The sequence below is a fragment of the Lucilia sericata genome, unplaced genomic scaffold (genome assembly GCF_015586225.1).
Source record: "Lucilia sericata isolate MDLA Ls3-8-SP2 unplaced genomic scaffold, ASM1558622v1 Contig000039F_arrow, whole genome shotgun sequence".
NCBI lineage: Eukaryota > Metazoa > Arthropoda > Insecta > Diptera > Calliphoridae > Lucilia > Lucilia sericata.
The window spans coordinates 3,769-67,500 of NW_023994077.1; the positions used below are offsets into that span (position 1 = coordinate 3,769).

The 63,732-nt window shown below is 29.0% G+C and overlaps 2 protein-coding genes across 2 annotated transcripts; one reads left to right on the top strand and one right to left on the bottom strand.

Annotated features, from left to right (window-relative positions):
- Positions 1–24,547: 24,547 nt before the first annotated feature.
- Positions 24,548–44,640, top strand: LOC119613286 (death-associated protein kinase related-like; the record flags this gene model as incomplete). The annotated part of the gene is made up of 8 exons (XM_037969290.1): positions 24,548–24,719; positions 24,814–25,017; positions 30,492–30,729; positions 33,237–33,340; positions 34,219–34,371; positions 34,443–34,647; positions 36,427–36,595; positions 43,176–44,640. Coding segments are annotated over 8 exons (2,441 nt in total), but the record flags the coding sequence as incomplete, so codon positions are not given.
- Positions 44,641–54,251: 9,611 nt separating this feature from the next.
- Positions 54,252–60,133, bottom strand: LOC119613258 (cyclin-dependent kinase inhibitor 1B). Its single transcript, XM_037969247.1, has 3 exons — positions 59,357–60,133; positions 58,873–59,285; positions 54,252–56,010 (listed from the first exon to the last, which is right to left on the bottom strand). The coding sequence occupies exons 1-3, from the start codon at positions 59,509–59,511 to the stop codon at positions 55,838–55,840; spliced, it is 741 nt and encodes a 246-aa protein (XP_037825175.1). The 5' UTR covers positions 59,512–60,133; the 3' UTR covers positions 54,252–55,837.
- Between the last annotated feature and the right edge of the window lie 3,599 nt (positions 60,134–63,732).

The window sequence follows — 63,732 nt, forward strand, 5'->3', positions numbered from 1 at the left end:
GATAAAACATAAAGGGGAGTATAGTCTAGTATATAGTCTAATTTATAGTCTAGTCTATAGTCTAGTCTATGTCTAGTCTATAGTCTAGTCTATAGTCTAGTCTATAGTCTAGTCTATAGTCTAGTCTATAGTCTAGTCTATAGTCTAGTCTATAGTCTAGTCTATAGTCTAGTCTATAGTCTAGTCTATAGTCTAGTCTATAGTCTAGTCTATAGTCTAGTCTATAGTCTAGTCTATAGTCTAGTCTATAGTCTAGTCATAGTTTAGTCTAGTTAGTCTAGTCTAGTCTATAGTCTAGTCTATAGTCTAGTCTATAGTCAGTCTAGTCTAGTCTATAGTATATAGTCTAGTCTATAGTCTAGTCTATAGTCTAGTCTATAGTCTAGTCTATAGTCTAGTCTATAGTCTAGTCTATAGTCTAGTCTATAGTCTAGTCTATAGTCTAGTCTATAGTCTAGTCTAGTCTATAGTCTAGTCTATAGTATAGTCTATAGTCTAGTCTATAGTCTAGTATAGTCTAGTCTATAGTCTAGTCTATAGTCTAGTCTAAGTTAGTCTATGTCTCTATAGTCTAGTCTATATCGTCTATAGTCTAGTCTATAGTCTAGTCTATAGTCTAGTCTATAGTCTAGTCTATAGTCTAGTCTATAGTCTAGTCTATAGTCTAGTCTATAGTCTAGTCTATAGTCTAGTCTATAGTTAGTCTATAGTCTAGTCTATAGTCTAGTCTATAGTCTAGTCTATAGTCTAGTCTATAGTCTAGTCTATAGTCTAGTCTATAGTCTAGTCTATAGTCTAGTCTATAGTCTAGTCTATAGTCTAGTCTATAGTCTAGTCTATAGTAGTCTATAGCTAGTCTATAGTCTAGTCTATAGTCTAGTCTATAGTCTAGTCTATAGTCTAGTCTATAGTCTAGTCTATAGTCTAGTCTATAGTCTAGTCTATAGTCTAGTCTATAGTCTAGTCTATAGTCTAGTCTATAGTCTAGTCTATAGTCTAGTCTATAGTCTAGTCTATAGCTAGTCTATAGTCTATAGTCTAGTCTATAGTCTAGTCTAGTCTCTCTATAGTCTAGTTATAGTCTAGTCTATAGTCTAGTCTATAGTCTAGTCTATAGTCTAGTCTATAGTCTAGTCTATAGTCTAGTCTATAGTCTAGTCTATAGTCTAGTCTATAGTCTAGTCTATAGTCTAGTCTATAGTCTAGTCTATAGTCTAGTCTATAGTCTAGTCTATAGTCTAGTCTATAGTCTCTATAGTCTAGTCTATAGTCTAGTCTATAGTCTAGTCTATAGTCTAGTCTAGTCTAGTCTATAGTATAGTCTAGTCTACTATAGTCTAGTCTATAGTCTAGTCTATAGTAGTCTATAGTCTAGTCTATAGTCTAGTCTATAGTCTAGTCTATAGTCTAGTCTATAGTCTAGTCTATAGTCTAGTCTATAGTCTAGTCTATAGTCTAGTCTATAGTCTAGTCTATAGTCTAGTCTATAGTCTAGTCTATAGTCTAGTCTATAGTCTAGTCTATAGACTATAGACTAGACTATAGACTAGACTATAGACTAGACTATAGACTAGACTATAGACTAGACTATAGACTAGACTATAGACTAGACTATAGACTAGACTATAGACTAGACTATAGACTAGACTATAGACTAGACTATAGACTAGACTATAGACTAGACTATAGACTAGACTATAGACGACTATAGACTAGACTATAGATTAGACTATAGTTTAGACTATAGACTAGACTATAGACTAGACATAGACTAGACTATAGATTAGACTATAGACTAGACTATAGACTAGACTATAGACTAGACTATAGACTAGACTATAGACTAGACTATAGACTAGACTATAGACTAGACTATAGACTAGACTATAGACTAGACTATAGACTAGACTATAGACTAGACTATAGACTAGACTATAGACTAGACTATAGACTAGACTATAGACTAGACTATAGATAGACTATAGACTAGACTATAGACTAGACTATAGACTAGACTATAGACTAGACTATAGACTAGACTATAGACTAGACTATAGACTAGACTATAGACTAGACTATAGACTAGACTATAGACTAGACTATAGACTAGACTATAGACTAGACTATAGACTAGACTATAGACTAGACTATAGACTAGACTATAGATAGACTATGACTAGACTATAGACTAGACTATAGACTAGACTATAGACTAGACTATAGACTAGACTATAGACTAGACTATAGACTAGACTATAGACTAGACTATAGACTAGACTATAGACTAGACTATAGACTAGACTATAGACTAGACTAGACTAGACTATAGACTAGACTATAGACTAGACTATAGACTAGACTATAGACTAGACTATAGACTAGACTATAGACTAGACTATAGACTAGACTATAGACTAGACTATAGACTAGACTATAGACTAGACTATAGACTAGACTATAGACTAGACTATAGACTAGACTATAGACTAGACTATAGACTAGACTATAGACTAGACTATAGATTAGACTATAGACTAGACTATAGACTAGACTATAGACTAGACTAGACTAGACTATAGACTAGACTATAGACTAGACTATAGACTAGACTATAGACTAGACTAGACTAGACTAGACTATAGACTAGACTATAGACTAGACTATAGACTAGACTATAGACTAGACTATAGACTGGACTATAGACTAGACTATAGACTAGACTATAGACTAGACTATAGACTAGACTATAGACTAGACTATAGACTAGACTATAGACTAGACTATAGACTAGACTATAGACTAGACTATAGACTAGACTATAGACTAAACTATAGACTAAACTATGGACTAGACTATAGACTAGACTATAGACTAGACTATAGACTAGACTATAGACTAGACTATAGACTAGACTATAGACTAGACTATAGACTAGACTATAGACTAGACTATAGACTAGACTATAGACTAGACTATAGACTAGACTATAGACTAGACTATAGACTAGACTATAGACTAGACTATAGACTAGACTATAGACTAGACTATAGACTAGACTATAAATTAGACTATATACTAGACTATACTCCCCTTTATGTTTATATCTAACGATTCTTCACTTTTCAAAAGCATTTTTCTTTCTTTTTGTCGTTTGTTGTTATGTTCCTTGTTTGCACAATCTTTTCCATTTTGTCTTTCTTTTCTTTTGCTGTTGTTGATTTAACTTTATTTGTGTAAATCTTAACAGACAATTTGACATTGTATCAGTCTTAAGAGTTAAAGAGTGTCAACACACTACAATTTTTTACAAAAAAAAAAAACTTTTGAGTACTGGACTGGTTAAACACTAAATCTTAAATTGGTTCAATTAAATAAAGAGGTAAAAAAGAATTGAAAAAAATCTCTATACTATTTTGAAAGTACTCTTGAGAATTGAGAGGTGTTTAAGTGGAGGTAAATAAAGAAGTAAGATACAAGAAGCAGAGTTTATTAGCAAAATTGAATGATTTTTTAAGAATTATTTTCATTATTTTAAACTTTGAAAGTGAATAAAAGTTCAGCTTTTGGAAAACTAATATTTTATTATTTTAATTTTTTAGCAAATTTGACACAGAAAATTTAATAACAAAACTAAATTTTTTATGCGATATACTGTTGCACAAAAGTAGTTCATCAACATTTGTTAATTGTCATGTAAATTAATTGAAAAATAACAAAAAAACTCAAATAAATATAATCATATAACAAAATTTCATTTTTTTACTAGACTTACGACGCCATCATTAAAAAATAAACCAAACTATTTCCGTGCAAATTCTCTCACGCACACACATACACATAAGTATATTGAGGCAAATTTTAAGCTGCTAGAATAAAGCTAAGGGACAGACAGTAAGAGATTTATTGTAAACTTACCCACACACAAACGTAATTTTGTGTTAATGAGAGTGTGTGTTTGTAAAACTACGCAAAAAATATTGCATTTTATTTTGTATATAGTTTTTTTTTAATTAATTTAATGAGCACAAAATTTGTTACAAATTTGTTTATAGTTTTTCCCCCTTTAACAATCAGTTTCTATAAGGGTTTTAGGGAAATTGCAATATTTTTACTTATTTTTTTGGATTTTTTTCAGCATTATTTAAAAAGGGAAACGAATTTTAATGCTCCAAATCTTAAATGAGTTTTAGCATTTTTGTTTAAAAAGTATATTTATTTTTGCATATTTTATAAGAATTTTGTTTTTTTTTGCCCTCACTCTCATCTAAGCAAATTTTAGCATGTCTGATAGTTTTGATCTATGGAAATGAATATATGAAATGTATATTTGTATCTGTCTATTTGTCTTTTCTATTGATGTGGTTCGTTGCATGGTTGGTTACTGCAGACATTTATAGGATACACCATGCAACAACATTGTAAATAGAATACATCATATTTATAACTAAAAATATATATGTTTATGTATGTATTTATGTTCGCATGTTTATGTATGTGTTTAGATCTGTCTATCTATGTGCGTTCAAAATTTTAATGGTTTGAAGGGTGTTTTCATGTGGCACAAACATGATTTTATATTGTTTATGCTGACAGCTACGATTATGTTAATGTTAATACTGTTGATGCTTCATGTTGTTGATTACAATGCAACAAAAAAATATATATTATACAAATATACAACAACAACTACATTTATATTCATTCATATTTGTATTCAACTTTAGCCAGCTAAATATGCAATAGCAATAGCAACTGCTGAAACAAATAGCAGAAAATGATATTTACATGACAACTATATGTCAAAAACATTAAAGATTTCAAAAAAAAAAAGACTAAAACTTTTAAGATTTTTGTTTAAAAAACTTTAAACAAATAAAAATTTCTCTAACTATTTCAGAATACTCCTCCTAAGTCCAGTTTATACTTAATTTAAAGCAAAAATTCTTTGCCACAAACTTTAAGGCAAATGCTTGTGAGCTTGAATTAATTATTTATTTGTTTATTTATTGAATTATATTTTTATTTAAACGAGTTATTTATTGATCCTTTTCATATAGAATGTGTTGTATCTTTTACCATAAGGAATAGCAGGAATAACTTGCATATTTGCACGTACATACATTTTAAGATGTGGGGTAATTAAAGCAAACACGCAATACGCTGTGAACCAGACATCCATAAAAATAGGTTACGCCAGAAAAAGATATTTTTTAGAAATTTTAAAAATTGAATTACCAAAACATAAATTCAGATTTAAAAAAAAATTAAAATCCACGCACGAAATTTAAAAGCAATATATTTTTTTCAATTTTTTTATTTTCTTAAGGTATACCCTAACAATACATTTGAGAATACATGTAGAAAGCCAATGCATGTATGAAACTTTTGTCCGAATATCAATGGTTGGCGTTAAATATAAAATTGATTTGTTTTATTCATAAAATTTTAACAATGGAAAACCAAAAGAACATGTGTGGTATAAGGCCTGCAGAAAGATATATCAACAAAAGACAAGTAGAACCCAAACAAGAGGTCTCAACAAATCTTAAGTATCCTTACAATTTAAAGAACTCCAAAGAAAGCTCGGCTTCTTTCATATTTTTGAAGGAAAGATGAAGATCTCTTCCTCATTCCATATTATAAACTTGACTATGGACTAGATAATAGAAAAAACTATAAACTAGACTATAGAACACACTAGACTATAGACTAGACTAGACTATAGAATAGACTAGCCTATAGACTAGACCATAGAATAGACAATAGACTAGACTAGAGACTACACTATAAACTAGACTATACACTAGACTATAGACAAGACTAGATTATAGAATGGACTATAGACTAGACTATAGACTACATTATAGACCAGACTAGACTATACTATAGACTAGACTGTAGGCAAGACAATAGAATAAACTATAGACTAGACTATAGAATAGACTATATCTAGACTATACTAGAGACTATACTATACAATAGAATAGACTATAGACTAGACTATGGACTAAACTATAGACTAGACTATAGACTATACTATAGACTAGACTATAGACTAGACCATAGACTAGACTATAGACTAGACTAGACTATAGACTAGACTATAGACTAGACTATAGACTAGACTATAGACTAGACTATAGACTAGACTATAGACTAGGCTATAGACTAGGCTATAGACTAGACAATAGACTAGACTATAGACTAGACTATAGACTAGACTATAGACTAGACTATAGACTAGACTATAGACTAGACTATAGACTAGACTATAGACTAGACTATAGACTAGACTATAGACTAGACTATAGACTAGACTATAGACTAGACTATAGACTAGACTATAGACTAGACTATAGACTAGACTATAGACTAGACTATAGACTAGACTATAGACTAGACTATAGACTAGACTATAGACTAGACTATAGACTAGACTATAGACTAGACTATAGACTAGACTATAGACTAGACTATAGACTAGACTATAGACTAGACTATAGACTAGACTATAGACTAGACTATAGACCTAGACTATAGACTAGACTATAGACTAGACTATATACTAGACTAGACTAGACTATAGGACTAGACTATAGACTAGACTATAGACTAGACTATAGACTAGACTATAGACTAGACTATAGACTAGACTATAGACTAGACTATAGACTAGACTAGACTAGACTATAGACTAGACTATAGACTAGACTATAGACTAGACTATAGACTAGACTATAGACTAGACTATAGACTAGACTATAGACTAGACTCTAGACTAGATATAGACTAGACTATAGACTAGACTATAGACTAGACTATAGACTAGACTATAGACTAGACTATAGAGTAAACTATAGACTAGACTATAGACTAGACTATAGACTAGACTATAGACTAGTCTATAGACTAGACTATATACTAGGCTATAGACTAGACTAGAGACTAGACTATATACTAGGCTATAGACTAGATTAGAGACTAGACTATAGACTAGACTATAGACTATAGACTAGACTATAGAGTCGACTATAGACTAGACTATAGACTAGACTATAGACTAGACTATAGACTAGACTATAGACTAGACTATAGACTAGACTATAGACTAGACTATAGACTAGACTATAGACTAGACTATAGACTAGACTATAGACTATACTATAGACTAGACTACAGACTATAGACTAGGCTATATACTAGGCTACAGACTAGACTAGAGACTAAACTATAGACTAGACTACAGACTAGACTAAGACTAGACTAAGACTAGACTATAAACTAGACTATAGACTAGACTATAGATTAGACTATAGACTAGACTATAGACTAGACTATAGACTAGACTATAGACCAGACTATAGACTAGATTATAGACTAGACTATAGACTAGACTATAGACTAGACTATAGACTAGACTATAGACTAGACTATAGACTAGACTATAGACTAGACTATATACTAGACTATAGACTAGACTATAGACTAGACTATAGACTAGACTATAGACTAGACTATAGACTAGACTATAGACTAGACTATAGACTAGTCTATAGACTATACTATATACTAGGCTATAGACTAGTCTATGCACTAGACTATGGACTAGACTACAGACTAGATTACAGTTTAAACTATAGACTGTAGACTCGACAACAAGCTAGACTATAGACCAAACTGCAGACTAGAGTACCAGACTATAGACAAAGTAGAGACCAGATGATAGACTATACTAAAGAATAAGTTATAGACTAGATACAGGCTGGACTATAGACTGGACTATACACTATACTATAAACTAGACTATAGATTGAACTATGAACAAGAGTAAAGAATAGACTATTAATTAGTCTATAAACTAGACTATAGATAGACTATAGACTTCAAATTTCCATAAGAAATTTCGCAGATTATGAATCTGAATAGTATTATAAGTAAACATACCAATTGATAAACTTAAATCCCTATTAAAGGGCACATTAATGTGAAAACAAAGAAAAACATGACGTTCAAAATTTCTATAGACATTCAAAATAATTTAAGTGTTTCTTTTCTCTTATTTATTTCAACATATTTATTTGTATTTTGTAATAACAATAACATTTTGGTTGCATGTGAAGTGCTGCTGTTTGTAAAGTTTGAAAATCGACGATATTGAATTTCAATCACAAAGAACATAATGCAAACGAAAGTTGTAACAAAAAACCGTATGCCAATCAGTCCGTCCATTTGCCATTTTTTTTTAATAGCTGTATGGTGCGTGAAAGTGTCATTAAGTTCATTTAATATCATGGTATTTTTATTTGTCAATATTTTGTTTAATACTTTTTTTCATTCATTTATTTTGTTCATAAATTGTATTGCACCATAACCATACAAATATTTAAGTTTTCTCTGTATTCGTAACATAATTGTTCTTTCATGTGTAATTTATACAATATTAATTTGATGACATTTTAATATGTTTGTTGTTGTATATGGTTTAATTCTTTTTACGTTTTTTTTTTTTGTATTCTTGTTTTTATGTTTCAATAAAATTATACAAGAATATTAAATATTTTCCTTAGATTCCTATGTTTGATGTTTTCGTTCGTGTAAGTGGATTTTGATGATGACAATGTTGTTGCCATTAATATTTATACGAGAAAAGAAAAAAACAACAAAACAATATATTAAAGATATTTACTTTTATGAGTCTATTGTATTTTTATGGTATTCATTATTTGTGCACACGATTAAAATTTGTGCACACGATTTAAAATAAAAAGCAAAATAATAATACAAAAATTCAATTAATATAATCAACGCCCTCCTTTGCAAGTTAAAAAATTCTCTTTAAATAAAATGTTCATATGAAAGCTATTGCGGACTGAGATTGCATAATTTTTAGCCACTTTAGACTAGACTATAGACTAGACTATAGACTAGACTATAGACTAGACTATAGACTAGACTATAGACTAGACTATAGACTAGATATATACTAGACTATAGACTAGACTAGAGATAGACTAGACTAGACTATAGACTGACTATAGACTAGACTATAGACTAGACTAAGATAGACTATAGACTAGACTATAGACTAGACTATAGACTTAGACTAGACTACTAGACTAGACACTATAGACTAGACTAGAGACTAGGACTATAGACTAGACTATAGACTAGACTATAGACTAGACTATAGACTAGACTATAGACTAGACTATAGACTAGACTATAGACTAGACTATAGACTAGACTATAGACTAGACTATAGACTAGACTATAGACTAGACTATAGACTAGACTATAGACAGACTATAGACTAGACTATAGACTAGACTATAGACTAGACTATAGACTAGACTATAGACTAGACTATAGACTAGACTATAGACTAGACTATAGACTAGACTATAGACTAGACTATAGACTAGACTATAGACTAGACTAGAGACTAGACTATAGACTAGACTATAGACTAGACTATAGACAAGACTATAGACAGACTATAGACTAGACTATAGACTAGACTATAGACTAGACTATAGACTAGACTAGACTATAGACTAGACTATAGACTAGACTATAGACTAGACTATAGACTAGACTATAGACTAGACTATAGACTAGACTATAGACTAGACTATAGACTAGACTATAGACTAGACTATAGACTAGACTATAGACTAGACTATAGACTAGACTATAGACTAGACTATAGACTAGACTATAGACTAGACTATAGACTAGACTATAGACTAGACTATAGACTAGACTATATACTAGACTATAGACTAGACTATAGACTAGACTATAGACTAGACTATAGACTAGACTATAGACTAGACTATAGACTAGACTATAGACTAGACTATAGACTAGACTATAGACTAGACTATAGACTAGACTATAGACTAGACTATAGACTAGACTATAGACTAGACTATAGACTAGACTATAGACTAGACTATAGACTAGACTATAGACTAGACTATAGACTAGACTATAGACTAGACTATAGACTAGACTATAGACTAGACTATAGACTAGACTATAGACTAGACTATAGACTAGACTATAGACTAGACTATAGACTAGACTATAGACTAGACTATAGACTAGACTATAGACTAGACTATAGACTAGACTATAGACTAGACTATAGACTAGACTATAGACTAGACTATAGACTAGACTATAGACTAGACTATAGACTAGACTATAGACTAGACTATAGACTAGACTATAGACTAGACTATAGACTAGACTATAGACTAGACTATAGACTAGACTATAGACTAGACTATAGACTAGACTATAGACTAGACTATAGACTAGACTATAGACTAGACTATAGACTAGACTATAGACTAGACTAGACTAGCTAGCATAGACTAGACTATAGACTAGACTATAGACTAGACTATAGACTAGACTAAGACTAGACTAAGACTAGACTATAGACTAGACTATAGACTAGACTATAGACTAGACTATAGACTAGACTATAGACTAGACTATAGACTAGGACTATAGACTAGACTATAGACTAGACTATAGACTAGACTATAGGACTAGACTATAGACTAGACTACTAGACTAGACTATAGACTAGACTATAGACTAGACTATAGACTAGACTATAGACTAGACTATAGACTAGACTATAGACTAGACTATAGATGACTTAGGACTCGACTATAGACTGACTATAGACTAGATATAGATAGACTATTAGACTAGACTATAGACTAGACATAGACTAGACTATAGACTAGACTTATAGGACTAGACTATAGACTAGACTATAGACTAGACTATAGACTAGACTATAGACTAGACTATAGACTAGACTATAGACTAGACATCGATAGACTTATAGACTGACTATAGACTAGACTATAGACTAGACTATAGACTAGACTATAGACTAGACTATAGACTAGACTATAGATACTAGACTATTAGACTAATAGACGGACTATAGGACTCGACTATAGACTAGACTATAGACTAGACTATAGACTAGACTATAGACTACTATAGACTAGACTAACTATAGACTAGACTATAGACACTAGTTTACATATTAGTCTATAATCTAGACTATATAATAGTTTGGATTATAGACTAGACTACAGATTAGACTATAGACTAGAGAATTGCGACAATCTAGTTATATGCTGAAAGTTTAGATGGTTTTATTTATAGTTTTCAAAGAAGTTATTCCCGTACTTGTTTGACTGATCGCAGTCTTGTGTTTCAAATTTCCACATCATGCATATGTGTTAGAATTAACCATTACTGTGCTAATTTTAAAGGTGTTTATCTTTAATGATGATTACAAATATAACATATAGTCATAGTCTGTCTTTCACTTAAGAGTAAAATAGTCTTTATTTGCTTCATTTTATAACATTTTATAACATTTTTATTTAGTTCAGCTTGATACCCTACAATAGTCTTATATTTAGTCAAGTGAGAGTTAAGAAGTGTCTATGAGACATAATTTAATAGAGAACGTAGAGAGAAGTTAGTCTCTTGGCACTAAACGAGAATTTATCTGCAGTGAATGTTTAATGCGCTCTCTGACTAATTTTTTATGCGCTTAAAAGAAAGAGAGCTCTTTGCCATTACTAGTTGTATACTATTTAACTCCACGTACTTTTAAGTGTAGAGTAAACAATTTTCTTTTTAGCTTTTTAGAAATATTTTATCCATTTTCCATTTTTTTATTTTAGCTTATTATTGTCATTATTTTCCATTTCCCTTTCTACTTTTTATTGACAATTATTCTCAACTTAAATGAAATGAAAATTGCTATAAAATTCTAATTTAAAAACTCTACATTTCTTGACTTTGAGAGAGTGTGAGTAAGAGAAGGAGGAAGGAGAGGAATTTAAAACTTAAGCAGCCATAAACTTTTTTTCGCCATTTATGTTGAATATGTTTAAATACAAATGATGAAAATATAATCGTAAAAAAATGTGCAAAGTATGATATTATGATGACGTTGGCAAAAATTTTTCTTCAAGGGAAAATGAAAGAAAAAACGTTTAAGAAAATTTTAGCTTAAAAATATGGTTTGAGTTCCCCTTTTCTGTGTTTTAGATTAAATTTTTGCAGCATATTTAAAGGGGGTGCTTTAACTGATGTTAGAAAAAAATTTTAAAAATTTTATTGGAAATTTTTTAAATAATTTTTATTTGCCATATTACAAAAAGGCCTTTAATATGTGTTCTTTTATATGGTGGAACCTTAGTTGAATATTTATTTTTCATTATATGTCTCTTTTTATGCATAAAGCCCTCAAACGAAATTTGCTGGCTTTGTCTTTAGAAAAAACCTTAAACTTTTGCTTCTTAACTTTTCTTTTCTTTCATAAATGTCAATAATAGTATGCTCTATTATTTTAACCTTTACTTCTTTTCAAAGCATTAAGTTTTGTTTCACTAAATGCATTCTTTATGTTTTTTATCTCTATGAAGATGAAAAACGTAAATGCAGGCATTTTTATCATAAAATTCTTTCTTTTAATGAAAAGTTACAAGGACAAGGCTTGTTTTTTAGAATTAAAATACAAAAAAAAAACAGCTGCAAAATAAGATAAATATTTATGTAAAAAGCTAAAGAAAATATTAAAATCAAGATAAACATCTTAAAGTTTATTTTGAAATAAATGAAACAAATTCTAAGAAAAATCAAAGTTTTATTGTTTAAAAACAAAACATCAATAGTATAAATTAGTTACAAAGATTTCATCAACATTTGCTCACATTACAAAAGAAACCATTATAAATAACACCTTTAACGACTAAGCATTCAGCAGCTATGACCCTACTAATTATCATCTCTTACGTTGTGGTTGGTTAAGCCATTATAAATCCATAATTGTAATTGTTGTTACTGCTCTTCTTGTTCAATAATAATGGCGTGTTAATGCAATTGCTCTAGCTGTTGTTTTAAGTGATTATTTGCCAAAAACAGTTACGGTAGGTTTAGTTTGAGTGTTGAGTTAAAACATGTACATAACTGTATAATAGCGGGTGAGAGAAGAGGGCGTGTAAATCAGAGTTTGAGTATGAAGTACCTACACTTCTATAGTTAGTTATAGTAAATGTTTTATAATATTTAATGAGCAAAATTATGCAATTGTCAAGTATTTTTGGTTCGTTAGGAATCCTAAACTGTTTCTCTACATAAAATAAACAACAACAACAATATTTAACAGCACAAAATGTCATTATAATAATGTCATGTCACTTTTTGTTGTTGACAAATTTATAAACGAGTATAAGTCCGTCCGTTCATATCTCTGCAAATCTGCCTATATTTACTAACTGTATAAATATTAGTAAAAACAGTGATGGGCACACACCAGAACTGAACTAGAACTGAACTAGAACTGAACTAGAACTGAACTAGAACTGAACTAGAACTGAACTAGAACTGAACTAGAACTGAACTAGAACTGAACTAGAACTGAACTAGAACTGAACTAGAACTGAACTAGAACTGAACTAGAACTGAACTAGAACTGAACTAGAACTGAACTAGAACTGAACTAGAACTGAACTAGAACTGAACTAGAACTGAACTAGAACTGAACTAGAACTGAACTAGAACTGAACTAGAACTGAACTAGAACTGAACTAGAACTGAACTAGAACTGAACTAGAACTGAACTAGAACTGAACTAGAACTGAACTAGAACTGAACTAGAACTGAACTAGAACTGAACTAGAACTGAACTAGAACTGAACTAGAACTGAACTAGAACTGAACTAGAACTGAACTAGAACTGAACTAGAACTGAACTAGAACTGAACTAGAACTGAACTAGAACTGAACTAGAACTGAACTAGAACTGAACTAGAACTGAACTAGAACTGAACTAGAACTGAACTAGAACTGAACTAGAACTGAACTAGAACTGAACTAGAACTGAACTAGAACTGAACTAGAACTGAACTAGAACTGAACTAGAACTGAACTAGAACTGAACTAGAACTGAACTAGAACTGAACTAGAACTGAACTAGAACTGAACTAGAACTGAACTAGATCTGAACTAGAACTGAACTAGACTGAACTAGAACTGAACTAGAACTGAACTAGAACTGAACTAGAACTGAACGTGAACTGAACTAGAACTGAACTAGAACTGAACAGAGTATGAGAGATATTTCCCTCAGAGTAGAACAATCAACACATATATATCACATCTACAAAACTACCCATTACTGCTATAAAACATTTTGTAAATGCTTTATTATTGTACAGTTAAAGGTTGTCATTTAACATTTTACTCATCTACTTATGTTGAATAATTATAACTATCTATAGTTTAATATACACATTCATTGAATACGATAGTATTGTAATATTGTAAATTATCTACTAATTAAAATAGCAACACCTACTTGAATGAGACTCATCTGTCCATGTAACAGCATCACAGTTTACATCATAAAGTAATGTCAAGTAGTGATTTGTCTGATGCAAATTATGTTGGACACTAATTGTTCGAATTTAAATAACAAAGTCATAGAGGGCTTTTCAAGGTAAAAATTTAATAAGTACATTTTAGAAAAATAAACTAAAAATTAAAATTAATTTAATTTAATTGCAGCTATAAGGTTCTTTGTTTAGCCAGTATTTCCTAAAACAAATTGAACTGTTTAAAGTACTTTTATTATTAAATCTTCAAATATAATATAAAATAATTTCTCTTCTTCATTCTCATACCTTTGATATTTAATTTAAATGTGTTAAAAAATTTTACTAATTTGTTCAAATAAAAATCAATTCATTCTCTATCACTTTAAACACCATGATGGCGTATAAGTAATTAATATTTCTATTAATAATATTCATACGTTCTGTTATATGACATTCTATTCAATTTGCCTTTCAAAAAAATTGCTTAAATATACAGTTTTAATAAAGATTTTCTAGCTTTTAACCAAATTTACATGTAACTACAGAAATCTCTCCCCTAAAAGTTCATGAGTTTTAATCAACATTTACTTTGGTTTCTTTTTTCAGATAAATCTTTTTTTATAAAATTTTCTCTTTTTTAGATTTCTATTGCAGTATGTCTGTAGACAAATACATGCATTCGTATGAGAATTAGTTGGTTTTTTACTATTTGTAGAAACTTGCATAACCCAACAATTTTCCATTTATGAGTTCAGTCTTTTTTAGGGTTTTTTCTTTTTTCTTCCACTTTTTGTACCCTACAGTAATACTGGTTAAATATAACTGAACACAAACTGAACTAGAACAGAACTAGAACTGAACTAGAACTGAACTAGAACTGAAGTAGAACTGAAGTAGAACTGAACTAGAACTGAACTAGAACTGAACTAGAACTAACTAGAACTGAACTAGAACTGAACTAGAACTGAACTAGAACTGAACTAGAACTGAACTAGAACTGAACTAGAACTGAACTAGAACTGAACTAGAACTGAACTAGAACTGAACTAGAACTGAACTAGAACTGAACTAGAACTGAACTAGAACTGAACTAGAACTGAACTAGAACTGAACTAGAACTGAACTAGAACTGAACTAGAACTGAACTAGAACTGAACTGAACTAGAACTGAACTAGAACTGAACTAGAACTGAACTAGAACTGAACTAGAACTGAACTAGAACTGAACTAGAACTGAACTAGAACTGAACTAGAACTGAACTAGAACTGAACTAGAACTGAACTAGAACTGAACTAGAACTGGAACTAGAACTGAACTAGAACTGAACTAGAACTGAACTAGAACGAACTAGAACTGAACTAGAAACTGAAACTAGAACTGAACTAGAACTGAACTAGAACTCAACTAGACTCAACTAGAATTGATTAACTTTAGCATGCTCCCCCCACTTTGTCAGTCCCTGCTGCTGTTGCCATTGACTGGCAATGCTGTCACTGTGTACATGTTCCTTTTCTATCATATTGCAACATAATACCACATTCAAATACACATAAATATGCTGCATAGTTTGGTTTTCTTTTTTGTTGGACACTATGTGGCCATTCTTTCTCTTTTTTATACAAATATATGTTGCAAGTATTTGTAGTTTAAGGTTTTTTTAAGCTTTTTATTATGATGTTTCTATATTTTTGTGTAATTTTTGTATGATTTTTGTGATATGATTGCACTTATGCTGATTAAAGTTATAGTTGTTGTATATTTGTGGAAATTTTGTTCAGCATTTGGTAGTAAAATTTTTTTGTTTGGAATGATGATGATTTCAAATGATATTTATAGAGATTTATGTTTGAGGGCTAATAATAAAAAGCCGAGTTATTACAAGGGCTTATGTGGTAAAAAAGTAAAACAAATATTTAAAAAACTAATCTAATATATTTAGATCTAAGTAGTACATGGTGAAAAGTATAGATATAATTTAAATCAGATATTAATTTAATATAAAGCTACACTGCATATAACCCTCTTATCAAAGTTGTTATTATATTCAAATATTAATTTAATTTTATTTCCTTATATAATTTCCCTTTTTGAATTAATTAAATAAACGTTTATTTTCTTTAACGTATACGTATACTTAATATACATTTATTTTAATAATACGTATACGCATATGAACACACATATGTTTTCATATCGTTCTCTTTTCTTTATTTTTTCCATTTTCATTTTCATTTATTTGTTACAATATTTAATTAACTCTTTTCTTTATACTACATTACGCCTTAAAGTCAATGTCAAGTTTATGTGTAAATGTTGTAGCGCACATTTTTCTTTATTGTTTTTACATTTATTTTGTTTGCTGTCTGCAGTGATTTTGGTTTTATTTTGCTTGTACTAATTTATCTTTGGTGCTAAAAATCATAACAATACAAATTCAAGTAAAGAGGAAATAGAAAACCATAAGAATGACAAAAGAATAAAACAAAAAGTACACCAACAAAAAGTACTATTTGGCAAGCATAATATTTGGATAAAAGCCCAGCAGCTAATATACTAGAGAGTATTAAAAATAGCATCAAATAAAATACACTTAGAGAAAAACTTTTTAAAAAAATATAGTTGATGTTGACAGATAAGATAATCTATAGACTAGACCTTATACTAGACTATAGACTAGACTATAGAATAGACTATAGACTAGACTATAGACTAGACTATAGACTAGACTATAGACTAGACTATAGACTAGACTATAGACTAGACTAGACTATAGACTAGACTATAGACTAGACTATAGACTAGACTATAGACTAGACTAGACTATAGACTAGACTATAGACTAGACTATAGACTAGACTATAGACTAGACTATAGACTAGACTATAGGACTAGACTATAGACTAGACTATAGACTAGACTATAGACTAGACTATAGACTAGACTATAGACTAGACTATAGACTAGACTATAGACTAGACTATAGACTAGACTATAGACTAGACTATAGACTAGACTATAGACTAGACTATAGACTAGACTATAGACTAGACTATAGACTAGACTATAGACTAGACTATAGACTAGACTATAGACTAGACTATAGACTAGACTATAGACTAGACTAGACTATAGACTAGACTATAGACTAGACTATAGACTAGACTATAGACTAGACTATAGACTAGACTATAGACTAGACTATAGACTAGACTATAGACTAGACTATAGACTAGACTATAGACTAGACTATAGACTAGATTATAGACTAGACTATAGACTAGATTATAGACTAGACTATAGACTAGACTGTAGATTTGACTGTAGACTTTATTGTTTGTTTCATTTTTTCTCAGTTTACTTAGTAATTAAAACTAATATATTAGTATATATTTAACGTTTTAAATTCAAAAATTACAACAAATACTATATATTTAACAGAATACAAAAGCAAAGTCAAGGTGTTTTATTATTTTCTCTCAATTTTGTTTCTTTTTATTTGCTTTTGTTTATAAGACATTTTTATATGAATACACACTTTGTTATTTTTGTATAAAAATTATAAAATAATCAATTTTAATCACTCAAAACCACTTTGTGTAATAAAATAATTAATTAAAAAGGACTAAAATTAAGCAAATGTTTTGTTTATTCGTCTGTGCCACAATATAAATTATTCTTAAGTTAGTTACAACATCTGTAGTCTAGTTTACCATTTATGGACCGATTTTGGATCGATCGTCAAACATTAGGGTAAAACATACCATTAACATAAAAGTTATTTTCATTTTACTAAATTTTCCAAAAGACTGCACTTATTAGAGTTTTTCAATTCCTTTTCCGTTTAATACTTAAACAAGCCCTATAGAAATTTACTCTCGTTTAAAGAACCTTTTAAAAATGTCTCTTAATCCTTAAACCAAAGTTCGAAAAAGTTTATTTCTCCCTATTGTGCATAAGTAACAGTATAACTTTAAAATGTTTCCATATTTTTTTTCTAATTTTTACTATAACTTGTCAGTTTAACTATATTAAATTGCAGATTGCGGTATTATATTTTTTAATACAACCAACCACTCAACGTTCTCTGAAATTTAGTTAAAATGCAGTTAAAAGTTTTACATATTTTATCACACACAATTTTCACAGAAACTCCCAACACATAATAACGAAAAAATTTGCTCCTACCAGGGTATGTGTGTTAACTGGAGAGTGAGAGTCATAAAATCTCCCACACATATTAGTGTGTTGGAGTATTTACCGTTACTCATATTAACAATGTTAGTTGGTTCTATTCATTTGCTTTTTAAATTTGTTTAATATTTGCCAGCGTGTGAGCTGTAAGTGTTTGAAAGTATGTGTAAATTTAAAATGTGCGCATATATGTTTGTTATAGTCTCAAAATGCTAGTGTGTGGTATTTTTCTATTACTAAAAGGAGGAACAAGTTTTTTTCTAAGTTTTAAATGAATTGAAATTGCGAGCGGAAGCGTTTGGGAGATAAAAAATAACGACCATTAAATTGTCTATAAAATTTTGTTTTTCTATTACTTTAGGAAATATTAATTAATTATTGTAGTATTCTAAATGTTCATTAAAAACGTTATTATTTTAAAGGAATGTGTGTTTGAAATTCCAAAATTTTCTGAATTTTTTTTTTCTGCACTACAGACTAGACTATTGACTAAACTGTAGACTAGACTGTAAACCAGACTATAGACCTAGACTATAGACTACTAGACTAGACTAGACTATAGACTAGACTATAAACTAGACTATAGACTTGACTATAGACTAGACTATAGACTAGACTATAGACTAGACTATAGACTAGACTAGAGACTAGACTATAGACTAGACTATAGGCTAGACTATAGGCTAGACTATAGACTAGACTATAGACCTAGACTATAGACTAGACTATAGGCTAGACTATAGGCCTAGACTATAGACTAGACTATAGACTAGACTATAGACTAGACTATAGACTAGACTATAGACTAGACTATTGACTAGACTATAGACTAGACTAACTAGACTATAGACTAGACTATAGACTAGACTATAGACTAGACTATAGACTAGACTATAGACTAGACTATAGACTAGACTATAGACTAGACTATAGACTAGACTATAGACTAGACTATAGACTAGACTATAGACTAGACTATAGACTAGACTATAGACTAGACTATAGACTAGACTATAGACTAGACTATAGACTAGACTATAGACTAGACTATAGACTAGACTATAGACTAGACTATAGACTAGACTATAGACTAGACTATAGACTAGACTATAGACTAGACTATAGACTAGACTATAGACTAGACTATAGACTAGACTATAGACTAGACTATAGACTAGACTATAGACTAGACTATAGACTAGACTATAGACTAGACTATAGACTAGACTATAGACTAGACTATAGACTAGACTATAGACTAGACTATAGACTAGACTATAGACTAGACTATAGACTAGACTATAGACTAAACTATAGACAATACTATTGGATAAGCTATAGTCCAGACTATAGACTAGTCTAAAGTCTAAACTATATGTTAGACATTCGTCCAAACTATGCTATAGTTCACACATTAGGCTAAACTGTAGTCCAGACATTACACCAGACTATAGACTAGATTAAAGTCCAAACTATAGACTAGACCAGCGGTTCCCACCGATTTTTACTTCGCGGACCCCTTGAAGAACTTATTTAATTTCGCGGACCCCCATACATATTTTGATATTCTATTGTTCTAAATAATTGTTCATCCGAAAATTGACCTAGTCCATTAATCCCTAGGTCTAATAAATGTAGAGATGTCATATCTATAAAATATTCCCGTACATTGAGAATATATAATATTTCAGATAGGTTTTCAATTGCATGTTTTGAAGATAGAATGACTTCTTTGTTGATATGTTAACATGATGTTTCATTTTATGATCGTGAGATCTTTCATGTTCATTTTTCTTCAAGGTAGCGAAAATATCAATATCAAATATTGTCACATGTGCTTAAGGAGTCACGTTTCAAAAATTTGTTGCGATTGCAAAGGGTGAACTGAGTAAGTGAGCTAAGTTTTCGGGAAAATAATATAAGAAAGTTGGACTTGTTCTATGTTGTTGCGGAATGCGTTATCCGCATAATATATGATTTGAGCTCTTTGTTAAAGTACTGTGAATTTGGAACTTAAATTTGAATTTTAAAATATCAACGAATTATTTTACTTCATGGTTTTTGGCTACATATTTACGCGAAACGCTATGGATTTTCTGATGTTAATTTAATAATATGTATTGGTCGACAAAATCAAGTTAAAATCTGTGTATCACGTCGGATTGGAATATTTATAAAGAGATGCAAAAAGAGTCACCTCTGTTTTGAAAATATATAATTTTAGTCCTTTCAAACAAGAACACTTTTGCTTACAATTTGATAAACTTAAATCTATAATAAGCTTGTCTTTGAATTGAACTTCATACTCCGGAATACCAGTATCAAAATCACGCAATACTTTATTTTATAAAAGTTATACAATAAAATTTGTACGGCCTAGCTTCTTCCTGATAAACAACCGAAAAAATAAAATTCAAAACAACACCAAAAAATTTAGGATTATTGCACAAAAATTGGAGATATTTGTACATACATATAAATGAATATTGTTTATTCATGTTTTTTCGTTCGTCTTCGCGGACCCCCTAGGATTTTACTACGGACCACTAGGGGTCCGCGGACCCCCATTTGGGAACCGTTGGACTAGACAATAGTTCAGACTTTTGACTATACAATAATATAGACTATAGCCCAGACTGTAGACTAGGCTATAGTCCAGACGATAGACTAGACTGAATTCTAAATTATAGGTTAGACATTAGTCTAGACTATTAAAAACTACAGTCCAGACTAAGACTTTAGAAATTTAAATTAATTTTTTCTTGCATTTCATAAAGTTTCTTGAACTTTATCTATTTAATCTCTACATCTCTTCATATTTTCAGGACCATTACTTTTATACTCTACACACACTTTCTAAGCCATAACCATTTAATAATATTATCCTGGCTAATAATCTGATAAAAAATACTCTGCTTTGTTTCAAGCATATGTAAAAGATTCTTCCAATATAAAAAAACATCTGCTAAATCAGTGATTTCTCCGTTTTACTAAAATATGTCTAGGATTTTATATAAAACTTATTTTACATAAAGAAAAACATAGAAATAGCAAAAGGATAAAAAATCGAAAACTGAAAAATTTTATGAAACAGTTATTTTATTGTTATAACCTTCTATATAAAACTATTTATAACATAAATTCTAAAAAAAATAAGTTTCCTATAAAAATATGCAAAAAGCCTGTAAAGGCTTAAGGTTTTGTTAGAGAGACAAAAAGTCATATTCAAATCATTTTATAAAGTTTATAAAGTTATTGAAAGGATTTTGTGCCTTTTTTTAAAAAAATATGACATCATTTCTATGGCAAAGGCTTTAACTAAAAGGCTTTTTGTTATAAGTTTAAGATTTTGTTCAAATATAAAAAATAAACTTTGTTGTTTATTTAAACAAAAAACCTTTTGACCAGCTGTTAACAATACTATAAACAAATATTTTGTCTTTATTTAAAATTCATAAAGTGGCACGTGACTTAACAGGAAGTGGTAGAAAAAAGTTTTAACAAAGTTTTTGTTTTTGTATAAAAAAAGGTGTAGATTAAGTTGGTGAATGGTAAAATTATGTTTTAAAGTTATGAATGCCAACAGTAACAATAGATTTCATTAAAGTAAAATTACAAGGCTTGAAGGCGTTTACTTAATATTTTTAAATAAATATCAATCATACGCCTAGAGAATAATTTTCAATTAAACTTGTTATAAAAGTTAATGAAATTTAATTGCAAATTATTAAATTCAAATATCAGCGTAAGTAATATTTCGAAATCTAATCAAACTTCCGTGGCGTATACTTGATATTTTTAAATAAATATCAATCATACGTCTATGATTAACTTTACATTTCTTTTTTTATTATTTTTCTTACTTTAATACCAAATCTTTGTTATTTGCAATAAAATTTTTCACAAAAAGTATTTTAATCTGTGGTATAAAAAAACGAACTTTTTTCATTTACTTAACACCAACCAACCTGTCAAGAAATTCTTAAGAAAATTACTCATAAGAGTATTTAATATTTGTTAGCAAAAAGTTCTTTGCTTGCTTTATTTTGCAGCAAAGAATATTCAACAATCTAATTGTTGTGAAGGAGAAAAAGTTGTGGGGATATAAATAGCACAGAGAATTTAGTAAAAAAAAAAAAGTTTTAACACAACTTTTTTTGCAAACTTCAAAATTTGGCTAAAACTTTGGACAGAAAATATGTTTCTTCCAAACTGGTTTTATGAAAATACTGGTTTTCAGCAAAAGCTTTTTAGAAAGAGCTGGAAAATTTTAAAGCTATTTTAGAAAAGCATAAAATAATATAAAATATAAAAGCTTTTTAAAGAAAAACTTAAAAGTTTCTTAAAGAAAAGCGTTTTAAGCTGTGATTGAGAGCTAAACAAGAAAGCCAATTGGAAAAAGCTTAAATGCTTGAAAACTTTATAGGAAAAGTTTTAAAGCTTTTTAATTACAATATGTACCTTTTTTGTAAACGTTTAAACGTTTGCAATGAAAACTTGAAAGCTATTTAAGGACGTCTTTTTAAAGAAATGATTTTTAAGTAAACTTAAAGCTTTTTCAAAGACAACTTAATAGTTTTTCCAAAGTAAACTTAAAAACTTTTCCAAAGAAAACTTAAAAGCTTTATATTAAAAGCTAAAACCATAAAAAAAGCTTTTCAAGATCTTAGAGAAACATTAAAAGCTTCACAGAAACCCTTTTAAAGAAAAGAAAAAACTTTTTCAGAAAACTTAAAACTATTTCAAAGAAAAGCTTTTCCAACGTAAACTAAAAAAACTTTTCTAAAAAAAGTTTAAAAACCTTTCCAAAGAAAGCTTCAAAGTTTTTCCAAATGAAAACTGAAAATTTTGTTAAACAAAAGATGAGGCTTTTTAACAAAAGAAATTCTTAGATCTTTATTTGAATAACTTTTAAACGATTTTTCTTTTCCTCTTCACTGCTCTTATTTTACCCAACACTACGCTGCCACATTGGCATGTCTTTATTGTGCGCTAAATCCATTAAAACTCTCGCTCACTTTCTTAAACTCTTGTTGGTCTTAAACATTTCGCTATGTATTGTAATTAATAAAGCTACAAATTTTCCTTCATCTAAGAAGTATAAAAAAGTTAAACAAATAAAACCAAACTTCAACAAAATAAAAGCACTAACTAAACTTTAATAAAATCATGCAAAAACTTTTGCTTAAACACAACAACAAAGAATATTTTTGGCGATTAAGAGAAGTGTTTAATATGAAACGGAAATAGCAAAGGAAATTGAGATGAAATTAAGTGATAAAAACAATAGAAATTTTTTGAAGATAAATTAGTGGGGAGAAAGGGGATAAAAGAATATTAAATAGATTTGTTAAAGTCACGTGACTGGGAAATTTTGTATTGAAAATTTCATTAAAAGCTTTTTTATAAAATATGTTCAAAGACAAATTATTATAAGCTTTCATAAAACAAATTAAAGTTTAATCTTATAATTTGTTAAAATTCATTAATCATTTACCACAAAATTGGCTACAGAAAAAAATCAATAGCGATGAAAAAAAATTTAACAAAAAATATTTATAAAACACCTGTCTAATTTAATAAATTCCTCATAGTTCATTTAAACACATACTTAGCAAAAAACAGTTTATCATTATCTTGCTGTTGCTACTGTTCTCACTCCTCTTTACTAGAACTAAAATATTTTTGATTAATTTCTTACGTTAAACGTCTCTATTAATTGGCAATTGCCAGACCCACAACTATCAGCCAAAGGAATTCTATTGAAAAGATTCAACAAAGATAATAGATAATTTGGTGGCAAAACATTTGGCATTAAGAATTTGTAAAGCCAAACGGCCACCACTAATATTAAATGGCTTTTCGAATGATTTATTATTGAACAATTAGTAGATTTAAAAAGATATTTCTGGGGATTTGCAAAAAGCTAATTATTCAATCAATTTTATTAAAATTATTTACAAAAATATTAATTTTTATCTGTTCATCTGTTTTTTTCTTCTTATAGAATTAGAACCAGCTTTTCCCTATAGAGATGTAACCATACAGAGAGGAGTAGATGCCAATGAACTATATGAAATACTAGGCGAAGTGGGCAGGTGAGTTTTTAATTTTCTAAATTATTTTTAATTTTAAAAAATTTCCTTTTTTATAAATTTTATTCTAAACTATTGATATTCCCACTTTTTTCAGAGGCAAATTTGGCACTGTTTATAAATGTCAGGATAAAAGTAACAATTTAAAATTGGCTGCCAAATTTGTACCCATACCGAAGCGTGAAGATCGTCGTAATGTTGAACGTGAAGTGGAAATTATGAATTCGTTGCAGCATCATTTGATTATACAATTATATGCGGCGTATGAATATCAGAAAATGATGTGTGTCGTCCAGGAATTGTAAGAATGAGCTTTTTAAAATTTTTTATTTGTTAGAAACTTTTTTGTAAAAAGCACCTAAAGTAGGGTATAAAATGTATAAAAAGCTTGCTTTAGGGAATTTTATTATTTGAGACTATTTTTCAAAAGCTTTTATATTTATTATAGAAATACGAAAGCTATTCTTAAAAATCTTTTCAACAATTTCTATTAAAATGTAAAAATCTTTTAAAAAGTTTTAAAACTTTAATTTAAAGATATAATATTTTTGTTAGAAAGCTTTATATCTTTCATTAGAAAGCTTTTAATCCTTATTTAGAAAGCTTTTAATCTTTCTTTAGAAAGCTTTTAATCTTTCTTTAGAAAGCTTTTAATCTTTCTTTAAAGAGCTTTTAATCTTTCTCTAGAAAGCTCTTAATCTTTCACTGGAAAGCATTAGTTGTTAGAAAACTTTTAGTCTTTCATTAGAAATCTTTTAATCTTTCACGGGAAAGCTTAAAGGAATCGTTAGAAAGCTTTTAATCTTTCATTATAAAGCTTTTAATATTTCGTTAGAAAGCTTTTTTTTCATTAGAAAACTTTTAATATTTCGTTAAAAAGCTTTTAATCTTTAGTCAGAAAGCTTTTATTAGAAAGCTCTTGAGAAAACAATTTTTTAAGCTCTTGATAAAAATTATTTTAATTATTTTTAACTTTAAAAATCGTTTTTTTAAATTTTTGTTAAAAAGCTTTTCAATACTTTGTTAAAAAGTTTTTTAAAGTTTTTTTTTTAAATCTTTCATTAAAAGTATTTAAATTTTCTTTAAAAAGCTTTTTGAAGCTTTTGAATATATTTTGTTGAAAAGTTCTTTTAAGCTTTTGCTTAAAATTGATTTAAAAAATGTGTTTTAAACATTTCTTGAAAGCTCTTGTGAAACGTTTTTTAAGCTTTCATTAAAATGCTTTTGCTCAAAAGCTGTTTTAAGTTTTTTTAAATTTTTTTGGTGGGAAGTATTTTAAAGCTTTCTAAACCTTCATAGATTTCTAAAGAATCTATGAAGGTTTAGTTAAATAGCTTATTTAAGCTTTTTGTTATTTGATAAATGTGTTTCTTAAAGATTTTGTTCAAAAGTTCTTTTAGACTTTTGCTTAAAATGGTTTTAAAAAATGTGTTTTAAGCATTTCTTAAGAATCTTTTTGAAAAAAGTTGTTTAAGCTTTTATTAAAACACTTTTGTTCAAAAGCTGATTTGTTCAAAAGCTGATTTAAGATTTGTTCTTAAAAAGCTTATTTAAGTTTTTGTAAAAATGCTTTTTAATAAAAGTCTTTCTTAAAAGTTTTTCTTTTGCATACCTTTTGTTGAAAATTTCTATTAAGCTTTTGATTAAAATGGTTTTAAAAAAAGTTTTTTAAGCTTTTCTTAAGAATCTTTCTGAAAGCTCTATTGCAGCTTTTTGTAAAAAAAGTTTTTAAAATTGTTTAGCTTTTTTAAAGCTTTATACAAAAAATGTTTTTAAACTTTAATTAAATTGTTTAAAAACTCAATTAGTAAAACGTTTTTTTATATATGAGAAAATAAGAAGCTTTCATTAACAAGTTTCATTTCTTAAAGAACATAAGGCTGATATTAAAAAGCTTTAAAGTTTTTCTTAAACAATAGCTATATATTCTAAAGTTTTCTTTAAAGTTTTTTATCAAAGCTTTACAATTTTCCATAAAGGAGATTTAAACTTTTTCAAAGCTTTTTTAAAAAGCATTTGAAAGCTGTAATTTAGAGTCTTTAATAAAAGAATGTTTAGAGGCTTTAAATAAATGGCTTCTGGCAGTTTTTTCCAAATAACTTTTAAAAGCTTTTAAGAAATTTTATTTAAATTAAGATTTTGTTAATATTTTTACTTAAAAGCTTTACTTAAAAGCAAAAAGCCTAATTTGAATAAAGAATGGCAGAGTTGGTATTAAATTGTTTCACGAGAAACTCAGCATTTCAAGTATCAAAACTTTATTTTAAAACATTCCATAGAAAAGCTTTCTCAAAGCATTCATTAAGTTTATAAAAAATTTAATTAATTGCTTAGTTGTGAGACAATATTGGCAAACCAAAAATCTTTTTTTAACCTTTAATATCAAATGCAAACTTGAGCTTTAATTTAAGCTTTTTTAAAATGCTCTCTTGTGTTTTTCATTATTTCTTTGTTTTTATTCAAATAAAATAAATAATTTAACAATTGCAGTGTAAAAAGGTCTGCTGTATTTTTCAATTAGAAAAGGGAACTCATTAGTGGTTTGCGATTAAAGCTTAAAAGTTCTTGATCGGTCTGTTTCTTAATAAAAACCTAAACCATGTGTTTCAAAATTATGGCAGAAAAATTAAAGAAAATTATACATTTTGCCTTTAATGTGAATATAAGATTTGCTCCTTTCTTAGTTATACGCATAGAATTTATGGAAAATAACAATAAAAGAGAAGTTTTAAGGAAAAGTGTTAAAAATAAAAGAAAAAGTTTTAGAAAAAGAGTGTATAGTTGAAAAAGAAAACAACATTTGTTTGAAGCTGTTATTGTTTTTAAGTTTAAAACTATAATTAAGGTAAATTTAAGATTTTTTTTTTTAATTTATTTAATTGTTTGTAGATGATTGGCATTGATTAGTTTAATTGGCATTATTGTTAAAATATTTATATTATAATGTCTGAGTGTTTGTTCGATTTGAAGTCATAAGCAAAAATTTTAGTTAGAAATCGACATCAAAATATCTATTTGTTTAAAATTATTTGCTAGAATTTTAATTACTTAAAAATCAAATTCTATTTAAATGCAAATTTAGTTTTTATTAAACTATAAATTGTTCAATTATTAACAAATAACCCAGTAAAAAGTATTAGATTTCCAAACTAGTAGACAATAGGCAAAAACTTTATTAAATATTTATTCCAAATAATTTGTTGGTTTTCTTATAATTTCTAGAAATAAGTTTATGAAATCAAAATATTATTTCATTTTTATTGATTCTTTAAAATTTATGTCAACCTTGACCCAATTGTTGTACATTTTCTTAAAATCTACAAATTATAAAACAATATTTTTTCATTTTATAATTTCTCATTTTTCTTGTTTGAAATCCTTATGGTTTAATTTAATTTTAATAAATTTTCCAGTTGTGACCATAAAATAAATATTGTTACAACTCTCTCTAGTCCTCACAATGAAAAAAATACAAATTTATTCTTCTTATAGGAATTTTAAAGCAAAAACAAACAAACAGAAAAAAAACCGAAAGGAAAACATAAAAATATATTGAAAATAAAAGTTCAAAGTTATAGAAAATGAAGTTTATAAATTTTATAATGCAAAAAAAAAAAAAAATACATAAGAAAAACACAACATTCCATAAAAACTTAATAAATTTGTTTAAAAAAAGTTTTTAGAAAAAAATTGCTAACAAAATTTTTTCCGCATCGATATGGAACACTTAAATTTAATAGTTTAAATTGTGAGAGTGAACATCTAATATTAATTTGAATTGAAAAGCTTTAAAGCCTAAACATTTTATTTAAAAACTCTTGCAGTTACCGAGGAAAAACATTTAAATTTCAGAGTGTAATTCTTACTCTTAACAATATTTTAATTATAAACAACATGTCCTTATATAACAAGTAAATTGTTCATTTTCTAGCTTTTAGAAAATTTTGATACATTTTTATTTGCTGTTGACTCCATTTATGACCAAACGTAGATCTGAACCAGAACTGAACTAGAAATGAACTAGAACTGAACTAGAACTGAACTAGAACTGAACTAGAACTGAACTAGAACTGAACTAGAACTGAACTAGAACTGAACTAGAACTGAACTAGAACTGAACTAGAACTGAAACTAGAACTGAACTAGAACTGAACTAGAACTGAACTAGAACTGAACTAGAACTGAACTAGAACTGAACTAGAACTGAACTAGAACTGAACTAGAACTGAACTAGAACTGAACTAGAACTGAACTAGAACTGAACTAGAACTGAACTAGAACTGAACTAGAACTGAACTAGAACTGAACTAGAACTGAACTAGAACTGAACTAGAACTGAACTAGAACTGAACTAGAACTGAACTAGAACTGAACTAGAACTGAACTAGAACTGAACTAGAACTGAACTAGAACTGAACTAGAACTGAACTAGAACTGAACTAGAACTGAACTGAACTAGAACTGAACTAGAACTGAACTAGAACTGAACTAGAACTGAACTAGAACTGAACTGAACTGAACTGAACTGAACTGAACTGAACTAGAACTAGAACTGAACTAGAACTGAACTGAACTAGAACTGAACTAGAACTGAACTAGAACTGAACTAGAACTGAACTAGAACTGAACTAGAACTGAACTAGAACTGAACTAGAACTGAACTAGAACTGAACTAGAACTGAACTAGAACTAGAACTGAACTAGAACTGAACTAGAACTGAACTAGAACTGAACTAGAACTGAACTAGAACTGAACTAGAACTGAACTAGAACTGAACTAGAACTGAACTAGAACTGAACTAGAACTGAACTAGAACTGAACTAGAACTGAACTAGAACTGAACTAGAACTGAACTAGAAATGAACTAGAACTGAACTAGAACCGAAGTAGAACTGAACTAGAACTGAACTAGTACTGAAGTAGAACTGAACTAGAACTGAACTAGTACTGAACTAGAACTGAACTAGAAGATTTTCTGTAGTTTAAAGCTTTGGACTTTTCTAGAAAATTTATAATGTCATAAGATTTAAGCTTTAGATATTGCTGAAGTTTAAGGCTTTTATAAAACTTTTTAACATTTTTCTAAACCCTTTAAAGCCTTTTTATTTTAAATTATTTAATGGATTTATAATTTCTTGTTTATTTATCGGAATAATAAAAGCTTTTACTTATACATAGAAGCTTATTAAGGTTTTTAATATGTAAATGCTTTCAGAATGAATAGAACTGAACGGAAGAAAATTTGTAGAAGCTTTGGAATAAAAGCTTTGTAAAATACTGCTTTTAGAATCTCTTTAAAGTCTTTACGAAGTCTTTTTAGATGAATCGTGCCACAGTTATCCTTTCTCTGCTTTAACTTGCAATTTTAAATAATTTATATTTAAAAAGCTTTCTCCTGGTATTTTATATGTTTTATATCCTGCTTTAAATATAAACACTATTGAATTATAAGCTCTAAAAGTAAAGTAAATTTTTAAATATAGAGAGAAAGACTGAAAAAAATATTTAAAAATTCACTTGAAAAAACACCAACACAATGCAAACAAAAATATATTAAACAAAATTTTATCATCCTATAACAAAAAAAAAAAGATAAAATTTTGTTTAATATGAAAACACTATTAATGGAAGACCACAAACTATTCTCTTATATTATGTACAAAGTTATTAAAATATATTTTTTTAAATAGTTTAATTATAAAACAATTTTTTCATTATTTTACTACAAAAACTATTTAATGTTTTAAATTTCTTTTCAAATTTAAATTCTATAGAGTAGAAGGTGGTGAACTATTCGATCGTGTAGTGGATGATGAATTCGTTTTAACGGAACGTGTCTGTGTCGTCTTCATACGTCAGGTGTGTGAGGCCATGGAATTTATACATCGCAATAATATTTTACATTTAGATTTGAAACCAGAGAATATTTTGTGTTTAACCCAGGAGGGTAATCGCATTAAAATCATAGACTTTGGTTTAGCAAGAAAATTTGATCCAGACAAAAAACTACAGGTAGGTAAACAATAGCTTTGTGAGACATGTTTTGTTGTAAGTTGTTGTTTTTTTTTTAATCTTATTAACATATTTTGTAATAAACACCTTGTTAATTACATGCTTGTGTGGAATTTTTTATTTTCAGTTTTTAATTTGATTTTATTGTCTGTTTTTTAAGAAAGTCTTATAGAGAATGTTGTTTCCTTGAGTTTGTATTGGAACTAAAATATTTCCATAGTTCATTGTACATGTGACTTTAATTTGTATTTTTAATTTCATTTTATTTCTTTATTCACATACATACATATGTACATATATTCAGCTATAAAAAGCTAATTAAAAAGTTTAAATTCTTTGTTTTACAAGAAGCGGTGTCTTATAGAAATTTCTATTAACATAACCCAGCAAAATGTCTTGACTTAAGAGAAAGCTTTTGCATTAATTATAATCTAAAACTTTTGAAACAAATTGTATTTTTTGATATTTTTATTAGCAAAATTCCAAAAAATACCAGTATTAAGTTGAACCAAAAGTTTTACTTTTATGTGTACCTCCCTAATATTTTGTTTATAATATTTTTTATTGTAAGCTTTCTTTTTATTATGTTCAAGGGTGTTAAACAAAAACTTCTTGTCTTATTAACAATAAGAAGAGAAAAAAGCGAACTAAATTAAAAATTTGTTTGGGGTTAACTTTCTCGGTAAAAGGAGATAAAATTTTTAAGAAATTTCAAATTGAAATGCACCAAGTAAAATTAATTAAAAGCACCAAAACTTACAAAATTTTTTTAAAAGTTTAAGCTTTGTTAAAGCTTAAAGCTTTTGTAAAACTTTGATATTTAGAGCGTTTTTAAATCTTTAAGATTAAACATTTTTAAAGTTTTAAGATTCAAAGCTTTTTAAAGCTTTAAGATTTAGAGCTTTTTTGAAGTTTTAAGCTTCTTTAAACTTTGAGCATTTTTAAAGCTTTACGCTAGTTTAAAACTTTGAGATTTAGAACTTTTTTAAAGCTTTCAGATTTGTAGCTTTTTCTAAAACTTTGAGCTTTTTTGAAGCTTTTAGCTTTTTTAAACTTTGAGCATTTTTAATGTTTTAGGCTCTTTTAAAACTTTGAGCTTTTTTTGAAACATTACGAAATTTTATAAATTTTAGATCAATTGTAAAGCTTTATGTTTTTGGAGCTTTCAAGCTTTAACAAAACATTCAGATTTTTTACATTTTTAACCTTTTTTGTAAGTTTTTTTTAAAGCTTTTGGACATTTTTAAAGCCTTAGACATTTTTAAAGCATTAAGCTTTTTCTTAAATTTTTAACTTTTTTAAGCTTTTTAAAATCTTAGAACTTTTTAACACTTTTTAATATCTTAGGCTATTTTTAGCTTTTTTTAATCTTTTGACCTTTTGGTATTTTTTTAAAAAACTTTTAACGTTATTAAATTTTTTGAAAGCTTAAATTCTTTTGAAAGTTTTATGCTTTTTAAAGGCTTTAAGGTTTTTGAAACTTTTGAGCTTTTTGAAAGTTTAAACCTTTCTTAAAGGTTGATCTTTTTAAGGCTTTGTTTTTCTAAAGCTGTTAACTACTCTAAACCTTGAAGATTTTCTAAATTTCCTGAAGTTTTTTTTAAAGCTTAAACTATTTTTCAACATTAAATTGACTTAAAGCTTTCGGCATTTCATATTGTTAAGAATTTCTAAATTTCTAAGATCTTTTAAAGCTTTAAACCATTTTGTGGCTTTAAATTATTTCGTATTTTTGAGCTTTTCTAAAGCTTTAAGAGTTTTTTCAAATGCTTTCAGTTGTTCTTTAAGCTTTAGCCTTATAATGCTTAAAGCTTTCTTCAACTTTTAAAATTTAAAATTTCTAAGATCTTTCAAAACTTTAATCTATTTTGAGACTTAAAATTATTTATTAGTTTGAAGCTTTTCTAAACTTTTAAGCGTTTAATTTTTCTAATGTTTTAAGCTTTTCTAAAGCTTTAAGCTTTTGCTTTTCTTTAAGCTTAACCCTTTCTGTAGCTTAAAGCTTTCTTAAAATATAAAATTTTAGCACTTTTTTGGGTATATTAAAGCTTTAATATTTTCAGAGCTTTAAGCTCTATTCTAAACTTTAGCCATAAATTGTCAGTTTTATGTTAATCATATTAATTAAATCGTATTTGGAATCCTTTCGAGCTACAAGCTTAATTTGGATGTTTGGATTTGTTAAGCTTTAAGCTTTTTTAATGCAAATAAAGAATTTAAGTAATAAAAATATTAAAAGTATTACTATTACATTGTGAGACCAAACAAAAAAGTCATGACTACTTTCCGTAGAGTATACAAGTTTCATTCTAGCTCAAGGAAGCTCATTTCAACAATTTTACCCCACTGTTGGGTAGCAACATTTTAATCTCAACTTTATTTCAAGTTAATTTTCTTTGTGAAATTGCAACAATTAAAATTTAATTCTCTTTCTTTTTAATACATATGAAAATAACAAAAAAAATTGTATTTCTTTGTTCACCATTTCCATTTCCCCCTCTTTTCAGATTCTGTTTGGCACACCGGAGTTTGTAGCACCAGAAGTAGTTAATTTTGATAGTATATCGTATGCCACAGACATGTGGAGTGTGGGTGTCATAACTTATGTGCTGTAAGTACTGCTTTTTTATATTTTTAAAAAAAATTAAATTGTTTAATTATAAAAAACAAAAATTTAATAAAACCAAATATAGTTTAATTAAAAACACCTTTTAGTATGTTTGGATTTAAGTTTAAGTGATTGAGAGAAACAATTAAGAAAAACAAAACAATTGAAATCACAGTGTTTGTAGCAACTAATTAAAAAGTTGCCTTAATTAATCCCTAAAGAAATCAAACTGACTGCATGTTACTTGTTAGTAGTTTGATATTTTTATTTTGGGCGATTTTTCTCTTACCTCAAATAGCAAATTGTTTTAGTCTTATGTGAATTTAGGTTTAAGCTTAAAGCTATTTAATTAATTTTTGTCTTAATTTTGTATTGTTATATTATATTTCTTACATTTTCTTATTCTTCTTTCTATATTTTCATATAAATGTGGACTATTTCCTCAAAATACCAACACACAATTTTCATTATTGTTTGGTACTTTAACCCCCTGCTTGCCGTCATGTTTTTTTTTTTTTTTTGGATTGGAATGACTATTACTAAAAATGACTTAACAACAATTACTACAATACAAAATGGTTGAATGAATAAATGAACGTACAACATCAACAATTACATCCTTGTAATATGTATCCAACAACAACAATAACAACATGATAATTATAACCTCCTCTATAACATGTTTAAACCACCTCCGCCAACAACGACAACAACAACTACTTGGTCTTGCAACAACAATTTTGCTTCATTTAACTTGGTTACCAAAACCATACATGAAAATGAACAACCGACCAACCAACCAACCATTATCATCCACAAATGCTTTTGTTTCTTTTCCCTCTTCTCTTCTCCTTTTATCCTGTCTCTATAAAACTAAACAGCATCTCTGGCCTGTCGCCCTTTATGGGTGAAACTGATATCGAAACAATGGCAAATGTAACAATTGCCAAGTATGATTTTGAAGATGAATCCTTTGCCAATGTATCGCCTGAGGGTATTGATTTCATATCAAAACTATTAGTAAAAGACTTGAGGTAAGCGCTAAGCTTTTTATAGCTTTTTTAAATGTTTGCTGACTTTTTCGCTTAATTAATTTCTCTTTTAGCACCCGCATGACAGCTGCCCAGTGTTTGAAACATAAATGGTTACAGAGACGTCCTAAAAGTCCGCCCAAAGTTGCGCCGAAACCTTTAAATATACCACCGGTCCAATTGAAAGCTAGCACTCCTTCACCTATACCGCCAAATATCGATAATGATGATAGTTCAGTCACGTTGACTCATGAAGATGAGGAAGAGGATTCGTCGGGGGTAAGTTTTTTTAAAGAAGAAAAGCTTTGTTAAAGGTTTTTCTTAAATTTTATTAAAGAAGTTCTATCGAAAGCTTTAAAGTTATATAATAAAATCTATTTCTGAAAACGTATTTATGAACGAACTTTAAACTTTTCGAAAACTTTAAAAAGCTTTTTAGAAAATGCTTAAAATAGCTTTTTAGGAAAAGCTTTAAATAGATTCTTAGGAAAAGCTTTAAATAGCTTTTTAGGAAAAGCTTTAAATAGCTTTTTAGGAAAGGCTTTAAATAGCTTTTTAGGAAAAGCTTTAAATAGCTTTTTAGGAAAAGCTTTAAAAAAGCTTTTCAGAAAACGTTTTAAGATGCTTTTAAGAAAAAGCTTCTCATAACATAATTATTATATTGTTAAGCGTTTCCTAAAAGCTTTTCATAAAAAAATTCCTAAGTTTTTTTTAGTTTTTTATAAACAACTTTTTCAAAAAGCTTTGTCTAAGTTGTTTTTATTTTGAAAAAGCTTTTCATACCATCATTATTTAAAAAGCCTTTCATTAAAAAAATTCCAAAAGCATTTAAATTTTTTTCGACACTTTTCATAAAGATGTATTTTAAAGGTTTTCATAAAATTGATTTTCCAAAAAGCTTTTAATAATAATTTACTTTCTAAAAAAAGCTGTTGAAGCTTTTTATCCACTTTTCTTAAATGAGTTCTTATCATTGCTAGTTTATTTTTAAGAAAGCTTTATAGAAATTTTTTTCTAAAAAATCTTATTTCAAGCGTTTTCTTGTAAAAATTATTTTTTTTTATAAAAAGCTGTTGAATGTTTTTGATCACAAAAGCTTTTTCCCAAAAATCTCATTTTGAACTTTTATTATAAAAAGCTAAAAAAGAAAGCTTTTCATAAAAATGTGTATGTTTTTTTAATTGAAAAAGCTCTTTATAGTAGTTATAAATTAAAAGCACATAATATATGATTTTTTCCAAAAATAAATAATTTTTTCCAAAAAGCTTTTCATATGAAGAGCTTTTCCCAAAAAGTTTTTCAAAAGAGCTTTTCCTCTAAAGTTTCCATAAAACGAGAATTTTTAAAAAAAGCTTAAAAAAGAATTTATTTAAAAAGCTTCTCAGAAAAGAGCTTTCTTAACGAACTTGAAGAGCTTTTCAGATAACTAGTTTCTTAAAATTCCCATAATATGAGCTTTTCATGAAAGTAACATTTTCCAAAAACCTTTTAATAAAAAGAGCTTTTCCCAAAAAGCTTTTCATAAAAGCATTGGAAAAAGAAAAGCTTATAGTTGAAAAGCTGTATCATAAAAATTCTTACTATTTTGTAATCAGAGCTTTAATGCTAATTTGAATTGAATGAATTTAAAACTTTTAACAAAAGTTTAAATTTATTTAATTTAGATTGAGAAAACAAAAAAGCTTTTACTTCAAACTTTAATCAACCATATTACATTGCAAGCCATTCATTGACTGACAAAAATGTCTTTCTTTACAAAATCCTTAGATGAGTATTTTTCCTTAACACAGCCATTCAAAGATTTTGAAGGCTTTTGTTAAAATGTTCTCACTTATTGTACGGAAAACACGACATACTCTTGCAACATGTATTTTAATTAAAGAAATGAAAAAAGTTGTATAATAAAACTTGCCGCTTACAGACAAAAACAAATTGTATAACTCGCAGACATGTCTTAAAGAATAATAGATGTTGTCTTAATAGTTTCCTTTTTTCTGTTTTTGTTTCTTATCCTCTTTTTCATATTCTTTGGCATGTTCAACTTTAACTTATAAGCAGACAAAGGAATTGGACACAACAAAGGATAATCTTAAAAATTTCATAGAACGCTGGGAGGAACATCCCAATAGTCCGTATGTGTTTGATGTCGAGGGAAATGTAATTGCGCCGCTAAGCGAAACTGAATATAAACAGCCCCATGGTGCTGACAGTATATCATCGTCAAGAGGTGAGTACTGTTGTTTAATGACAGCAAACATTACAACAACAACTACACCTAAAATAACAACAACAGCCACACTAACAAAAGCTACAACAACAACACAGTCCAACAGTCTATCAGCAGCCACTGAACGGAGACAACAACAGCAACAACAATTAATAAGAAGCAAATAATACTAGCAACAACAAACTTTTGAAAGCTTTTAAATCTAATTTTCAATTTTAAGAAAATTAAAACAATTCTGTGCCTTAAACTAGTCCGTTAAATTCAAAAGCTTGGGTTTGTCGGAAATTTTGATTGCAACACGAATTTTGTTGTTAACATTTATAAATAATTATTTGTTTTAGTAACTTAAGACCAAGTTTAAGTTTGTGTTGTGTTCCTTTTTGGGGAAAAAAACATTGTTTTTTTTTTTTTTAATTTTTACTTACAAAATTTCTTTACTAACCCCAATTACAACTTCTTTTGTATTTATATATTTTTTATTAATTTTTGTATATTTTTTTTACTTTTATGTCTTACAATTTATTGTACTGTGATAAGTATTTGTTGTTTTCTTTACTGGTTAGAAAAACAAAACTACTACTAAGAAATTAATAATAAAAAAATTCATAGATTTTTAACCTCTTTCTGTTTATTTGTTGTTTGTGTCTTTTATACCAAAAAATAATTCTATGTTTACTTTTTCTGGGGAAAGACAAAAAGAAAACATGAAAAATATATCATGATGTTGCTTATAACTTGTTTTTATTTTTGTGAACTTTTCCATATAAAGACATGGTGTACGTGGAACTCTATAGCAAGCATTCAGAGACAAACATTTGTTATTAATTCATAATTGGCAATATAAAAAAAGCTCTTACTGAAAACTTTTTTTTCAGTTCTAGTTCAGTTCTAGTTCAGTTCTAGTTCAGTTCTAGTTCAGTTCTAGTTCTAGTTCAGTTCTAGTTTCAGTTTCTATTTCAGTTCTAGTTCAGTTCTAGTTCAGTTCTAGTTCAGTTTTAGTTCAGTTCTAGTTCTGTTCAGTTCTAGTTCAGTTTCTAGTTCAGTTCTAGTTCAGTTCTAGTTCAGTTCTAGTTCAGTTCTAGTTCAGTTCTAGTTCAGTTCTAGTTCAGTTCTAGTTCAGTTCTAGTTCAGTTCTAGTTCAGTTCTAGTCAGTTCTAGTTCAGTTCTAGTTCAGTTCTAGTTCGTTCTAGTTCAGTTCTAGTTCAGTTCTAGTTCAGTTCTAGTTTCAGTTTCTAGTTCAGTTCTGGTTCAGTTCTGGTTCAGTTCTAGTTCAGTTCTAGTTCAGTTCAGTCAGTTCTAGTTCAGTTCTAGTTCAGTTCTAGTTCAGTTCTAGTTCAGTTCTAGTTCAGTTCTAGTCAGTTCTAGTTCAGTTCTAGTTCAGTTCTAGTTCAGTTCTAGTTCAGTTCTAGTTCAGTTCTAGTTCAGTTCTAGTTCAGTTCTAGTTCAGTTCTAGTTCAGTTCTAGTTCAGTTCTAGTTCAGTTCTAGTTCAGTTCTAGTTCAGTTCTAGTTCAGTTCTAGTTCAGTTCTAGTTCAGTTCTAGTTCAGTTCTAGTTCAGTTCTAGTTCAGTTCTAGTTCAGTTTCTAGTTCAGTTCTAGTTCAGTTCTAGTTCAGTTCTAGTTCAGTTCTAGTTCAGTTCTAGTTCAGTTCTAGTTCAGTTCTAGTTCAGTTCTAGTTCAGTTCTAGTTCAGTTCTAGTTCAGTTCTAGTTCAGTTCTAGTTCAGTTCTAGTTCAGTTCTAGTTCAGTTCTAGTTCAGTTCTAGTTCAGTTCTAGTTCAGTTCTAGTTCAGTTCAGTTCTAGTTCAGTTCTAGTTCAGTTCTAGTTCAGTTCTAGTTCAGTTCTAGTTCAGTTCTAGTTCAGTTCTAGTTCAGTTCTAGTTCAGTTCTAGTTCAGTTCTAGTTCAGTTCTAGTTCAGTTCTAGTTCAGTTCTAGTTCAGTTCTAGTTCAGTTCTAGTTCAGTTCTAGTTCAGTTCTAGTTCAGTTCTAGTTCAGTTCTAGTTCAGTTCTAGTTCAGTTCTAGTTCAGTTCTAGTTCAGTTCTAGTTCAGTTCTAGTTCAGTTCTAGTTCAGTTCTAGTTCAGTTCTAGTTCAGTTCTAGTTCAGTTCTAGTTCAGTTCTAGTTCAGTTCTAGTTCAGTTCTAGTTCAGTTCTAGTTCAGTTCAGCTAGTTCAGTTCTAGTTCAGTTCTAGTTCAGTTCTAGTTCAGTTCTAGTTCAGTTCTAGTTCAGTTCTAATTCAGTTCTAGTTCAGTTCTAGTTCAGTTCTAGTTCAGTTCTAGTTCAGTTCTAGTTCAGTTCTAGTTCAGTTCTAGTTCAGTTCTAGTTCAGTTCTAGTTCAGTTCTAGTTCAGTTCTAGTTCAGTTCTAGTTCAGTTCTAGTTCAGTTCTAGTTCAGTTCTAGTTCAGTTTCTAGTTCAGTTCTAGTTCAGTTCTAGTTCAGTTCTAGTTCAGTTCTAGTTCAGTTCTAGTTCAGTTCTAGTTCAGTTCTAGTTCAGTTCTAGTTCAGTTCTAGTTCAGTTCTAGTTCAGTTCTAGTTCAGTTCTAGTTCAGTTCTAGTTCAGTTCTAGTTCAGTTCTAGTTCAGTTCTAGTTCAGTTCTAGTTCAGTTCTAGTTCAGTTCTAGTTCAGTTCTAGTTCAGTTCTAGTTCAGTTCTAGTTCAGTTCTAGTTCAGTTCTAGTTCAGTTCTAGTTCAGTTCTAGTTTCAGTTCTAGTTCAGTTCTAGTTCAGTTCTAGTTCAGTTCTAGTTCAGTTCTAGTTCAGTTCTAGTTCAGTTCTAGTTCAGTTCTAGTTCAGTTCTAGTCAGTTCTAGTTCAGTTCTAGTTCAGTTCTAGTTCAGTTCTAGTTCAGTTCTAGTTCAGTTCTAGTTCAGTTCTAGTTCAGTTCTAGTTCAGTTCTAGCTCAGTTCTAGTTCAGTTCTAGTTCAGTTCTAGTTCAGTTCTAGTTCAGTTCTAGTTCAGTTCTAGTTCAGTTCTAGTTCAGTTCTAGTTCAGTTCTTTCTAGTTCAGTTCTAGTTCAGTTCTAGTTCAGTTCTAGTTCAGTCTAGTTCAGTTCTAGTTCAGTTCAAGTTCAGTTCTAGTTCAGTTCTAGTTCAGTTCTAGTTCAGTTCTAGTTCAGTTCTAGTTCAGTTCTAGTTCAGTTCTAGTTCAGTTCTAGTTCAGTTCTAGTTCAGTTCAGTTCTAGTTCAGTTCTAGTTCAGTTCTAGTTCAGTTCTAGTTCAGTTCTAGTTCAGTTCTAGTTCAGTTCTAGTTCAGTTCTAGTTCAGTTCTAGTTCAGTTCTAGTTCAGTTCTAGTTCAGTTCTAGTTCAGTTCTAGTTCAGTTCTAGTTCAGTTCTAGTTCCGTTCGCGTTCAGTTCTAGTTCAGTTCTAGTTCAGTTCTAGTTCCGTTCGCGTTCAGTTCTAGTTCAGTTCTAGTTCAGTTCTAGCTCAGTTCTAGTTCAGTTCTAGTTCAGTTCTAGTTCAGTTCTAGTTCAGTTCTAGTTCAGTCTTTATTCTAGTTCACTTCTAGTTCAGTTCTAGTTCAGTTCTAGTTCAGTTCTAGTTCAGTTCTAGTTCAGTTCTAGTTCAGTTCTAGTTCAGTTCAGTTCAGTTCAGTTATGTTCTAGTTCTGTTCTAGTTCTGTTCTAGTTCGTTATAGTTCTATTTGTTCTATTCTGTTTATTCTAGTTCTATTCTAGTTCCGTTCTAGTTCTGTTCTAGTTCTATTCTAGTTCTGTTCTAGTTCCGTTCTAGTTCTGTTCTAGTTCTATTCTAGTTCTGTTCTAGTTCTGTTTTATTTAAACATTTTAAAACTTTTAGGTTGTTGAATGTTATGTTTTACTTTTTCAGTATTTAAACAATTTTATAAACAAGTAAATGTAATGTAGACTTGAAAAATAAGGTCATTTATGTATTTAGCTAAAAACAAAAATGGTGAAGGGTATAGAGTACTCGTCTTAGCCTTGTGTTTAATTCTTACTTGTTGTTATTATATTATTTTTTACGTATGTATATGTTTTTATATGAAATAAATGTGTATGGTTCTTCTTACTATATAAAATACTTGTAAGCTGTTTTTAAGCGCCTTAAGCATAAATATACTGATATCACTTCTGTGTCACATACAAAAAGAAAATAATAACGAAAAAGAAATGAAATCAAAAAAGCTAAAAAATACATCAACAACAAACCAGCCATGACTACAGATCCTTAATATTGCAACATTATGATGAAATAAAAATCGCCAGCAACAGCTACAACAACAACCCTAGACTCCTGCAATCAAAACAAAAATATTAAGAAAAAAATACTGTGCAACCCACCAACATTTAATACTTTAGACAAAAAAAAACATGTATTTGTATATAACGTTATGAAAGGACACTGATTGCAACAAGGATTTATTCTCTACATATTTTCCCTGCAATTTTGTTTTCTTTTTTTCAAAATTTTTGTTTCAATTTGTTGTTTATTTCAAGCTAAAATACACTGAAAAGAGAATGTAATCTTTGAAATATTGAAACAATTTTGAAATTCGATTGACCGGATATAAAACTCTCATTATCCTTTCCTGTTCTCAGTGTATTTGTTTGTCTCTGGCTCTGGTTACTTTTTTTCATATTATCACCCCTACATGAACACAAATTTATTCTTTCTCTCATATCTTCTTATATGTATTTGATCAGTATTTTGTTCATTTTTATTTCTCGCAGTAAAATGGAGTCCTTTTTGTTCTGTGTATGTGTGTTTACATAAAAATCTAAGTATTTTCAATTATAATTTTCTTTATCACACTTTCTTTTTGTTTGTTTATGTTTTTATTATGTTTTTCTCTATAATTTTTGTTGTTGTTAATCTTCTAAATCATTCTCTTTATTTTTTTTGTTTTCTCTTTACTGTATTTAAGTTTATAAACATACTTGTATACAAATTGCTACACAAATACTACTTCTGCAACATAATCTCTGAACAATAAATTCGTTTTATTAAAATCCAAAAAAAGACAAAAAAAAAATCTGAAAATAACTAAAATGCATTGAAAAAGATATATTCAAAAAAAATCTAAACAAAACCTAAATGAGCCAAAGAAAAGCAAAAACAGTAACAAATAAACACTTTGCATTAGGGTCAAAAGGAAAGTTTTTGTTTTCCTCTCATTTCAAGGTAAGATGAGCTTAATACTTAATAAAGTGTTTTCAACCAAAAAATAATATTTTAAATAGCACACTATTATTAGTATTTGCAGTAATATTAAATGCACAAAATTCCAAAAAAAAACACAAACAAAATATGTTACTTACATTTACATGAATTCATCACATTGTACCCAGAAAATTGTCTGTAAAAAGAAGAAAAGTTTTAAAGTTTAAAAAAGCTTTTAATTAAAACATAAACATAAAAACATAAGACACAAGATTGGAAAACCATTCTCTTGATCCATAAAATATATGAAAATTTTCAGTTTAATCTAAAATTTCCTTAGTTTATTCTACTTCAATTCTATTCTAGTTCTCTTCTAGTTTTGTTACAGTTCTAGTTCAGTTCTAGTTCAGTTCTAGTTCAGTTCTAGTTCAGTTCTAGTTCAGTTCTAGTTCAGTTCTAGTTCAGTTCTAGTTCAGTTCTAGTTCAGTTCTAGTTCAGTTCTAGTTCAGTTCTAGTTCAGTTCTAGTTCAGTTCTAGTTCAGTTCTAGTTCAGTTCTAGTTCAGTTCTAGTTCAGTTCTAGTTCAGTTCTAGTTCAGTTCTAGTTCAGTTCTAGTTCAGTTCTAGTTCAGTTCTAGTTCAGTTCTAGTTCAGTTCTAGTTCAGTTCTAGTTCTGTTTAGTTCTGTTCTAGTTCTGTTCTAGTTCTGTTCTAGTTCTGTTCTAGTTCTGTTCTAGTTCTGTTCTAGTTCTGTTCTAGTTCTGTTCTAGTTCTGTTCTAGTTCTGTTCTAGTTCTGTTCTAGTTCAGTTCTAGTTCAGTTCTAGTTCAGTTCTAGTTCTGTTCTAGTTCTGTTCTAGTTCTGTTCTAGTTCTGTTCTAGTTCTAGTTCTGTTCTAGTTCTGTTCTAGTTCTGTTCTAGTTCTGTTCTAGTTCTGTTCTAGTTCTGTTCTAGTTCTGTTCTAGTTCTGTTCTAGTTCTGCTCTAGTTCTATTCTATTTCTGTTCTAGTTATATTCTAGTTGTCTTCTAGTTCTGTTCTAGTTCTCTTCTTCTAGTAATCTTCTTGTTCTAGTTCGAGAACGTTCGAGAGCGTTCTCTTTTTTACAGGCAATTTAAGTGGCACTTAACATATAAATTGGGTTTTTATAAAAAATATCGCTTTCTTTATCACATTTTCTCTCTATATCATTCTCTCTTTTGTACTCTCTCTCTCTATCTTTCACTTTAAATATCATCTGAAACTAAATGTTGTTCGTTTCTTTTTTGGTATTTAATTTAAAATATAAATGTAAAAAAGCTTATATATATCCTTTGTAAAAGTGTCCTTTCCTACGTATAAAAGCTATTGTCTAAATTTTAGTATAAAAGCTTAAATAAAGCTATCAAAGCTTTAAAACACACAAATTCTTTAGAACTTTTTTCATATAATTAATAACCTATTTCTTTTTAATATTTGTTTTCTTTATATAGTATGTTCACCCTCGCCTTGTGAATCGCTGGCCACCGTAACCGATGATGAAACTGCTCATTTCTCAGAAATTGTCGAAGAAGAGGAACCTCCTACACCCATTAATGAGTCCAAGGAAAAACTTTTCCCTACTTCCAGCGGCACAGCAACTCCAACACCTTCTATGCAAAATCTGAATTTCGGTTATCCTTTCGGCAGTAAAGTGGATGAATTTAATGGCAGCAGCATGAATTTACAGCAACGTTCTTTGAAATCCTATCTTCATACATTCGATCGTAGAAATTCGGATACAAATTATTTGTTGGGCAGAAGATCTTCAGGAGAACGTGTTAATTTGGCAGATGAGATTAAAAAACTATCCGATCATTTGTTAATGTTGGCGGAAATTAATAATAAATTCAGCAAAGATGTGCAAAAACAACAGGGTGAGGAGGAAAGTCAAGACAAGGAGGAGAAGAAGTCCAAGAAAACCAAAGAAACGGGAGCTGAAAAGAAAACTACAACAAAAACATCTTCCTCCAAAACAAAAGACACTAGTAGTGAAGTTAAGTCTTCTAAAGTCAGCAGCCATAAAACCAGCAGCACTGCTACTACCTCCAGCAAAACTGTGGAAAATTCAATGACAACAACAACATCCTCGAATTCTAGCAGTTTCTTTAGTAACTTAAATCCCGGCAAAAGTCGGACTAGTACATTAAGCTGGCGTCTGCAGCAATCCATAGAGGAGACACCCAAACTAAATACCACCAGCTGGTCCAATAAATCTACAGCCACCAGCAGTTCCTCCACTACCACCAAAAAGTCCTCAGTCAGCACTATTTCAACGCAAAATACCAAAACCTCCAATGATCACAAAATCCAGGAGGCGGCCAGCATAAGAAGAGCCAAATTCCGTATCAATCAAATGAGTCGTGATGTACCCATAGGCCTGCCCGACACCCATCAAAGTGTTAATCTAGAAGAGGCCGCCAACAATACCAAAGATTGTCTCTTACATTTGCTGGAAAAGTATAATGACACCAAAACCCGCAATCCCCTGGGACGTCATCAAAGTATCAGTGTAGACTGCAATGTACGCGATAATTTGGAATATCGTTCCATGAGTTCGATAAATGCCTTCTTTCAAAGACATAACAACAATGGAGAAATGGTAAAACAATTACAGGCTCAATTAAAGGAAAAAACTGGTGAATCATAATATGTCCCCAGGGGTCTAACTACACCCGAAGGTGTACAATATGGATATTAAATTTGCATGAATAAATTCCTAGTCTTTAATAGTTTAATTCAAATAATGCTCAAAATCTAAACAACAACAACAACAAAAAACAGTTATTTAATGCTTAAGCAAATCTTTAAAATCTATTTGTTAATTAAATATTTTATTATTTATTTTAGTTAGATTTGTAAATAATAATAAAATGATTTATTAATAAAGAATGTGAATTTTAAATTGTGGAACCAAAACGGCTGTAGTTTCTTAAATAACGCTTTTATTGAGAAAATAGTGAAAGTCTGTGATCACTCATATATTTCACCAAAAAATCGATTTTTATATGAATAAATCTAAAATCGATTTTGATATGAAAAATCTAAAATCGGCTGTAGTTTCTTAAATAACGCTCCAATCGAGAAACTAGTGAAAATCTGTGATCACTCATATATTTCACCAAAAAATCGATTTTTATATGAATAAATCTAAAATCGGCTGTAGTTTCTTAAATAACGCTCCAATCGAGAAAATAATGAAAATCTGTGATCACTCATATATTTCACCAAAAATCGATTTTTATATTTTTATTTTTATATGAAAAACCTTAAAACGACTGTAGTTTCTTAAATAACGCTCCAATCAAGAAAATAGTGAAAATCTGTGATCACTTATATATTTCAATAAAAATCGATTTTTATATGAAAAACCTTAAGTCGACTGTAGTTTTTTAAATAACGCTCCAATCGAGAAAATAATGAAAATCTGTGATCACTCATATATTTCACTAAAAATCGATTTTTAAATGAAAAATCTAAAATCGGCTGTAGTTTCTTAAATAACGCTCCAATCAAGAAAATAGTGAAAATCTGTGATCACTCATATATTTCACTAAAAATCGATTTAGTTTCTTAAATAACGCTCCAATCAAGAAAATAGTGAAAATCTATGATCACTCATATATTTCACCAAAAATCGATGAAAAACCTTAAAACGGCTGTAGTTTCATAAATAACGCTCCAATCAAGAAAATAGTGAAAATCTGTGATCACTTATATATTTCACCAAAAATCGGTTTTTATATGAAAAACCTTAAAACGGCTGTAGTTTCTTAAATAACGCTCCAATCAAGAAAATAGTGAAAATCTGTGATCACTTATATATTTCACAAAAATCGATTTTTATATGAAAAATCTAAAAACGGCTGTAGTTTCTTAAATAACGCTCCAATCGAGAAACTAGTGAAAATCTGTGATCACTAATATATTTCACCAAAAATCGATTTTCATATGAAAAATCTAAAATCGGCTGTAGTTTCTTAAATAACGCTCCAATCAAGAAAATAGTGAAAATCTGTGATCACTCATATATTTCACCAAAAATCGATTTTTATATGAAAAACCTTAAATCGTCTGTAGTTTCTTAAATAACGCTCCAATCAAGAAAATAGTGAAAATCTGTGATCACTCATATATTTCACCAAAAATCGGTTTTTATATGAAAAATCTGAAATCGGCTGTAGTTTCTTAAATAACGAAAATAGTGAAAATCTGTGATCACTTATATATTTCACCAAAAATCGATTTTTAAATGAATAAATCTAAAATCGGCTGTAGTTTCTTAAATAACGCTCCAATCGAGAAAATAATGAAAATCTGTGATCACTCATATATTTCACCAAAAATCGATTTTTATATGAAAAACCTTAAAACGACTGTAGTTTCTTAAATAACGCTCCAATCAAGAAAATAGTGAAAATCTGTGATCACTTATATATTTCACTAAAAATCGATTTTTAAATGAAAAATCTAAAATCGGCTGTAGTTTCTTAAATAACGCTCCAATCAAGAAAATAGTGAAAATCTGTGATCACTCATATATTTCACTAAAAATCGATTTAGTTTCTTAAATAACGCTCCAATCAAGAAAATAGTGAAAATCTATGATCACCAAAAATCGATGAAAAACCTTAAAACGGCTGTAGTTTCATAAATAACGCTCCAATCAAGAAAATAGTGAAAATCTGTGATCACTTATATATTTCACCAAAAATCGGTTTTTATATGAAAAACCTTAAAACGGCTGTAGTTTCTTAAATAACGCTCCAATCAAGAAAATAGTGAAAATCTGTGATCACTCTTATATTTCACCAAAATCGATTTTTATATGAAAAATCTAAAAACGGCTGTAGTTTCTTAAATAACGCTCCAATCGAGAAACTAGTGAAAATCTGTGATCACTAATATATTTCACCAAAAATCGGTTTTTATATGAAAAACCTTAAATCGGCTGTAGTTTCTTAAATAACGCTCCAATCGAGAAACTAGTGAAAATCTGTGATCACTTATATATTTCACCAAAAATCGATTTTTATATGAAAAATCTAAAAACGGCTGTAGTTTCTTAAATAACGCTCCAATCGAGAAACTAGTGAAAATCTGTGATCACTTATATATTTCACCAAAAATCGATTTTTATATGAAAAATCTAAAAACGGCTGTAGTTTCTTAAATAACGCTCCAATCGAGAAACTAGTGAAAATCTGTGATCACTAATATATTTCACCAAAAATCGATTTTCATATGAAAAATCTAAAATCAGCTGTAGTTTCTTAAATAACGCTCCAATCAAGAAAATAGTGAAAATCTGTGATCACTCATATATTTCACCAAAAATCGATTTTTATATGAAAAATCTAAATTCGGCTGTAGTTTCTTAAATAACGCTCCAATCGAGAAAATAGTGAAAATCTGTGATCACTCTTATATTTCACCAAAAATCGATTTTTATATGAAAAACCTTAAATCGGCTGTAGTTTCTTAAATAACGCTCAAATCGAGAAACTAGTGAAAATCTGTGATCACTCATATATTTCACCAAAAATCGATTTTTATATGAAAAATCTAAAATCGGCTGTAGTTTCTTAAATAACGCTCCAATCGAGAAAATAGTGAACATCTGTGATCACTCATATATTTCACCAAAAATCGATTTTTATATGAAAAATCTAAAATCGGCTGTAGTTTCTTAAATAACGCTCCAATCGAGAAAATAGTGAACATCTGTGATCATTCATATATTTCACCAAAAATCGATTTTTATATGAAAAATCTAAAATCGGCTGTAGTTTCTTAAATAACGCTCCAATCGAGAAAATAGTGAAAATCTGTGATCACTCATATATTTCACCAAAAATGGATTTTTATATGAATAAATCTAAAATCGGCTGTAGTTTCTTAAATAACGCCCCAATCAAGAAAATAGTGAAAATCTGTGATCACTCATATATTTCACCAAAAATCGATTTTTAAATGAAAAATCTAAAATCGGATGTAGTTTCTTAAATAACGCTTTAATCGAGAAAATAGTGAAAATCTGTGATCACTCATATATTTCACCAAAAATGGATTTTTATATGAATAAATCTAAAATCGGCTGTAGTTTCTTAAATAACGCTCCAATCGAGAAACTAGTGAAAATCTGTGATCACTTATATATTTCACCAAAAATCGATTTTTATATGAAAAATCTAAAAACGGCTGTAGTTTCTTAAATAACGCTCCAATCGAGAAACTAGTGAAAATCTGTGATCACTAATATATTTCACCAAAAATCGATTTTTATATGAAAAATCTAAAATCGGCTGTAGTTTCTTAAATAACGCTCCAATCGAGAAAATAGTGAAAATCTGTGATCACTCATATATTTCACCAAAAATGGATTTTTATATGAATAAATCTAAAATCGGCTGTAGTTTCTTAAATAACGCCCCAATCAAGAAAATAGTGAAAATCTGTGATCACTCATATATTTCACCAAAAATCGATTTTTATATGAAAAATCTACAATCGGCTGTAGTTTCTTAAATAACGCTCCAATCGAGAAAATAGTGAAAATCTGTGATCACTCATATATTTCACCAAAAATGGATTTTTATATGAATAAATCTAAAATCGGCTGTAGTTTCTTAAATAACGCTCCAATCGAGAAAATAGTGAAAATCTGTGATCACTCATATATTTCACCAAAAAACAATCTTTATATGAAAAATCTAAAATCGGCTGTAGTTTCTTAAATAACGCCCCAATCAAGAAAATAGTGAAAATCTGTGATCACTCATATATTTCACCAAAAATCGATTTTTATATGAAAAATCTAAAATCGGCTGTAGTTTCTTAAATAACGCTCCAATCGAGAAAATAGTGAAAATCTGTGATCACTCATATATTTCACCAAAAATGGATTTTTATATGAATAAATCTAAAATCGGCTGTAGTTTCTTAAATAACGCTCCAATCGAGAAACTAGTGAAAATCTGTGATCACTTATATATTTCACCAAAAATCGATTTTTATATGAAAAATCTAAAAACGGCTGTAGTTTCTTAAATAACGCTCCAATCGAGAAACTAGTGAAAATCTGTGATCACTAATATATTTCACCAAAAATCGATTTTTATATGAAAAATCTAAAATCGGCTGTAGTTTCTTAAATAACGCTCCAATCGAGAAAATAGTGAAAATCTGTGATCACTCATATATTTCACCAAAAATGGATTTTTATATGAATAAATCTAAAATCGGCTGTAGTTTCTTAAATAACGCCCCAATCAAGAAAATAGTGAAAATCTGTGATCACTCATATATTTCACCAAAAATCGATTTTTATATGAAAAATCTAAAATCGGCTGTAGTTTCTTAAATAACGCTCCAATCGAGAAAATAGTGAAAATCTGTGATCACTCATATATTTCACCAAAAATGGATTTTTATATGAATAAATCTAAAATCGGCTGTAGTTTCTTAAATAACGCTCCAATCGAGAAAATAGTGAAAATCTGTGATCACTCATATATTTCACCAAAAAACAATCTTTATATGAAAAATCTAAAATCGGCTGTAGTTTCTTAAATAACGCTCCAATTAAGAAAATAGTGAAAATCTGTGATCACTTATATATTTCACTAAAAATCGATTTTTATATGAAAAATCTAAAATCGCCTGTAGTTTCTTAAATAACGCTCCAATCGAGAAAATAGTGAAAATCTGTGATTACTCATATATTTCACCAAAAATCTGTTTTTATATGAAAAATCTAAAATCGTTCCAATTTTCTAAAAATAAAATCTGTTATCACCGTGTATTACCTTTTTTAGGAAAAGTACCAAATCTAATGCATTTCGTACTTATTCGACATTTGCCGTTGCCCATCACTATCACTGAAAATGTTTGTTGTCACCAACAAACTTTTTTACATTTTACAAGACGAAACAAACTATTTCACATTTTTTGTTTTTATTTCACCATTTCAATAAAAAAGAGCACACACACTTTATTAAACAATTTACTTTTTATTTATTTATTTTAATTATTTATTGAAAGTATCCACTTTCTTCTAACCAAAATTTTACTTTAATTTATAAATATCATTTAAAAATATTTGCAAACTTTAACTTTCTTCTTATCACTTTGAAGGCCGAACGTCAACTGATTGATTGAGATAAATAATACGACAACTTCAGTCATCTCATCTTATCTGAAGTTACTTCAGATAAGATGAGATGAGATGAAAACAATGAAAAACTTGTTTATGCTTGCTCAATGGGTTTGTGTTTATAATAAATGTTTGTGTCTCTACTAAATATAGTAAGGTCACGCATCTTATTGTGATTGGTCAGCAGAACAATTGGTCTAGTTTGAAAATTCATATTGGATTTTATTCGGAAATATTAATTAAGCATTTAAAATGGAAATTTCGGAATTTATATCAGAAAATCAATTGTCGAATAAGAATCATAGAAATTATTGTAAGTTTATCTATATAAGTACATACTATAGATCAGTCTGTAGTATGAACTCTAAATCACTGTATAATCTGGACTATAGTTTAGTCTATTTATATATATTTAGTCTATTTAGTCTATAGTGGACTATATTTCAGTTTATAGTCAGGACTATAGATCAGTCTATAATTTGGGTTATTGATCAGCTTATAGTCTGGACTATAGTAATCTGGACTATAGATCAGTCTATAGTTTGGACTATAGATCAGTCTATAGTTTGGACTATAGATCAGTCTATAGTTTGGACTTTAGATCAGTCTATAGTCTGGACTGTAGATCATTCTATAGTCTGGACTATAGATCAGTCTATAGTCTGGACTATAGATCAGTCTATAGTCTGGACTATAGATAAGTTTATAGTCTGGACTATAGATGTATGGACTAGTATAGATTAGTCTAAAATAAGAACTATAGATTAGTCTAAAGTAAGGACTATAGATTAGTCCATAATATGGACTATAGATCAGTCTATAATTTGGGTTATTGATCAGCTTATAGTCTGGACTATAGTAATCTGGACTATAGATCAGTCTATAGTTTGGACTATAGATCAGTCTATAGTTTGGACTATAGATCAGTCTATAGTTTGGACTTTAGATCAGTCTATAGTCTGGACTGTAGATCATTCTATAGTCTGGACTATAGATCAGTCTATAGTCTGGACTATAGATCAGTCTATAGTCTGGACTATAGATAAGTTTATAGTCTGGACTATAGATGTATGGACTAGTATAGATTAGTCTAAAATAAGAACTATAGATTAGTCTAAAGTAAGGACTATAGATTAGTCCATAATATGGACTATAGATCAGTCTATAGTCTGGACTATAATTCAGTCTATAGTCTGGACTATAGATCAGTCTATAGTCTGGACTATAGATCAGTCTATAGTCTGGACTATAGAGCAGTCTATAGACTGGACTATAGAGCAGTCTACAGACTGGACTATAGAGCGGTCTATAGTCTTGACTATAGAGCAGTCTATAGTCTTGACTATAGATCAGTCTATAGTCTGGACTATAGATCAGTCTATAGCCTGGACTATAGATCACTCAATAGTCTGGACTATAGATCAGTCAATAGTCTGGACTATAGATCAGTCAATAGTCAGGACTATAGATGTATGTACTAGTATAGATTAGTCTAAAATAAGGGCAATAGATTAGTCTATAGTATGGACTGTAGATAAGTCTATAGTCTGGACTATATCTCAGTCTATAGTCTTGACTATAGATCAGTCTATAGTCTGGACTATAGATCAGTCTATAGTCTGGACTATAGATCAGTCTATAGTCTGGACTATAGATCAGTCTATAGTCTGGACTATAGATCAGTCTATAGTCTGGACTATAGATCAGTCTACAGTCTGGACTATAGATCAATCTATAGTCTGGACTATAGATCAATCTATAGTCTGGACTATAGATCAATCTATAGTCTGGACTATAGATCAATCTATAGTCTGGACTATAGATCAATCTATAGTCTGGACTATAGATCAATCTATAGTCTGGACTATAGATCAATCTATAGTCTGGACTATAGATCAATCTATAGTCTGGACTATAGATCAATCTATAGTCTGGACTATAGATCAATCTATAGTCTGGACTATAGATCAATCTATAGTCTGGACTATAGATCAATCTATAGTCTGGACTATAGATCAATCTATAGTCTGGACTATAGATCAATCTATAGTCTGGACTATAGATCAATCTTGACTATAGATCAATCTATAGTCTGGACTATAGATCAGTCTATAGTCTGGACTATAGATCAGTCTATAGTCTGGACTATAGATCAGCCTACAGTCTGGACTGTAGATCAGTCTATAGTCTGGACTGTATAGATCAGTCTATAATAGTTTGGACTATAGATCAGTCTATAGTCTGGTCTATAGATAAGTCTATAATCTGGACTATAGATTTGTCTATAGACTGGACTATAGTTCTGTCTATAGCCTGGACTATAGACCAGTTAAAAAAAAACACTTTTTTATTTTTAGGATTTTTATTTTACTTTTATTTTTGTTTTAAATTTTATATAAAAAATTTATATTGTATAATCTGGACTATAGTTTAGTCTATTTATATATATTTAGTCTATTTAGTCTATAGTGGACTATATTTCAGTTTATAGTCAGGACTATAGATCAGTCTATAATTTGGGTTATTGATCAGCTTATAGTCTGGACTATAGTAATCTGGACTATAGATCAGTCTATAGTTTGGACTATAGATCAGTCTATAGTTTGGACTATAGATCAGTCTATAGTTTGGACTTTAGATCAGTCTATAGTCTGGACTGTAGATCATTCTATAGTCTGGACTATAGATCAGTCTATAGTCTGGACTATAGATCAGTCTATAGTCTGGACTATAGATAAGTTTATAGTCTGGACTATAGATGTATGGACTAGTATAGATTAGTCTAAAATAAGAACTATAGATTAGTCTAAAGTAAGGACTATAGATTAGTCCATAATATGGACTATAGATCAGTCTATAATTTGGGTTATTGATCAGCTTATAGTCTGGACTATAGTAATCTGGACTATAGATCAGTCTATAGTTTGGACTATAGATCAGTCTATAGTTTGGACTATAGATCAGTCTATAGTTTGGACTTTAGATCAGTCTATAGTCTGGACTGTAGATCATTCTATAGTCTGGACTATAGATCAGTCTATAGTCTGGACTATAGATCAGTCTATAGTCTGGACTATAGATAAGTTTATAGTCTGGACTATAGATGTATGGACTAGTATAGATTAGTCTAAAATAAGAACTATAGATTAGTCTAAAGTAAGGACTATAGATTAGTCCATAATATGGACTATAGATCAGTCTATAGTCTGGACTATAATTCAGTCTATAGTCTGGACTATAGATCAGTCTATAGTCTGGACTATAGATCAGTCTATAGTCTGGACTATAGAGCAGTCTATAGACTGGACTATAGAGCAGTCTACAGACTGGACTATAGAGCGGTCTATAGTCTTGACTATAGAGCAGTCTATAGTCTTGACTATAGATCAGTCTATAGTCTGGACTATAGATCAGTCTATAGCCTGGACTATAGATCACTCAATAGTCTGGACTATAGATCAGTCAATAGTCTGGACTATAGATCAGTCAATAGTCAGGACTATAGATGTATGTACTAGTATAGATTAGTCTAAAATAAGGGCAATAGATTAGTCTATAGTATGGACTGTAGATAAGTCTATAGTCTGGACTATATCTCAGTCTATAGTCTTGACTATAGATCAGTCTATAGTCTGGACTATAGATCAGTCTATAGTCTGGACTATAGATCAGTCTATAGTCTGGACTATAGATCAGTCTATAGTCTGGACTATAGATCAGTCTATAGTCTGGACTATAGATCAGTCTACAGTCTGGACTATAGATCAATCTATAGTCTGGACTATAGATCAATCTATAGTCTGGACTATAGATCAATCTATAGTCTGGACTATAGATCAATCTATAGTCTGGACTATAGATCAATCTATAGTCTGGACTATAGATCAATCTATAGTCTGGACTATAGATCAATCTATAGTCTGGACTATAGATCAATCTATAGTCTGGACTATAGATCAATCTATAGTCTGGACTATAGATCAATCTATAGTCTGGACTATAGATCAATCTATAGTCTGGACTATAGATCAATCTATAGTCTGGACTATAGATCAATCTATAGTCTGGACTATAGATCAATCTATAGTCTGGACTATAGATCAATCTATAGTCTGGACTATAGATCAGTCTATAGTCTGGACTATAGATCAGTCTATAGTCTGGACTATAGATCAGCCTACAGTCTGGACTGTAGATCAGTCTATAGTCTGGACTGTATAGATCAGTCTATAATAGTTTGGACTATAGATCAGTCTATAGTCTGGTCTATAGATAAGTCTATAATCTGGACTATAGATTTGTCTATAGACTGGACTATAGTTCTGTCTATAGCCTGGACTATAGACCAGTTAAAAAAAAACACTTTTTTATTTTTAGGATTTTTATTTTACTTTTATTTTTGTTTTAAATTTTATATTTTCAATTTTGTGTTGTTGTGTATTTTTTGTAAATTTTTTAAAGAATTGTTTAGTTAGGTAATTTCTTTTGTGTTTTCTATAATATTTGAAAAAAAATATATATAAAATAAATGATTGAAGGAAATTTGGGGTTAGTTTTTGGATTTAGGTATGCGTATGTATTTTTGTGTTTAAGAGATGCAAATGTTGTTTTGTTTTATGAGTTGAAATGACAAAATGCAAATGAACTTATTATTTATAAAACTACAAACTAAAATGTATACAATTTTAAAAAATATATATTAGAGAGTTTTAAATATATTTTAAGAAATATAAAGAAAATTACAAGTTTTGTTTTTATATTTATATAAATATTTTTTTTGTATATAAAATACAAAAGTTTTTTGTTTAAATAATAAAGGCTCGGCCTAAATTAAGTGGGGGGAGGCTCGAAAGAGAGAGGGAGAGAAAAAGGAGACAATTTACAAAGAAAGATATGGACAGAAATGTAAGGTTTAAAGTCTGATTGGGGGGAAGACTTTAAAGCAGAGATTTCTTTACAAAAATTTCCAATCAAATTTAAAATTGGCAAAAGCCACTAGAAATTTTAATAATTTAAAGGGACTTTTAAAAAGAAATTTTAAATTTAAGGGAAATTTTTGTTGTTTTTAATTATAAAAAACAAAATAAAGAAATTCTTTTTAAAATTTGGCTTGGTGGCCAAGTTTTTTTTTAAAAAGAATTTCTATTAAATGTTTTTTGTTAAAAAGTTTAAGGAAAAAACACTGGTTGGTGTGGGTTTAATCATAAGGAAATGTAGTTAGATTTTTATAACAAATTTTGTACTTCAATTAAGAATTTAAAATGTAAAAAAAAGGAAACATTCTTTAAAGCTTTTAAATAATTTAAACTTTTCTTAATAATTTCTTAAAATTAGCTTTTTTTCCCTTTGTTAAAGGGAAAAAATGGTAAAATTAAGAAATTTTTGTTTTAAGATATAAGTTGTTTGTTTAAATAAAAGCTTTTTTTAAGCAATAAACCTTTTAGTTTAAATTTTTTTAAAATATTTAAAGGTTAATGAAACATTTCTTGTTTTTTTAATAAAGAAACCTTTCAAAAAGCTTTAAATCGGGGTAGGAGGAAAAAAAGATATTGCCAATTTTGGTTAAGAAATTCATACTTAATGCAATATGTTTTTTTGTTAAATTTAAGAAAATTTTTTTTTTGGTAAATTGGGTAAAAAAGTAATGAAGGACTTTTTTTGTTCATATGCCTTTAAAGGGGAAAGGGGTGGTGAGGGTAGTGAAAAACAGAAACTTATAAAACTAAACTTATAATATTAAGATTTTAATAACTAATAACTTAGTTTATGGCATTCAGTTATAATTAATGATTTCTTAAAAATAAAGAAAAAATTAAAACTTTTTTCTTTATTTTTAAAAAGAAAATGTTTTGCTTTAAAAAAAAAATTGCTTAAATTTTTAAAATTATAATTTAGTTATTATAAAAATACAAAGGTTATTTAGTAAAATTATTTATATAAAAGAAATATAAAATTTCCTTTTTAATTATGACGCTGTGTTCTTACTGAAAAATGCGCTGCTATGCTGTTGGCATTAACAGCATGATTGAAATGTGATGCAGATGATGAGGAGGAACCAGAAGAGGTACGCATACGCTTAGCAGGAGATACTTTTTTGGGTGTTTGAGCCAAACGTTTGCGTTCTTTCATGTATTCTAAAAATAGAGAGAAAGAGAGAAAATTAGTTGGGTTTTTCAATATCAATAAAAAAGTAAAGAAAATTAGCCTTAAAGAATAGAGAAAATCCTTTAGGGTAGAAAAAAGGTCATTGTTCTTTGAAATCTAATAAGAATTTTCCTTTTCATCCCTGTGTGTGTCTGCATCCCTAAAATATTTTATATTATTTATTTACGCATCCTCCTTTTGTCTTTTTTTAAAAAAAAGGTGGTGTTTATTGATCCTGTTAGTGGCACGCGCTAGGCACAGGACTCTTTTCAAATAAATCATTTACGAAATCTTAACTAAAGTAAAGGTTAAGGTCTTAAATCTTTAAAAATGGTTATAATTTGAGAGAAGATTTATATTTGAATTCTTAGCACATGTTCAGAATTACTAAGTATTAATCAATCTTTCATATTTCATGTCTTTTTAACAAAAATTTTAACTTTTTAAAAAAAAAAATCAACCTAACCTCAAAATTTGTTTTAAAATTGTTAAAATATTCTTAAATTTTATTATAATTAAGGACTCTGTAAACTGGAATATATTAAAAACTGATTAGATATACTAGTTTAGTAAAAAATTACTACAAATTTCCTAAAATTTCAGGAAATTTTGAAAATTTTGAAAACCTAACCTCAAAAATTAAATTTTTAAAAATGCAATTTTTTTATTTCTATTACAACAAGCAACATTTTGAAAGCTAAATCTAAGGAAAACGATTTCAAAATCTTAAAAATTATAGAAAATTTTCAAAATTTTAAAGAAAATTTAAAGAAAATTGTAACAAAATTCTATACAAATCAAAGAAAAACCTATAAAACTTATAAAAAATAAGTAATTAATTAGTAATAATAGTTAATGCTTACAAATTTCTAGGATTTTTCGTTGATTTCAACATTTTTAAAAACCTAACCTCAAAATTGAAATTTTACAAAAACCCACTTTTTTGAGTTGCTAATCGTTTATTAGGCCTTATTAAAACAAAATAATTATAATAATTAAAAAATCCCTATAAATTTCTAATCATATTTAACAAAATTTACAAATTTTTCAAAACTAACCTCAAAAATTTTAATTTAAAAATTCAACAATGGCCGGAAAATTTCATAAGATTTAGTTAATTTGTAAAATAATCTTTAGTAAAACCCTTTTAATCATTCAAAATAACTTAAAAGAACTCAATAAAACGGAAGTACTGATTAAACTATTTCAATTCTTTTAAATTGTAAAGCAAGACCTAATTTAACACAAAATTTAAAACTAAATAATTGTTTAAAGAAAACTCTGATTTGTTATAATTTAAACAAAAGCAGTTTTTAACAACAAAACAATAAGAATTTGATATGAAAAATAAATTTACAGCTTGTTTTTTTTAACTACTTAAAAAATTATTTAAAAATTTTCTAAAAATGCGGGTCCATAATAAAAATTTTATAAAAAAATTTCAAAAACATATAAGGCACGTGTGTTATCATTTGAAAGATCATTGAATTTGACCAAACAAACAAGCTACCCCATCATGAGCAGTATAAGGATGATAAGGGTTTGTTGTTGAAAAGGAAAATTTTCATCCTTATCAAACAGCTGTGAAGATTTTTCTCTAAAGATCATAAATTTTTATAACAAGGGATGTTTGCATTAGCACAAACACGCAAAACTTTAAAACATGTAAGTTTTAAAGGTAGATGTTATAACTGAAAATGGGGGTTCATTACAGGAACATAAAAATGAACACAGCTGTGTGATCTTTACAAAAAATAAAACAAAATAAAATCAAACACTTGTGCTTTAAGCAAACAACCCCTTTTGTTTTATATCAAATCATGAAATCAGGTTTTGATTTTTTTGTATACTTGCTATAGGTATAATTATCTAGAACGGAAGTTCTATTAAATCAAACCGCAAACTAAAATTCTATAAAAAGAAACAGGACTAAAAAAGGCGTGTTTGCTTTTAAACAATAACTAAACTCTCCCACAATTTTTAAAAGTTTTATTATGTTTTGTCCGTTAAATATATGTAACTACAAAACCATGACGAAAAATCTTTATTATTTAGGGGGTGAAAATTTATTGATTGATCTACTATAGTTTTAGTTGCAATTGAAATTGGGTTGATTTGAGGGTAGGGTTTGCATGTTTGTTGGAAAATTAAAAATAACGTTCTTTTCCCATAATTGTTTTAAGCTTTAGGCCTAAACAAGTGTTTTATAATTAAAAAAGGAAATTGGCTTTTATGGTTAAAATTTAAGGCTTGAATGCATTTTGCTAACGGTGGGAAATGGGAAATGTTATTGAACAGTAAAATTATAACAGGAAATAGTTTTGATTAGTCAATATGACAAAAGCCGTTAAAACATTTGACATAATTTATAAAATTAGAGAAAATTTAAAGGTTTTCTAAAAACTATAACTTATTTGAAACACTATATGAAACAGTTTATTGCATAAACTTGTTAGTTTTTACAGATTTTATAATAAAACTGTTTTCGTTTATAGAATTTAAAAATATTTAAAAAATTTTTAAATAAAAACTTAACCTAACCTAAAAATCTAACTAAAATTGTTTTCAGTGTAATTCAATTTAAAGATAATTTCATAATTTTACAAAATTTTCAAACAATTGCTAAAATAAAACTTTAAATCCCCCAACAGATACCTTTTACTTAACAACTTCTTGCAACTAACTTAAAAAACTGTTTTCAGATTAAAAACTTTAAAATCCTAAAGTTAATTACATAATTTTAACAAATTTTCAAACGAAACTTTTCCCTTTTCAAAACAATAACCTTTTCCCTTAAAATACACCAAATATTTTCCCTGTTATGGCTAAAACAAACTTTCAACTCAACTTACCTGTAATTTTAGGTTGTCTTTTGCGCAGTTGTGTTTTACGGGGCACAGCCAAAGTGGCTTCAGCATGATGGGGACCAGCGGGAACTTTGAAAACAACCATTGATTCATCTTGTGAGTCATCGCAGGAGTCTGTATCGGTGGCTGAAGATTGTGAAATATTGAAATTTTCACGATCGGCCCGTTCATCCATTAGCATTTCCATGTGGGTTTTAGGTGCAGGGGTCGCGGGCACAGGTCTAACATGGGCAGCTCTAGTTAAAGTATACATTTCGGGTGCTATGCAACTCTCTTGTGAGGACACACGTTCCCATATATACTGGGAATTGGCCGATAAAGGAGAACCATTGCGAAAATCAAAGCCCCATTTCTTGGCAGCCTTCTCTTGGTGTTTTTCCAATTCCTCATTGAAGATTCTTTTTGTTAAAAGCAAAATATATAATATTATTATAGTAATTTGTTGAATTGTTTAAAAATAAAAACTTACTTATTGGTTTCAATGGGATTAGCAGGACCAAAGAGATCTCTTTTGATGCGATTCAATTGACGGCCACATGATAGATTTGTCCTTAGGGCATGAGGACTGGAAGTCATTTTGCAGAATTCATTTAACATGGGATTTAAAACACGGGCAGCCGACATTTTTTTTTGCTTTTTTGTTTAATTTATTTGTAATTAATTTTAACCTTCACTTGTTTTGGTTTGTTCTTTTTTTATTTTTCACTTTTATGTTTTTTTTTATTTTTACTTATTATTTTGCGTCTTGGCAACTGTCAAAAAATTGGCGCCAAAATCTGTGTCAATTTCCCCACTTTGTGTAGAAAAATAAAAGACGAACAGAAAGCTTTTTGCTCCACCTCACTTTTAGTGTACAGTTGCTCCAACTAAACAAATCACCTCTTGCACAAAAACAATCTAGTCTATTTTCTTTTGCTGTTTTTTAATTGTGAGGTTAGGTAGAGTTTATTTTTCACTAGTTTCTATATTTTCCTTAAATATTTTAATAAAGATTTATAAATTTTTCTTAAATTTTTTATTAAAATTTATTTTTTCTTATTAAAAGTTTATTTTTAGCTTAAAATTTTCTTTAGCTGTCAAACACTGCTGTCTTGTTTATGTTATACACTTTATTTTTATCAACACACTATTGTGAATTATTTAAAAAAAGCTTTTTTTCTCAAAAGTTGTTTTTGTGTTCTCTTTGAAAGTATTTTTATTGAACTTTTTTTAGCTCTTGCTTTTTTTTCAACGATTTGTTAAATGTTTTCTATTGTTGTTGGGCAATTGTTTTATAAAAACACTTTAATAAATTTTTGTTATTTTATAATAAATAACAAAATATTTTAATTGTTTTTGCTCTATAATAAAATTGCGTGTTTATATTTTTTGTTTTATTTTTTTACGGAGTTCTCTAACATAAAAAAATATCTAGATGTTAACTCGCTGAGTAGTTTCTCTTAACTAAATTATAATGACCTCACTAGAGCTCTACTAGGCGAACGAACGAAGCTAATGCAAGACAGCAAAACTACATATAGTTTCAACAAACAACAACAATTTACACCAGGGAGCATGAAGACCAGCAGAGCTGTCGGCAGAGACAGCAAAACATAGCAGAATAAGATAGTAGGTAGAAAAAATAAACATTAAAAGTAAAAGAAATAATAAAAACAATACAACACACACGTACAGCCTGGCAACAACAATTATATAGAGTTGGTGGTGGTTTGGTGTTGTTGTTTTTTCTTTTACTACAACTACAAAAATAACAAAAAAGACCAATTTGAATTTAACATTTTCATGTAATATGTTAACAGACCCCTGCTTAGCTTAAAAACTGTTAAATGTTAATGTAAATTTTCCCCCATCATTGTAATGTTTACATTTTATCTCTATCTATCTCTTTCTTTCTTTTTTCTCAGTTTTCCCTTTTTATTTAAGTAATTTTATATTTTGTTTTGTTCCTGCTGTACTTTTTTTGGTGTGTTCTTGTGTACGATCTATCTTAATAATTCTATTTTTTTTTGTGTATCTTTCTCTCTGTGTGTGTAAAATAAATTTTCTTTCTTCCAAAAAAAAAAAAAAAACACAATTTTGTTGTTATTTATCTCCCACTTTCTTACTGTTTGTTTAGTTTTGTAGGTTTTCTGTTTATTTTGATTATGAAAATTCTTATTTTTGTTTTGCTGCTTTAACAAAATTCTAAACAGTTTTTTCATTGTTTTGTGAAATTCTTCTTGGATTCTTTTTGTGAAAAGTAAGAAAAACATATTTTTTGTACAAAATCTTCCAAAAATCTTATTGCAAAAGCATCAAATTAGAAGAGAAACATCTAACAAATGAGGAGAAATGGATAAAAACCCAGAAAGTAAGTTGTCATTTCAATATTTATGTAAATTAGTTAACGACTATTTTTTTTTTTGGGAAAGGTCAGCATTTTAAGTTAAATTAAAGAAAATTTGTTATCTTCTACAAAAATTTATATAAATTAAGAAACTAGAAGAAAGCAATAGAAGATAGAAACAATCAATCCCCAATATAAACCTAGTTCTTGGAGAACTAAAAGTTTAATTTGAACAGTGATCCATTGCCTGTTATTTTGGTTTACATTTAACAAGGGGCTGCACTAAGTTGACCCTGGAAACTGCGGTAACTTTGAAAACATGTTGTGATTCATCTTGTAGCATCTTTTATTAACGGAAGATTGTGAAATGCATACATACAGCAGACGTTGTAGTAGGTATCCTCCAAAACTACAAACTTACTTGCATTACATCTCCGACGGAATCTGTCATCTGATGGCGAGACTTTTCATGAATTTGCAAAGTTAATAAGATTTGTTATTTGCGAGGCACTGACTAAAAAACAGCTAGTACATTTACAGGAAATTGTTAGTTTGTTATTGAGACAGTATCCAAAATTATCATTGGAACCAGCAATTGATTCATCTTACAATTCCATGCCGGAAGCATTTCAGGCCTACTAGGTAATATTGACAATGTGTACATCGGCACATTTAATGGTCAACATTTACTAGTAACAAAGGAACTTTTCTTTAATTAAACCCATTTCCAGATGTATCGAGAAGAGTTGTATGTCGTGTTTAAAGTGTTCTTTTCGAGAACAAAGTAACTGAATAGAGTTATAGGTCGTGGTCTACAACTTTTAATCCTGACAAGGACAGCTCTTGTTTAAAGAGCTGTGAACCAGGCAGATTGATAGATAGATAGATAGATAGATAGATTGATAGATAGATAGATAGATAGATAGATAGATAGATAGATAGATAGATAGATAGATAGATAGATAGATAGATAGATAGATAGATAGATAGATAGATAGATAGATATATAGATAGATAGATAGATAGATAGATAGATAGATAGATAGATAGATAGATAGATAGATAGATAGATAGATAGATAGATAGATAGATATATAGATAGATAGATAGATAGATAGATAGATAGATAGATAGATAGATAGATAGATAGATAGATAGATAGATAGATAGATTGATAGATTGATAGATAGATAGATAGATAGATAGATAGATAGATAGATAGATAGATAGATAGATAGATAGATAGATAGATAGATAGATAGATAGATAGATAGATAGATAGATATATAGATAGATAGATAGATAGATAGATAGATAGATAGATAGATAGATAGATAGATAGATAGATAGATAGATAGATAGATAGATAGATAGATAGATAGATAGATAGATAGATAGATAGATAGATAGATAGATAGATAGATATATTACTAGATAGATATATAGATAGATTAATAGATTGATAGATTAATAGATTAATAGATAGATAGATAGATAGATAGATAGATAGATAGATAGATAGATAGATAGATAGATAGATAGATAGATAGATAGATAGATAGATAGATAGATAGATAGTGAGGTAGATAAAATCAACATGCAATTGTTCCTCCGCTGTTGTACACATTGAAAAAGTACTACGCAATATTTTCTTCATAAATAGTACTGTAAACTTTAAATAGAACACATAAATTTTTCCTTAACAAAGAACTTATTCATTACATAATTTTAAAAGCAAACTCATCCATTGTTCTCTTTGTTTACAATATTACAATACACGATCAATTCAGTTAAATTATTTGTGTCATTATTTATTTCTTGTTTTTTTTTTTTTTTTTTTTCTTTAAATGCAATTTGTTTAAAACTTTAAAACGCCCAGCACTTTAAAAACAAAATCTACAGAAAAGCTATGCATGTACAAATGACTACAAAACCACATCAATTTGTATTCAAAACATTTCATTCATTTATTTAATTTCATTTAATTTTGTTGTTATACTTTGTTTACGTTTTATTATTATTATTAGCTTGCAAGACTCCTCTCTTAACTAGTTTACTTAAATATTTATGTTTGAGGTTAAATTGTTATTTTGAAATTGTCATTGACAAACAAACAACAAAAAAAGCTTTTTAATTAAAGATATTGAATGTTTATAACGGCTGTTGGTTGTGTGGTTGCTTTAAGGGAAGAGGGGATTTTAATTAATAGGAAATAAACTTAATCAATTAGACATTAATTTAACGTTACAAATTAAATTAATTGGCTATTAAAGGGCAATGGGGGGGGCGCGCAGAGGGCGAAGAGAGGGCGGGGACAGGGGGAGAAACAGGGGAAAAAGGGAGAGGGGGAAGCGAGAGGGGGGGAGAGGGAGGGAGACGGGGAAGGCAAAGGGAGCCGGGGAAGAGGCGAGAGGAAAAGGCGGAGAAGGGCAGCGCGCGAGCGAGCGAGCGAGCAGCGAGCGAGCGAGCGAGCGAGCGAGCGAGCGAGCGAGCGAGCGAGCGAGCGAGCGAGCGAGCGA

Bases quoted from the DNA above. Each gene is read 5' to 3' on its own strand.
- LOC119613258 (XM_037969247.1), bottom strand. From the start codon at position 59,511: ATGTCGGCTGCCCGTGTTTTAAATCCCATGTTAAATGAATTCTGCAAA. The intron at 59,286-59,356 runs GTAAGTTTTTAT...TTTAACAAAAAG, and splicing joins AATCCCATTGAAACCAATAA to AATCTTCAATGAGGAATTGG. The intron at 56,011-58,872 runs GTAAGTTGAGTT...CTCTATTTTTAG, and splicing joins AAGACAACCTAAAATTACAG to AATACATGAAAGAACGCAAA.